The sequence below is a fragment of the Uloborus diversus genome, chromosome 8 (genome assembly GCF_026930045.1).
Source record: "Uloborus diversus isolate 005 chromosome 8, Udiv.v.3.1, whole genome shotgun sequence".
NCBI classification, from domain to species: Eukaryota; Metazoa; Arthropoda; class Arachnida; order Araneae; family Uloboridae; genus Uloborus; species Uloborus diversus.
The window spans coordinates 49,928,479-50,000,567 of NC_072738.1; the positions used below are offsets into that span (position 1 = coordinate 49,928,479).

Here is a 72,089-nt window from a genome sequence, read left to right on the forward strand (position 1 = left end):
CTAATATCCATATGAGAATTTGATTTTAAAAAAGGTGTTGAATCTTAAATTTATGCAAAAGGTTATCATTGCATTTAAAGTTACTGTGTTCTGATGAAGGAAAAAAAAGTTTTTTAAAAGAAAGAGAAAACCGTAAAAGTTTGAATTATTTAGAACTTCTGTTATTCGCAACTCAAGCGATCGAATAGGCTACCTTGCACTGTAAAAAAATTCCGAAACGTTACTGGTTATTTCCGTGGAACGTCTCGGGATTTCACACGTTTTCACCTATTTCCCCGTAAAAACAAGTATTTTCACAAAAAAGTTTCCTGAATCGCTACAAGTTCCACGCGTGCAGACTTTTCACTCTTGTGGAAAATAGTTTAAACCAGTTTAAAGATTGAATGAGCGTGTTTATTAAGTGTATCGGCCTGACGTTGCTTACGGCCTGTCCCGTTTAACTAAGCTCCCAACGAGAGCAAAAAAAGTCAGTGGATAGCTACAGCTTAGCAAGGAATTGTAGGCAAGAGATATGCTTGGTTCCTTGTTGAATAGCTTTGGCCGTGGTCGCTCTGATTTTTATGGAGCCTTCTTGGTAAATCAGGAAGGTTCTAATCAATTGCACTAAACCTACGATAATTTTTCTTGAAGATTTTAGAGACATGACTGGCTATAACAGGGAATATTTCGCATTTCTTCAGAAAGTTTTAAGGTTAATTTCAGAAAGGTTACTGACTTTTAGCAGAAAACGTTCCTGGTTTTTCCAAGATATGTTACTGGAAGAGATTGGGCATATCAGCTGCCTATTATTTTCCAGGAACGTTTCTGAATCGTTTTTACAGTGTGCGGTGATTTACAAAATTAAAGAAAAAGGTAAAACATTGCGTTCCACGTGTGTCTGTTGGTAAACATAGACAGTTTGGTATGAGTAGTTATTAACGCATTCGATGTATCTTACAAGGAGACGACACGACCGTGGGGTCGGAGATGTGCGTCAATTTTTTTTGTGGTGAAAGAGGACCCCTAGTACCTTACGTGGTTAAAGTAATACGACGCAATACTCAGAAAACTATGAGAAAAATCGATTTAAAGTCGCCATGCAGTCTCTTAAGCGCCCTATGAGTTTTAAATGTCAGCCTTTTGACGAGCCGCCGCTAGCCTAGATGGTTACTGCGCGATATTGTGCTCGAGAGGTAGCACGAACGAATCCCACTCTGGACCCCTTTTCTCTCTCTTTTTTTTTTTTTTTGCTATCACAACAATTAGTGGTAATGCTTTTCACCCCTATATTACTTTCTGACATTTATTTTTGCCAAAGATCGCAAACTTTTACATTCACTGAAAAACATTGCTCGTTATTCTGTACAGTTGGTTTTGCCTGGCAAAGGTTTTTAACCTGTGGTCCCCTTACGGTTATAAGGAACATCTGCTCATAGGATATTCGGATCTTTTTTTTTTTTGTTATCACAGCAATTATTGAAATATAATTTCTCTTCCCTTCATAATTTTTAAGAATTTTTTTACATCATTTTTTTAAATCTATTTATTTTTCTTCCGGCAAAACAATTTAAAACAATTCATATTTTTCATTCTAAAGTATGTGAGGAGGAGCATTGAGTTTTTAATAAGAATAACCAAGTCTATAAGGAAACATTCAATTTTGTTTTTATGATTATGTACAAAAACTGCAGTGTTAGTTATCATAGAAACAAACAAAACAGTAATTTTTAAAATTGCAGGGAATTTGCAATATATCAGTAGAAAAACATACCTCATTAACATATTCATGAAAATATTTCGAATAGCGAATAATTTAGACGCAAACCAGGCGTATTGAATCATGTCTTGGAATATTGGTGACGATAATTCATGGTGAATAATTAAATTAATTTTTATACAATCTTCCCGGGAATTAATTTCTCTATTTGCTCTAACAACTCGCTGCAATTTCGCAAGTACTTTATGAAATTTTTGACTTGTCTGTAGATGTAAACATCAGAAGGTAGCGCCAAGGGAGTGAATTGTACATGGATTCTTTGGGAATTTCCTCTCCTGTTCGAAGAGCCAGCAACTTCTTCAGCCAACATTTTTAATTTTGATTGTACGAGAACTATGCGTTTTATGGAATGGATACGTAGGTTCACGTTCACCACGAAATAGAAAAATTAACTGCTGTGCAGTTCTCACAAAGTCTCGCAGTCTTATGAGCAGATGTCCCTCAAGGGACATTCTTTATACAGGATCCCTCTCGCGCAAAACCAGCGCCGCCTGCGGCTACAATGGGCCAATGTGCATTGGAGCTGGCGTGCTGATTGGCAGCAGGTCGTCTTTTCTGACGAATCTAGCCTCATTTTGTGGCACCATGATGGCCGAATTCGTGTCAGGCGCTATGCCGGTGAACGGCACACTCCGGAGTGCATTATCGAACGCCACAGTGGACGAACACCCGGAGTTATGGTCTGGGATGCCATAGCATATCATGGACGATCACAATTGCTACGAATTGTGGGTTTTTTGAACAGTACCCCATACATAAACGAAGTTTTACAGCCCCAAGCTATTCCTTTCCTGCAAGGATTGCTAGGGGCTGTATTCCAGCAGGATAATGTCCGTCCACATGTCGCCAGGACTGTCAAATCCTACCTTGATTCGCAGCAGGTACAGCTTCTTCCTTGGCCTGCATATTCCTCAGATATGTCACCGATTGAACATGTGTGGGATTTCGTTGGGCGGCGTCTCGCTCGTGATCCTCGTCCTGTTGCTTCGACAGAGGAACTTTGGTTGCGCATACAAGCAATATGGAATACTCTTTCGCAGGCAGATATTCTAATTTCTATCTTTTTCATTGTTTGTTTGGTTTGAAAATGTAGTTATTTATTTGTACCATTACCACTCAACTGTGTATTGAATTTCATTCTACTATGATGCTTACTTAATGGTGTTGCAATTTTCACAAACAGGAGTGCATTACGTTTTTCGCTATCATGAACTGCGAAAGCCTATTCGTTGGGTTTCTTGATAGAAATCGAATGGAATAGAATTGCGCTTCATCAACACTATTATGCAGCTATGGGACTTGTGAGAGTTCTCCATATTGAACAACTACAGGCCGTAACCTAGTGGCGTAGCTACAGTTTCTGCTGCCCGGGGCGGTGCCTTTATTTGCCGCCCTTTATACCAACAACATATCAAATACATTAAAATATCGAAAATTATTCAAAAAATTTAAAACTTTATTAAGCTAAAGAGGAAACTAATTTAATCCATATTCTTCCAGCAAAAAAATATGGGGGGGGGGGGGGGGTCAGGTACCTACCCCGGTGAAGTATTTTAAATTCGCATCAAAAACCATCAAAGATACAAAACCGCCGCCCCCAAAAATATTCCGTCCGAATCGGATCGCCCCCTCCTCCCCATCCTATCTTTGCCACAGCCGCAACCCCAGTTCCCAGCGTACGCGTTTCCAAGGTAAGACCCTCCAAGTAACAAAGTTTTTTGCTGCTTTTGTTGAAAATTTTCAACTTTTAAAAATTTTGATTACTCTAAAATATTTTCATAATATGTCCATGTTGATTCTGAGTATTTGTTTTGCGAAATTTACTAACATTATTTGTGAAGCGCTTTTGCTTTTTCGGTTTCTGGTATTAAGGTCCGTAACTCTATCTGTTGTTCAATCCCTGCGAAATTAAACGTTTCATCAGGATGATGCATGACCGCATATTGCTGGTGTTGCACGCTGATCTTTAATACAGAAATTGTTCCACTACTTCCCTGAACAGAGTGTTCTCCAGATGGTTCACCAATAGAAAACGCCTGGTTAATGGTTGTCGAGCGATCAACGGCAAGCCTCATATTTTTAATCCGAACTTATTCGAATTTAATAGCTAAAAATGAGACAATGAGAAAGTCCAGTCAAATTTGCTCAACAGTCTTTTTTTTATTTTGTCACCAAGCGTTTACAAGATTAGGAAAGATTATACAACACTAAGGACAATAATATAATAAGAAAAAGATGAGTTGAGGCTTTTTAAATTTTTTATTGTGTAAAGGTTTAATTTGAGATGAAAAAACACATTTTTTATGACATGAATTAGTTTTTCTATCATCTGTGCACTTAAAAAGAAAGTAATATTAAAACTCTTTTCAGTATGCAAGGTGATTATGCAGTAAAACCGCTCCTAACCGACATTCCTCCTATGCGGACAATATTTAATTCCCCGATTCTAAGGCAAACAAAGTTACTAAACCCCTGTCCTGTGGTCACCCCTGTATTGCGGACAAAAAAAAAGTCCTGTTAATGTCCGCATTAGAGATGTTTTACAGTAATTAAAGTTTTGCTTTCAAAACGCTCTATTTTTAAAACTACTATTCAGGATAACTTGATCTTTCACCAGAAAGTTTGTGAATTCATGGAAATTTGTTTGGCTAAGGAAAAACAGTAGTTTTAAAATATATTGATAGATGACACTGCCAGGGCAATGTAAAGGGAAAAGTCTGAAGGTAACCTTGCACAAGGAAATGTTGTTACTCGAAAGGTTCAGATTCCATAGGTTAATAAAAAATTCATAATTGAAAAGAAAATATTACGTATTACCAGAGAAAACAATAATAGTAAGAGGAGAAAAATATGCTCTTCGTGAAACAAAAATCTTATGGATGATTACTGTCTGTCCTTCACGAGAAAAGCTCCCGCCGTAAAGTCTGATCCTGTCAACTGCCCTAGAAACGGACTTCGTTCATTTACTGCAAGCAGGAGGATTTGACACTCGTCTTCTTGTCTTTGTGCAGTCGAATGGGCTTTTCCAACATTGAGCTTCCCTTGGCAAAATGAGACACCCCTCGTTGCTATAGCAGTGGACAGGCGCAGACATTTCGGCGGGGGCTTTTCTCGTGATGAACAGACAGTATTGTATCAGCTGCTTGATAAGCTTTCACTTTTTTCCGTTACTAGTTAGAAGAGTAAAACGACACGTTCCATAGTAGATCGGAGGCAATCTGTGCTGTGCTGAATGCTATGCCTTCGGTGGTCATATCACGCGTTAGTAATTAGCATACCCATGCAATAGCAGTGCTAGCTTTGACAGCGCCATCTATTGGCATACATTGGAATTATTTTTTTCCTTCGCCGCCAACTCCGATATGGCCTCATGATTGTTCTGATGAAATATCAGGACATTTCTGATCAATTAAAAAGTGGGGCAGGCGGGAAAGTAATTTAAAGTTTGAGTTTTATTTATATCATAGCTTTAATTAAAATCCCTCGATGTAGCAAACCAGTTTGGCTACATTCGCCGACTTCGACCGGTAACTACCGGCCTGCTGATCACATGACGGTTAATGACGCCAGGCGAATAACACGCAGTGAAAAAATACTTATTATATCACGTGCTTCAATCAACCAAACAACAGCTTAAATTGCGGTCGACCGGTAGATTATAGAGCGCTGCGGTTAGTCCCCGATCGACCAGTCGAGGTCGGCGAACGCAACCTTTGCTTACAGAAAACAAATTTATTCACCACATAGTATACTCTCCTCTGTATCTCAAGTCGCTATTTTTGAGAAAAGTCTTTGGTTTTCTACGTCGGCTGGCAAAGTTCTTCCTTTGTGCAGTTTTCTTGCTGGTACGTCTGCAATAAGTGCTGGCTTTTTTCACTAAGGTGCCAACATAGTCGTAAATAGTTAAGAATGAAATTCCTAGCCACATTCCCATATAACCTCCTATTACACTAAACATCTCCAAGCTCTGGAAAAAAAAAACATGAAAGCAAAATTAGTAAACACTATTATTTTACTTCAGTGAACACAAATCGGCAACAAGGTTTATAGACTTTCAGGACAGCATGGGTAACCGCTTACTGACTACACTGTTTACAATTTATGCGGTGAAAACCGCGAGGGGAAAAATATCTACATCTGAGGACGCTATTTTAAACTTTGTTATAATAGAAAACTTATTAATTTTCAATAAAATATATTAAGTACAGAATAACTAACCTTTAAAACTCCATAATCATTTTCACTTAAGAGGGAATGAGTTTGGTGACATTCAAATAAACATTGAGTCTTCTGATGCTTAAAGTCAAATTTGGCGACTTATGTGAGCAACGCGAAAAAAGCTCCAAAGACTCAGAGTCAATTCAATGCAATAACGCTGGCAACCAAGTCAAAATTGGCTGCCAACTTGAAAATGAATACTTAATTTTTCTACTAGCTATCATTATCTTTACTAATATTATAAAAAGAGGGCGGATTTTTGTGTGTGTTTATATGTTCGAGGTAATCTCCGGAACCACTGCACCTATTTGAAAAATTCTTTCACTATATGAAAAGTGCTTTCTTACTGAGTAACATAGGCTATAATTCGAAAAAATCCGATAAATAGTTCTTTTTTTATTCAAATTTAGGCCCAAATTTCGCGTAAATTGCCTATTATTGGCTATTAAAGGGGTGAAAAATTACTTGCACATATTAATATTATATGTCGTAAAAAGGGTAGAATTTTCTGCGTTCTAAACAATTTATTTCAATGCTCTAACTTAATTACGGCGGGAGTAATTTGCGTTTTTAGCTCGAACTATTTTAGGCTTAGCTGAAATTTAGGCACTACTTTCTTCATTAAATTTATCAATAAAAAGTGAAGGAATTGTCCCACAGTTTTCCTTTTGACAGCATTGGAAAAAACGAGATTTTTTACTCAAGATCTCTCTCGACCTATGGTCGAAAAAATTAGCTTCTATCTTCAAAGAAAAAAAGTTATAAGCGTTTTTAAATCAATTTCGTAATATGTCATTTTGATTCAGGTTGTCAACCAATTTTTTTTTTGCGTTTCCATGATTACGCTTTTTGAATCCATTGTTTATTTCCTTATTTTGCATCTGATTTCTTAAACTTATTTTATTTCATGTTACGCTTTTAAAATCAATCTTTCGCATTTTAATTTCTTAAAAGTATTTTAATATCTGTCGTCATTGTTTGGAAGGGTAATTTTGCATGGTGTTTTTTTTTTCTTTTATTTAAGTTATTCATTAAGTTATTAAGTTATTCTTTTAATTAATTGTTGAATATATGTCACTTGACACAATTTTGTTCTCAAGGTAGACCGGGCAAAGCCGAGCAACGCAGCTCTTAATATATAAAGATTTGAAAGCTACTTTTAATGTGATTTATACCTTTTTGTTTATTTGGTGAAACATTTATTATTGCCAAAGAAAAAACATCCGCTTCACTCACAAAAGGGATGAGTTTCGGTAGCGTGGTCGCTTGGTACGTTAGGCGCTGATCAGGTTCAGTCTAGGATTATTGTTTTAAGGCAACCGTTAATGTAATTCATTGTTTTGGCGATTTGTTTTGGAAGAAAAGAAGCTTTTGATTTGTTTTTATTCGAGTGAAATGTACGACATTTTCTTCTTTTTTTCTGACGATGATTTTTGAATGTTCCATGGGATTTTTTTTTTTTTTTTGCGTTAGACGGATGGATTATGATAGCGTGGTTGCTGGGCAAGTTTGGCGATAAACAATAGAGCTGCGGAATTTTTTTTACATCTGAAAGATAATATTTGATGTCTTTTTTTGTTAATTGGCGAAATGTTTTAAATTGCAGTAAAAACCGCTTCACTCGCAAAATAGAATTTTAAAGCAACTGTAAATCTAATTTAATGATTTCACGTAAAATTTTAAATTCCAAAGAAACTTAAATATTTTTTTTTTTTTTTTTTTGAAAAGGCGTGTACGCATTTTATACAAAAAAAAACGATCATTTCACATCAGAGGGGGAGGGGGCGTCAATTTTTTAAATTCAACGGACTTCCATTAAATTTTTAGCACGGGCATCGCTGTGCGGGTACTGCTAGTATTCATATAAGTTTCCACCAGTTGTAGCAATCTACAAGTAGATAATAGTGTGGAGTGAAAACGGGGCAATATTTCTTTTAATTCAAAAAAAAGGTCTAGGGTTTTTATAAAAAAAATGCCTTTTGTGTCTCTCAGAATGTTTAGGATTTAGGCAAATTCAAAACATGTCTTATATTCTATACTTAGCAATCTTGTATAATACATTGGAGGACAAAAATTAAGAGATAGGAAACATTTTCTGACAATATTTCTAAAACACAATACCGAACTGGTGCAGTTGGGGTTCATACACAGTATCAGTGTGGTGCTATTGTCGTTTCGGGTAAGTTGACGTATCCGTATTGATTAGCTTACTTCAATAGGATTTACAAAAGTTTGAGTCCACCTACTCAGTTACTTACCTTTCTATATTAATCTTGTTATTTTTACCGAGTTTCAGGTTGAATGACTGTGCATCATCACTCCGAGGAGATACCTAAGGTAACTACTAATCGTCGGGAGGCTTAAGGCAGGGCAGTCCCAAGATGAGAGTGAAGAGATCTATGTAACTCCAAGTGTGATCTCGAATTTGAGGAAGCAGTTAAAAACACTGGGGCAGTTCAAAGAAGACCGGGACAAAGTCACTCGACACTACAATGACCAATGACGATCGGTAATTGGTATTTTCGGCAAAGCACAAGAGGGCGTCAAGATGCACACAAAACTCACTCGTGATCTCGCGGTTGCCAGAGGAAAATCAGTTTCAAGGAAGACAGTTGCCAAAAGGTTACATGACACAAGACTGTATGCCGTCATACTGGTAATTTGCAACCCACTCACATTTTTTCACAAAAGCGTGTTTACAATTGGTGCAAACAACACCAACATTGGATACAGTTACAATGGGCCAGTGTGTCCAAATTCAATCTACAGCCTGATTCTCGACGGGGCTTAATATGGAAAGAACGAGAAAACCCAATTCCCTCTTAGCAATATCATGGGAAGGACACATATAATAGTTGAGAGTAGTGATGGTCTGGACAGGAATCATACAAAATGCTTGCATGCCGCTCCATGTGTTTGATTCGGGTTCCGTGAATGTTCAGAAATATAAGCAGGGCATTCCAGTCCCCTCTGTGTGATTTTTCAGGGGTGCTGTTTACTCACCGTTCCTTTTTATGGATGATAATGCAGTACCACATAGGTCTGGGCAGGTTAATGGTTGTATTTAATGCGAAGATATTCAACGAATGGAATGACCTGCCGAATTTCCTGACCTTAATATTATTGAACCCGCTTGGGATGCTCTTGGGCTCTCAACACGCTAACTCCTACCCAGAATCATTCAGAAGTTGAGAGCTGCTGTTCTTTGGAAGAGGAGTGGGACACGACATGACATGACACCCCGAAGTTCCCCGCACCTATTATTTTTATGGTTTATCTGTTTTAGATGTCGGGGAGTTCCCCCGACAAATGGGACTTCAGGAACAGTTAAGCACCGACCCTTAGCATTTAGTTGGGCATCCTTGCCAGTGCACCGTAACCACCACACTTGAAATGAAGAGGAGTGGAAGTGGCTCCCACAAGCACTTCCGAACTCACTTGTTAACAGCTTGACAATTCTTTTAGCATGCTGTGAGTCTGCCAGAGGCATCCACAGACCATACTCTCCCCCCCTTTTTACTAATAGTTCAAACCGATTATTATTAATTATTATCCTAATAAACGACAATATAATTGCTGTTTTGTACACATTATTGTCATACAGTAAACTACATTCATACCTAATCGTAGATCGGCTTCAGTCCACTATTTTGGAAGACATTTTTTAAAAAATTTTCCAACTCTTAATTTATTCCACCATTGCATGTGTAATATATATTGGGGTGAGGTGAAAAAAAAAGTTTTCGAACTTCCATGCCTGCGTTCTCAAAAGTTGCCTTTTAGCATCTATATATCCCCTGTAAAGTTTTAACAATCTAGGCTAAATCCTTGAGCTCTGAAAAGACGTGAAAATAGACCAAAAATATATAAATAAATAAATAAAGAAGCAACAAATCGACAATTTTTTGAATTGTTTTTAAGCTATTAAAAATGCATAATTTTGTAACAATAATTTTAACAGTAACCCAATCCTGGAAAATAAACAAATACATAATGCACATAATTACTTCAAATTTCGGTTGATAAGTTAGCATTGTGACTTGAAATCTGTCGAAAATCACTTCGATATCAACTTCGGAGCACCTAAAAAGTTAAGGTAGGGATGAATTGCTTCAAAAAGTATAATTTACTAAGAAAACCTTAATGAGGATTTTACTTACGGTGGTTTCCAAACTTCTGTTCCTTCACAGTCATACTATAAAACGATGAAATAAAAAATGTCAGATATTACCTACAAATGGAAAGAAAAAAAAAGAGAGAAACCGAGTAAAAAGCTCTATCATTTCTACAATTAATTCCGTTTAACGTAACAATATCCAAAGGAGGAGAACAAACTGGCGTTTGTGAAAGTTGGAGAACAAACTGGTATTTGTAAAAGAGTAGCTAAAAATGGCGTTATTGGTTTGTGATACGAGTGGAGGGACGTAATAAGAGAGAACGTTTCCTACATTTAAAGTCCAAAATTACGAAATTTGTGGGTGGTATACAACAGGTGGAAGCTATGAGCTACAGAGTCTGGAAAAAGTCAGTGGGTTTATAACCTTTCCAGCACACGTGAAATAGATACCTGTTTAAAAGTCACGTCCGGTTTTTAAAATGCAGCGAAATGTCGAAGAGCGATTGTTTGGTTGAAACTAAATGAAATGCCAATTTCTATATTAGTTTTTAAATGCAACTATTGCTTTTGAATGACTACAGTGTTCGTTGAAAAATTCATTTGAATGTGTTCTTTTCCCTTCTTAACGATGCGTCTTGCTAAATTTGGCAGTGGCTTCTAATTTTTGTTTCAGCGATGGAAAGTAGCGGCTTTTGGGGTTTTTTAATAAATATTTTATTGTAAAACTTTGATTGAATTAACTATATTTTTTGTGAAGGAGATAGTGCTTTGTTTATTCATTTATTAATTTTGATGAAACAAAACGCTACACTAATTAGTAAACATAAAGTGTTATATAAACCTAAGTAAATCGGTTACTGAGATCCTTGTTTTGTTACGAGAAACTTACGTGAAGGAAATTTTCTCCCAAGATTGAAATTTCTTCGACGGCGCAAAGCCTGTAAAGTTGTAAGAAAACTCTACATCGCAATAAATTATTTTCAGGTAACGCATTTCGGGATTTCATCGGTTTCCACCAGTTTTCTTTTTTTTTTTTAAAAAAACCAAACATATTTTTTAAAAGTTTCCTAGATCATTAGACATTAAAGTAAAGTATTCATTAGAGAAAAAAATATGTTTAGTTTCCAGTATTATAACACACGCAGTGAGTTTATTAAATCTTGTGCTTGTGGTCTCCAGAGAACTGATAGGACAAAAAGCATGTTGTACCTCTGCTGGAATTGCAGACGCACAAGCTAGTCCGATATGCCTGTAATTTTGAGAGTGTAACTTTTGGCTGGATTTTTTTTTTTTTTTTTTTTGAAAAATATATTGTTGATAAGCACGTTTAACTTCTCTATATTTCAGCTCAAGTAAAGCAAAAACTAGAATAAAGTACCCTAATAGCAAAATTTCTTGCATCAACCTTGACAGATCTTGATATTATACTGATGGCGTCAATATTGACGTGTTTCATACTGCATAAAGCTTGCATAAAGATTAAAAAGCAATATTACAATAACAACGCGTATGCAACATTGCATTCATCTTAAAATATCAATATTGATATTACCTTACAATAACAACATTGCATACATGTTGACGCCGTCAAGATGATATTGATTTCATGCTGTCGCCGTCAAGGTAATTAGTACACAATAGAACAGGTGGACCTTCGTTGATACTTGCGCATGCGCACAGTTCTTTCTACCCAGCGTCCCTCGCTTTGCTGGCACATCTTTCTCCTTCGACCTCCGATTCAGTCGGTTCAGAGGAGCTGCACGTGGCGTTGGCGTTGCGTTCTTTAGGCTTCGTTAAGTTGGTTGCTTAGTTATTAGTGTGGAATCATATTGTTTTAGGAATAACTTATGAATGACTGATAACTGCATTTGTTTATTAATATAGTACTAAACAAGTCATATCGCAGACGATGTGCGATCAATGTTAAAAATGGCCGAAAATAACTTTTTTCGTCCCTAGACTTTGAAACAAAGGACATGAAGCCCAGAATTTCGTATTATCACTTCAATCTCATGAGTAAGACTAATTTTATTCAATGGTTATTTATGTTATTCTTTAAGATAAATTCATGTGTTTTGTCAATAGGATATTTTCAATGCTGACATCCATTTGGAAATGTACTTTATTGTATTTATTTACTTATTTATTATTTTGCTTTCTTTACTCCTAAATGTGTTATAAAAATACAAATAGAGAAGTAATGGATACTTACCGCAGCTATTCGCTCATTGACTGACTGCAAGAAGAAAAAAAATTATCATATTTTTTGCCGTTATAAAAACTTATACAAAGATATGAAGAAGATGATAAAAGTGGTAATTTGTTCATTAAGCTCTATTCAAACCTAGCTTAAACTTTTCTAAATTTTTTAAAGCTACTCTTGTACTGCTATATTATGCAAAACCATACATTATATGTAAAAATAATTGGTTTTAATTAATGTATGATAATGATGCATTTTTACAGAGTGACGCACTTTCTAAATGAAATTCAACTTTTATCTTAGTCCGAATTGTAACGAAGATCATCACTTTCAACCATTGTCAATCCACTGCTGGATGAACGTCTTTTCCAACTGCTTCCAATTTTTCTGTCTGTTGCTTGGGATTTCCATCTCATGCCTGCCATTCGAACTTCATCATTCCATCTAGTTTGCGGATGTTTTCTAGGTCGTTTTACATCATGTGGGTACCAGTCTAACACATTACTGGCCCATCGGTAATCTTGTCTTCGAGCAATATGTCCAGCCCATCGCCATTTCAAGCGCTTACTTCTTTCTACTATATCAAAAACTTTCGTCTGACCTCTGACTCAAGAATTTCGTTCCCTATATATATATATATATATATATATATATATATATATATATATATATATATATATATATATATATATATATATATATATATATATATATATATATATATATATATATATATATATATATATATATATATATATATATATATATATATATATATATATATATATATATATATATATATATATATATATATATATATATATATATATAAAGTTCTAAAATAGAAAATTATGAAACGTAAAATATAGCTAACACTGACACATTTTTTATGTGCGTTGAAAGGATACTTATGGTTATAAGCCTGAAAAGGCACATCTTTAGGCTTCTATACTGACAACATAAGAAGGACACGATGAAAGAGATGAGGAACGAGGTAAATTTACCCGGAATTTTTTTGAAATTGGCTGATCTATACAGGCCTAAGAAAAAAATCGGGACACAGGATTCTAGTTCCCTTCCAAGCGATATTTTCAAAGTTGATGTCAAAAAACACAATTTTACAATTTTCGGTAGCGTTCAAGGAGAGGGAAAACAAGGGGTTCCCCCACAATTTTGTTTTCTTAACTTTTTTTTTTTTCCAAAATTGAAATCCATTTTAGTCTATCTTTGTTTACAATAGAATGTCCGGGGCTCTTCCCAGAAATTCTCCGAAGTGGGAAGTTTTAGAAATGCAATTTTAGGCTACCCTTAATAAAAATTAATGTAATTTTATGGAACAGCATAGGGAGCTCGCTACAAAAACGTTTAGAGTTTGAACTTTTAAAAAACGCAAAACTAACTTTGGTCAGGTTTGAGAGAATAGGAGGGTCAGTGATCTCATTTGGAAGCATTTAAAAACTGAAGTGTACTTGACCCAATTTGAAACTACATCTCGTTACTATAGGGAATCTGGCGACTCTTCTTCGAAATTTTCAGACATTGAAATTTAAAAAATATTATCTTATAATATGTTTGGAAACATTGAAAGGAAAAGAGAAAGGTTTTCCCCCAAGATTTGTTAGAAGGGCGCCATGCCCTTCCACATTAAAGCTAACCTTCGATCCCTGTCATTGAAACGTCATTCTTTTGTTTCAATCATTTATAGACAAGAATCTGATTAGAATATATCTGAATGTTTTTTTCATTACCTTTAAAACAAAACATCAAAAAGCTTTTTAATATTTAAAAAATAATTACTATCGAAAACACTTGAACTTTGTAAGTACCTAGTATACCAAAAAGTAAAATAAGCACCTTTTTTATTCAACAAAACTTCTCTACCCTTTTATCTGAAAACGCACAGCACCTTTTTTGGTCTGGAGAAAACACTAGTTCTCTCAGGGCATTTTTCTGAAACTGAAATCAATTTTTGGCTATAGTGCAAATAAAAGCGTTACGAAGCTCTCATATGAAAATTTCTAAAAGTGAAATTCTAAGCTGTCTTTAGTGACTTTAAGGGAATGTCTAAGGTTCGAAGACTTTGTCTGGCAATTTTTCGATATTTAAGGGGGTCCGGGAAACAAAATGTGTCAAATTTTGCATTTTCTTTTTTAATCATTTAAAAAAACTTCTTCGTCTTTTTCTGCTTAAAAGGACGTTTGAATCTTGTTTCTATCTTAATTAGTACGAAAAATATAATTATTTTTGTTGCATTCTTTTAACTAATATATTTAACTTTAAAACTTCAAACGCGTTTCTCTCCATGATAAAAATTTTCCCGCTTTTTGGCATTCAAACTCTTATAAGTCAAGAACGGATAAAGATAAAGCAATGAAATTTGGAGCATATCTTTTTCAAACAGTTTACTTTGACTTTTATACGGTGAATTTGAAAAAAAAAAAAAAAAAAACATTACTTCAAAAAATATGAAGTATCTTTGAATTTTTCGAAATTTTTCTTGAAATATTTTCTATTTTTATTGAATTAATATTTTTTAAATCGTCGAATAAAAATTTAAACTTAGATATTTGTGCATAGTTTTTTGAAAAAATTTTGAAAATTGACCAAGAATATTTTGAGTTTTAGCAATTTAAAGCTACCCCCATTTTTTTTAGAAAACAATAACTAAATTCAAATACTTTTTTTTAATATTTATGTATGATTTTGCGAATCAAACTGATGGTGAATCAGTGCAAAAAATTTCAAAACTCTCAATTGTTTAATACCATTTTTTTTTTCAAAATATGTCTCGAACCACTTTAAATCTGTAATACACAATTTCCTTCTTGGGCCTTGAGGCAAAAACCAAGAACCAGGTAAGTCCAGATTCACTCATTTTTGGTAAGACCAATAAATAACATTAGTGTCCGATCGAAAGGCTAATATCTTTCCCACATTATTTACTAGAAAGCAGAGGCCTAATCTTACATTTGTGACCCGTTGTTACACCTATCGAAACAACCAATTCTCCACACGCAAACATGAATTTTTAAAAAAGGAAAAGTTTGGACTTAACTCGTTCCTGCATCACAGTCCCCAACCCTGTGGCTGCTCATGTATCAACACCCCAAAGCATCGCCCACACATTTATAGCAGGGCCGGGGCCGCTTTGTCTAGTGGTGCAGGCCAATTTTTGTTATTAGACGTACTAATATAAGATTTTGAAAACTCTTTTTTCGTCCCGGGCCCTTTTTTCAGGCCGCGTCGAACCCTAATTTCTCTGGCCCCCTCTCGTTTCCTCAATGTGGAAGCCATGGACCCCAGAGCTCTAAAAACTAGAGAGGAAGTTGACAAAGAGAGGAAAGCATTCGCACCTGTGGACTTCGGCTATTTATTTTGGCTCCCTTGCTAAGGATGGGAGAAACAAAAAAACCTGCTTCCCAAACACTTTTTTCCCATAGAGTGAATAAATTTCATTTTTTATTCTATTATTACGCATTAAAAAATGTTAGATATGAATTAAATGTATTAAGTTCAATAAAAAATTGTTTAAAGTTTATTTGATTTTTTCCGACTAAAAATGATATTTGTAGCATAAATTTTATTTGAAAAATGAATTTTATTTCAATACTAGAAAATCGCCCGTCAAGGTATGACGGATGAAAATTGCTCGTACATTTGAACGAAGCCATTGCCTGTTTGGTGATATTTTGATAGTTGAAATTGCAACCCTAACTCCAGTGGATTAACCCTAAACTCCAGCAGGAAGCGTTAATTGTTTTCGTTTCTTCGTTTTCCTAAAATGAAAGTCTTACCAACAAAACAGTTAAGTTACCGAAGTTCCGTTGAGTTCCGCCTTGCCACAATAATGCCTTTCCCTGTATGCTAAACATTACCAAAACACATTATCAAATTATCATGCCGTGGCAAGAGTTTCATTGTAGAAACCCGCGCGTTGCTCCATCATTGGATATTATATATATGAGGATAAAACAATCAATTTTAGATCAACTAATTTCTTAATCTATAAACTTATTACTTTTTTAATAGAAGAAGTTTTAAGTTACTCCAAAAAACGTATCGCGAACCCCCCAAAAACGATAGAAATACGAAACGATAAGAGAATACCGTCTTATAACTCATTCTTTAAAAATTTTCAAACGTTGAAAAATTAATACTTACTTCCGTAGGCTGGAAAATTGATTTCTGAAAAGAAAAAATAACAATGTAAATTTCTTTTGAAGCACCGAAAATAAATCAGTGATTGTTATTAAAGAAATGGGGAGAACTAAAGCAATTACACTAAATGAAAAGCTTTTCTTTAGATTTAAGCTCTTTTGCAGCTAGAAATTTTTTTGCTGTTGGAAAAATTGTAATATGAAAAAAAAGGAGCAAAGTTTTTTTTTTTTTTTTTTTGAAGTGCTGAAAATAAATCAGTGAGCGTTATGAAAAATACGAAAAAAAAAAACTTAAAAAAAAAGGAATATTTTCTTTCAATTTAAAGTTTTTTAATTTTAATAAATTTTGTTTTGCAACTTAAGTGTGTATTTCTGAAGTTGTTAGTAAAATATCCTTTTTTTTCCTTCTGAAGAAGTTGAAATTATTTCCAAATGTCATTGCAGACATAATTGCTTCTCCGCTTATTAAAATTGAAAATATTTAACAATTAAAAAAATTTGGACTGAAAAAGGCCGAGTATGCGTGTGTTTAACAAACTAGTCATATTTCTAGAGTGAAGTGCCTCATTTTTCTCAAAATTTGGACTCTGCTTTGGGAACTACTTTCTTAGCTTGGGCACAGCTTATTTTTCCATTGTCAAGTAACGCTGCAGTCTCGTATAGGTCATAGAGGACAGTATAAAGTACTTTCTTTTAAAGATTAACTCATGTCTGTGACGCCATCTAGGATCTAATTAACTAACTACACAGATGGATTGTGAGCTGCATTAGAACTGCTAATTTGATAATCCTTATCGTTTTCTGCTTTTAACTCTTACCACTTCATGTTGTACGATGATCACTCGGTCCTCCCTGATGGTAGAGTACGAAATAGAACTAAAATGAAAAAAAAAAAGAAGAAGAGAATCACTGTTTAAATGAGAGATGAACTGTTAGCTGAACTCTATAGTAATCACATTTATGCCACAGATAAACAAATTGCATTATAATGTCCGATTCAAGCTGAACAAATTGTAAATAACAGTTAAGTATAGCATCTACTTGAAAAATGAAATGAATTTCATGAATGAGGAACGTTATTTGGATGCCTCACTTGTCAAATCGGTTAACTTCATTAAAAAAAAAAGTTGAGAAAAGTTATGAAGAAGAATCATCTTCATAACTTCTCTCTTGTCATACATCTTCCCTTTTTGGCATTTTATGCAATACACTTTCCTGTGGGAAGCACTTTTGTGTGTATTTTACATGAAATTAGCATTTATTTTTTTGTAAAATATTCCTCAATCGTTAGGGTTGCATTTGGAGGTTGCCTATTGCCGCAGAATGTAACTTGTTGCTCGTCGATCTTACGCTTATCTAGACTGAGCGTGTGTGTCATGGTATTCTATCAGAATCAACCCCGAGAGGAACGAAATCCCTTTTTTTAGCTTACTCCTGTGGGGTAAATATAACTATGCCGAGGTAATTATAAACAGGATTTCTTACGCTAACAAATAACTGTTGGATACGACGAACGAAATGTTACGGGTCAATTACTCAAGAGGTAGTGAAGTTAAAATGTGCACATTTTGTTTTTGAATAACTCCAACTGACCTCATTTATTTTGATCATTGCTTCTATTTCCGGAGGGAATATACACTGTAAAAACGATTCAGAAATGTTCCTGGAAAATAATAGGCAGCTGGTGAGCCCAATTTCAGACAGTAACATATCTTGCCAAAAGTAGGAAAGTTTTCCGCTAAAAGTCAGTAACATTTCTGAACTTATCCTTAAAACGTTCTGAAAAATTGGAAATTCTCCCCCGTTAAAGGCAGTCATGTCTCGGTAACCTTCTGGAAAAATTATGTATGTTTAATCTATTTGACTAGAGCCTTCCTGATTTACCATGAAGGCTTTCTAGAAAATTTAAGTAGGTTCAATGTACAGGGTGTTCTGAAAAAGACTAATTGTTTTTAAATATTTATAAAAAGAAAACGGTAAATGATATAAAAATAATTCTTGGAGAAAATTCATGTGGTGGGACGTAAATTTTTCTCCCTTAGATAAAAATTTTCCCGACAGATGGCGCTGCAGACAGTAAGCCATTAAATCGAATAAATATATATAGAAAATTACATCATAATTTTTCGAAAATAATGAACAAAAGAACAAAACAATATTTTCAAACAATTGTCGACTTTAATCCTATATCGCAATCGGAAGAAAAATCGGTGAATTTCAATTCTTTTTCGACTTACCGGCTTACGATGGGTAGCGCCATCTATTGAAACATTTTTGAACTAAAATTTGGAACTTTGAGAGAAAAAATTTAGCGCCCATCATATGAATTTTCTGCAAAAATTTGTTTTTTATCATTTACTGTTCTCCTGTTAAAAATTTCTGAAAACAGTCAGTCTTCTTCAGGACACCCTGTATGTGATTAGAACCTCCTGATTTACCACGAAGGTTCCAGAAGATTTAGAGCAAGCGCGGCCAAAGCTACACCCGACTTGCCTGCAATTCCTGACTCGCATAGCTACAGCTAACCAGTGATTTATTTGTTTCAATACGGAGTGTTGAGCATATTTAGACTTTGTCGATACGGTCAGGCCATAATATTAATAATCCGTTACACTTAATAAACACTCGCAGTTAATTATTAAACAGGTAGCAAAAAATATTTTTCACACCAGTGAAAAGTCAGCATTCGTACATCTTATACATATAAAATCTGAGTATCTATCTATCTATGTCCAAGCTTCTTCTCCCGAACGACAGTGAACTGACCATCGAACCAGGTATCGATGGATTCGTCATCTTCCCGTCTTCATGTTTGGCTATTTAACATAATCCTCCGATAATAATTAGCGGAGATATCAATTAAAAATTATTAATTATGACTCTTAGATTTCAAAATAAAATCCATATTTTTCGAAGGCTTTCCTCCATTCAAATTATTATTCAGTGCTTCAACTCAACTTTCCGGATGAACGCTTTTATTAAAATTTACAGCGTGAAGAAAATCATTGAAAAGAAACATCTGTTGCAATTTTTTTTCTCGAATATAAAGAAATAAAATTAGGTTTTCCACGTGTATAGTGATGACCACGTGACCACGTGATAGGTGTTTATTAATGCAGTATGTTGCATTAATAAACACCCGGGAAACGCCGGGTAGTAGACTATTTTATGGAAAAAGCGGATTGTTAGTGTGCATAAATATTTCCGATATAGTCTATCAGATGTAATTCAGTTTAACGTGAGTAAAGATTATAGTTGATAATGCATATATTTTCCCCTTTTGTGCTGACTGAAAATGTACTCATAACTTGTATCATTGATAACGATTATTAACGTTGATGAGGTGTTTTGGCAAAAATATGTTTTACTGGTGTTTTGCAAACCTTGCTTTACGCGCATTTATTTATTCCTTAACGCGTTAGAAACTAGTGTCAGTGTACTACAAAAGCATCAACGCTGCTCTTACATTTTTTAGGTAGCCCGTGCAACGCCGGGCACGCAGCTAGTCTTATATTAATTCATGAAACTTTTTTGCAAAGATATTTGATTTACGGGGAAGTAGGTAAAAACTTCCGAAATCCCGAAACGTTCCACGGAAGTCACCAGTAAAATTTCGGAAATTTTTTTACGGTGCAAGGTCATGTCAAATTTTGTCTTTAACAAATAAATGACTGTTTGGGTTTTGCTGAAAGAAATTTAGAAAGAAAAGAGACAGTCGAAGGAATATGAAATGCAATGCATTTTACTTTAATCAATCAATATGTTAAATACTCCATTAGTTTGTGCAGTCTCTGGATGTGATAACTGGGCTTCCGGATTTTTTTGAGCAATCACGATTGCTTATGGGTCATTCCATGTCAAGTGATCCAAAGTTTTTTCCCTCACCTTTTTGTATTTCTTTGAAATTTGGCTCATCGATTGTACCCTTTGAGGTAATCAAAAGTTCAAATTTTTAGATTTTTATATCTATTATTTTTTTATTTATGACACTTTGATTTTTCGAAAAAATCCGTTCTTTTTCATGGATGCTTGAACATAAAATGGACGATAACTCAGCACCAAATATAGATAGAAAGATTTGGTAAAAAGCATTTTAAAGTACATTAGTTGCTGCTTAATGGGATATGCAGCATGACTAATTCCAAAAAAATTTTAATTAAAAAAAACAAAATTTAAATTTTTAATTTATATTTCTCAGAAAAGGTATAATGAATTTTTTTAAAAAAATTCTCAAAAATTTGTGTGTATTTTATCTTCATTTGTGCAAAGTTTCAAGTTGGGATCTCAATGAGATCATATTTTTATGAATTTTTAAATAAAATTTGACTTATGATAATAATGACATTTTTCAGATTCTAACCAGTTAAATATGGGGTTCTTTTACTGGGGATGGTCTAGTAAGTAGTAATTGATCATGACTATGCTTGAAATGAACTGACATGACTTTGTAGATTAGTACCCCCCCCCCCCCTCCGTCACACAACCACTTTTTATCGTTTTTTTTTTCAAAACTGTATTTAGAAAAAAAAGCCGGCACGTAAGAGTTATAACCTTAATAAACTGGGACACACGCTGCTAAACATCAGTAGTGACTAAAGCTTATAAATGGGGGGGGGGGGGGTCATAAAAACTAAAAGTCAGAAAAACTGAAGAGAACCACTCATTTTGCAGATTTTTTTTTCTTTCGGAAAGAGGGACGGTAGGGGGAGGAGGGGCAATCTGGAATGAAACATAACAACATGGAAGGTTATGCTCAAATTAGCAAAATTTGTTTGATCTATAACTGCTTTTAATGTATGTATAAATAGATCTCGCTGCATTGCTCTCGTTCACAAGTGAAATTAAGAGGAAAACTAGCATTAAAGAAAAAGAAAAAAACAGCTGCACTTCAAATGTTATAGAAAGACAGTTAGTTTTATGCTGACAGACATATGACCTGATACTTAGATTTATTTTTAGTTTAGTTGTAAAAAGAATGAAACAACACGGGGGGAAACACCCCTATTTTGCTGTGATCTTGGGGCAAACCTATTTCTTTCCTCCATCCAAAATTGAAAGTTGGTGCAGGGGTAAGGAACGAAATGAATCATAACTTTCCTTATCAGATAGTGAAATAATCAAGTACACTTTGTGAAGTTCGGATTGAAAAAGAAACACTTGGTCTGAAAAAAAAAAGCATCAGATGAAGCGTGATACTAGTATAGTGTTAATCGTATGTGTGAGTGAATGTGGGGGGGGGGGGGTAATGTACTTTGTCTTGCTTTAAAGAAGAACATTTACCAGCTTTTAATATGTTTTCTATTAATTTTGTTTTATTTTATTCATTTATTTATTTTTTACATTTTGAAAATAGTTTTGGAAAAAAATAATAAAAGTGGTGGCCCGGGGGGGGGGGGGTCTTTTTCTTACTTTAAAGAAGAACGTTTACCAATTTTTAATAAGTTTACTATTCAATTTGGTTTTTATTCATTTATTTATTTTTTACATTTTAAAAATAGTTTTGAAAAAAAAAAAAATAATAAAAGTGGTGGCGCGGGAGGGGGGGGGGGGTGCTTGCCAACTTATAAATTCACGTCAGCTCATTTCAAGCATATTTATGATCAATTACTACTTACTAGACCATCCCCAGTGAGAGAACCCCATTTTTAACTGTTAGAATCTGAAAAATGTCATTATTTCATAAGTCAAATTTTATTTAAAAATTCATAAAAATATGATCCCATTGAGATCCCGACTTGAAACTTTGCACAAATAAAGATAAAATACACAAACATTTTTGAGAACTTTTTAAAAAAAATTCATTATACCTTTTTTGAGAAATTCAAATTTAAAATTTAAATTTCATTTTTTAAAAATTATAATTTTTTTGAAGTTAGTCATGTTGCATATCCCATTAAACAGCAACTAATGTACTTTAAAATGCTTTTTACCAAATCTTTCTATCTATATTTGGTGCTGAGTTATCATCCATTTTATGTTCAAGCATCCATGAAAAAAAGCGGGTTTTTCGAAAAATCAAAGTGTCATAAATAAAAAAATAATAGAGATAAAAATCTAAAAATTTGGACTTTTGATTACCTCAAAGGGTACAATCGATGAGCCAAATTTCAAAGAAATACAAAAGGGTGAGGGTAAAAAATTCCCAAATTTTGGATCACTTGACATGGAATGACCCTTATTGCTTTCACTTGACCGTCCTTGATGTCCGGTCCCTTTTTCAGAATGGACCAGGGGCCTCTGCAGCACCGCCGTTCACCGGAGGACGGAGCTGCTCCTCTGGTCCTAGCTTCCACTAGCAGCACTGTCCACCGGAATCCCCTCCTCCTAGGCGGTGGCGTCCATGTCCTGCATACACACAATCCTACATACACACACGTAACCGCTCAGGAGGAGGGACAGGCTTGGGAGGACATGTGAACCGTTTCTAGAAACAATAGCCTCCAATGAGTAGGGTTCTGTCGCAATTCGTGATTACGAAAAACATAATTCCAATTCAAAGTGTCAGAATTCAATTATTATATATATATATATATATATATATATATATATATATAGATATATAGATATATAGATAGATAGATAGATAGATAGATAGATATTTTAATTTTTTTAAAGAAAAGATTTTTAGGGCTCTAAAAATGTTCATTTTTGTTTTTACAATAATCAAAAATGAAGTTACAGACAGTTAAGTACATCGGAACTGATATCGTAAGAACCGGAAGTTAAGTTTAAAGATCCCAAACACGCCAAAGATCAGGAAAAGGAAAAATTTTTAAAAGAGCCAAAGAAACATTAAAAATTGTGGCCGAAAAAGGGTCCAAAACATTGCAAAAGAAATCTCTAAATTCATTTTCTGGAAAACTACATTTTTCGATATTTCCATTTACGACAGATCCCATAACTTTAAAAGTTTTATACCTAGTAACCTGATTTTTTTCAAATAATGTTTTTCACATTGCTAAGTTTTGAACTATAATCTAAGCTCTATCTTTCTTTATAAAAAAAAATTACATGTTTTTAACTGTGAAATATTGACGATTTTTCTGAAGACAGTTCGCGAATTTCTATAGACTTGCCATATTTTTCTTAGTTTTGAACTGGTGTAAAACTTTTAGTTTAGAACACAGTTAAGTAATCAAGTTGCTTCTTTTAAAAATAATTTTTTTACATATTGAATTGAAATGAACATAGAATTTAGCGTAAGTTGTAAAATTAGCTTTTTTTTCGCTCAACTTTCCCACTTTTAAAACATTTTATGAGAAAATGATTATTTTTTGTTTTGTTTTTTTAATCATGTATAGAATTTGGCGATATTTGATTTTTTTGAGCAATCACGATTGCTTATGGTTCTCATTTGACTGTTTTGATGTCCTTTGATTTTATTTTCCCACCGCCACCCTCTGCAGCATCACCGTCGACCGGGTCCTCACGATGCTGCTCCTATAGCGAAAGTCGTCTCGAGGTTGCATCCATGTCCTACACACACGCGCATACATACACAACTACACACACACGCACGCACACACAAACACACACACAAACACATACACACACATACACCTACACACATACACAAACACATACACACAACTACCCACACATTCATGCTTGCACACAGACACAAACACATATGCCTACACACACCATACACATACCTTCCCCACATACCCATTTATATACACAACTACCCACACACTTATGCCAGCACACAGACACAAACACACATGCCTACACATACACATACCCCCTACACACAAACACACATACCCCCACACACAAACACACACGCCTACATACACACATTCGTGATTGCGAAAAACATAATTTGAATTCAAGATATCAACATTCAAATTAATTTTATTTATTTTTATTTATTTATTTATTTATTTTGAAAAAAGGTACTCCGAACGTAGCGGTAGCTCTTAAGAGTGTTAACTTATTACTAAATGCTTATTATTCGTTTAACTACCAGTGATATTTATGTCATGTTGCTTATATATATGCATATATATTATTCCAAGTTGAGACAACTGAGAGGTGTTATAACGAGATTGGCACTGTAAGAGCTACTCGCGATTGTATTGTTCAACCACGGATTGCAAAGAATCTTCAACAGTCCAGATAAGACGAATCTATGTGCATAAGGGGGAAAAGTAAAATTTGATGCGCGTATTCTGCTCATTTGAATTAGACTCTGCTTCTGCAAAAGCTGACATCGATAAAAAATAATAGATTCGTCTATTTCCGGCTGTAAAACGGATATTTGTCTTTCCATACAATCCGTGGTCAGACAGTAGTGGGGTAGTGGTGTGGGATATAACCGGCCCACTAAGCGGGTGGCTCGTTGTTTTGCTCTATGTTACAAATCAAAAAGCACGATTGGTGATCATGTCGCCAATTTGGAGCCAAACACTCAAAAATTGGTTTCTGAAAAAACAGAGGCATTTAATAAAATAAGCGTTAAAGTAATGATAATAACAGCAACAATTGGTTAATAATTGTCTTTCTTTTTCCATATTTCCACATGTTAATTAGAAATAGAGTGAAATATGCTGAAATTTTATTTTCGTTCTGGCTCGCAGAAATGGTTTTAATATGAGGTGCGGCCCTCGGGCAGAAAAAGGTTAGGCACCACTGTAAGGTGGTTCAAAAATACATATAAAAAAAAGTTTCTCCTAGATAACAGGACACCTCTCAATATTTTTAGACTTGTGGATAGTAATATACTGGAATAATTTTAGCTTCCCATTTCAACTGAAAGAAGGTGCTCAAGCCCCTCGCCCAACTTCATAAATATGGGGAGGTGGGTTAAAAAAATACATTGAACTGGAAAAACAAGGCTGCATATTATAATACACACTAGTAATATGCATATACTTTGCAATAAAATAATCATTTACAAAAAAAAAAAAAAAGCTAGGGAAATTAAATGTTTTTAAATTTGTGGCATTTTCTATGCTACGGCTAATGTTAAACTAAGGAAGGGGTCATTGAGCACCGTCTTAAAATTTGAGTAAGAAGCTAAAATTTTTACATCGTAATACTGTTAGTAAGTCAAAAAAAAAAAAAAAAAAAGGGGGGGGGGTGTTCTGGACTCTAGCTGAAAGAAAAGGTTTTTTTTTTTTTTTTTGAACCACCCTACACCACTGGTGTGGGAAGTGAAGTATTTCCCTTTTGGATAGCTTGAAGTAGAAGCTGAATTAAAACAGATTCCTACGTGAATTATAATTGTAAGTTTAATTTCTTCACGTTAAAAATATTGCTCATTCATAGCAATAAAAAAACAATAAATAAGTAATGAAGGAAACTTAAGTGGGAGCAAGCAATTCGCTCGCATAGGTCGCGACAAGTTTTATAGTTACCATCATGATTATGAATTTATATTTAGGTATTGCCACTGAAGTACTGAGATCGACACTTGAGAATAAGGGTGGGAAAAATAGTTCATTTCGTTAAAGTTTTAAAAAGATTTACAGGTGTTCGTATTGTTGCCCAATGAAGGAGCATAAGGGTCATTCTTGTGAAAATAGCAGAAATCATGTCCAACACTTGAGAGTTTTTAAAATCAATTTCGATAAATACCCCCAGGTAATCATACACTGCTCGACATTGAAAATGCAACACCAAGAAGAAGTATTCAGAAATTTATGCAAATTTTAGAGTAGACGTACATGAGTTATGTAAATGATGTGAAATGCGCAGCTCTCCGACGCACGTGAAGTAAGATATAAGGGAAGGAACTTGCAGAATGGGCAATATTCATGTCGTTATTTCTGACTGGAGAATTATCGAAGAAATTTTGCTTTTGTCTTGGAAGATAACGTGTAACACGAGAGAATGCCAGGCCGACGTCAACGACGGCACTTCCAGCAGATAGACGATTTTAGGCTGTGCCAAAGATGGTTGGAACAACGAAATATGGCAAAAATTGAGGGGTGCAACTAAAGAGGTTTATTCCGCTTTTTTCAAAAATATGTTTCTGTTTTTTATCCAACAGCTCAAAAATTTCAGAATTGACATTTTTGTTATGCTATATTGCTTTGTTGTCTATCTTAAATCAAGTGACTTCCATTGGAAGTTAAGAAGAAAAAATGTCTTTTAATTGAATTGAAGACATTTTTTCACAAAACTAAATTGTTATACTATCGAGTAAAACTAAATGAGGAATGATCTGCGCCCAAAACTGATGTTTAGTCAAATCTCTCTTAGTCGCCATTATAGAAAAAATAATAATAAAAAAAACAAGACATTAATTTAAAAAGCGAAAATAAAAAATAATTTTGCAGTCTTTAAGCATATGAAGTTGGGTACTCAAATAATTCAGTTTACTTATGGGTATGTTAATGAGAAGCAGCACAAGAAAAAATAACTTCTTACGATTAAAAAAAGAAGAAAATTTTGATTTTACTTAACACCATGCTGTCACTTCGTGCTTCTCAGTTAAATAAATGTTTAAATGGGAAAAAGAAGGTGTGGGTCAAAGCTCTCCTATGGTCAAACTTCCCTATAGTTCTTACGTATTAGACAAATCTTCGGGTTTACCAAACATAGGACCACACACAAGTTTTCTTGCATTTCAATTTTGTTGAAGAGGCTGATATTTGAGTTGCGACAGGTCTTGTACGCCATTTGCTATTTCATCTTTTTAGGTGGAAACACGGCGAAACACTAGGCGGCTAGGTTTTTTCTTTTCTCTTTTTTTTAAAAAAAACTTTATGTGGCCGTAATGGGAAACTTCTTGATGCACGTGTGTTCTGAATTTTAGTAATTTTGCCGACATTATATGCAGGTGCGCTTAGTACTGTGACCAAAATTACTTATCTTAACTATCTGAAGCGATATGCTTTGAAAATTGTCTAAAAATGTTTACCCCTTTTTTTATCAGGAAAAAACTCTTTCATAACAGGTGGCTTACATCAGCAAATGAAGAGCTTTGTCAACATATATATAGTACAGAAAAGCTATGATTGGTACAGAAGAACCAGTCTGTGGCATTATTATCGAAAAAAAAATATTTGAAAGGACTTAATTTTGAAAAAAATAGGTTGCATAAAAGTTCTACTTCAAAGGGTTAAAATGCCTGGCCCAGCGGTGGGCTTAAATATTATACGATATCGGATTTTTTTTTCCAATTAACAAAAAGTCTTACTGTGCAACTATTTTAACTACAGGTGCTTACAAAAAAGAAAAAAACACAAACATAAAAATTTTAAATATGAAAATTAAAATGCAATTTTTAACATACTTTGCATAAATTGAAGCTTCCAAATACACTACTTGACAATTGCTAAGGAACAATTACGTTTTTCGAAATAGTCAAGAATAGATAATGATTACAGAAACAGAACGAAATATATAGTTAGTAGGGAGGATGTGCCTTTATTATAAGTACAAAATAATACAGATATTACTGCATCAAAGAAGTAAAAACTTAAAAATAAAAAAATAATCCCACTTAGATGATTTTCATACAAACACAAAAAAATGATCTAGGTCAGAATAATGGATACATGAGACCTTAATATGATGTATGATTACCAGGAATACTGATGCACAATTTACATCTGTTTTCCATACTCCCCATTAATTATTGAGGAGTGCTTGGGGGATGTTTTCCCACTCCTCTCTCAATGCGGATTTGAGTTCTTGTACTGTTCTGGGAGGGACAGTTCTTCGCGCAACACATCTGCCAAGAGCCTCCCTCGCAAGTTCAATTGGATTTAAGTCGGAAAAGTAAGCAGGACACTGCACACAGAGAATGTTTTCACTTTGCAGTTTTTCTGACACTACAATGCTCCAGTGTGGCAGTGTATCGTCGTCCGTAAAGAGAAAGTCTGGACCTACAAGCCCCCTAAAAAGACGAACATGATCCAGCATAATATCTCTGCAATACATTTGCGGCGTATTGCTTTCTTATTAAAAAATGTGAAGTGGTGTTCTGCCATTCTGCATGATGCCTTCCCACACCATGACACCTGGGCCGTACCGATCACGTTCGCAAACAAATTTTCGTGCATAACTTTTTTCACTCTCTCTCCACAATAGTTGGTGACCAGAATCACTTGTCACACTTAAACGAGATTCGTCAGAGAACATCACTCTAGGTCAATTTGGATGATCCCATCAACATTTTCCTTACACCAGCGTAATCTCTCTCGACGATAACGTGGCTGAACTTGGATGCAACGTACGGGCTTCCTTGCATACAAACAGACATTATTTACTCGCCGTGAGATGGTTCTTGCAGAAACATGCGTACCGGTAGCGGTTGTTAGATTTGATGCTATCTGTCCAAGAGTGAAATTTCTGTTCCTTTTTGCCACGAGGGCTACATAGCGATCAAGGTGTGGTGCTCCTACCACGACCCCCGGCATACTTTTGCAAACCATTTCCACCTTCAGCGGCCGTCATTAATCGGGAGATGGCACTTTTTTATACACCCATTGCAACAGCCACAGTGGTGACACTTTGACCTGCTTCCAGTCGTCTAACCGCTCGTCCACGATCGTAGATACTTAAATGATGTCTTGCTGACATTTTACTCTTAAGTATTTCAAGAACCAAACAGAGTTTCAGAAAAAAACCTTTTTTTAACATCCAGCACTATTTTTGTTAAAAACCAAACAGCGTGAATTTTCGTACAAATCTTGAGCGTGTATGCGCTGTCTTTTATATAAAAAACGAGTCTTGGTCTACTACGCCATCTGAACTTGAATTTATTTCCATTGGCCAGCTGGTTGAGGTACAAATTTGCATAAATCACTTGTTTCTTAGCAATTGTCAAGCAGTGTATATTGTGATTTTCTATTTCTATTTCTATTTCTATTCAAGAGTCACAACGGACTTCAACTGTATTTTATGTCGAGGTCTGCATACTAGTGCCTTGCCTCCATTATTTTATATACCGATAGATGGCAGCACCATCACCGGATCGAACAGTTAATGAGAATTTAGAACTAGTCCAAGAGCTAATAGCTACCTGGTACTAGCACCCCCAGAGGTATCGTTTCACTTGGAGGACATTGAGACCATATTGTGATTTCAAAACAATTTGTTAACAAACACTTATTGCCAGTACAAAACTTTTACCGAAACATTCGTTTTTTATTTTAAAAAACAGAAATAATACTGATTAATAGAAACTCGTTCTATTATTCAGTAAACATATGGGTGATTTTTCGCCTTGATTCTTTTTCTTTCTTACATTTTAATTATTAACAAAAAACCCGACTGCGTAAAAACCAAAAAAAGGAAAAAGAACAAGAAAAATGCATAAGCCCAGTAATTTAGAATGTTATTAAGTACTACTGAATAAGTACACCGTTGGAATAGTTTTATAACCGTACACAGATAAGACAAATCATAAATTCAAAAGCAGAATAGATAAGAAGGATCAACAGTCGAGAACCATTCCTTTCTAAATCAAGGAACCCGTAAAATTTGAACGAATAAGTCACTGGATAGCTGCAGTTTTGCAAGACGAGAATTGCAGGCAAGGGAGAAGCTTGGTTCTTACTTGTAATTTGTCTCAGTTCTCTTGGAAAATCAGGAAGGGTTAAATCAATTACATTCAACTTATCTAGTGATTGGCTTTCATCGAGGAGATATCCAAATTCATCAATAAGTTTCAAGGATAATTTCAGAACAGTTACTGACATCGACATCTAGCGGAAAACGTTCCCTTTTTTTTTGTTGCAAGATATGTAATTGACAGACATTGGGCACATCAGATGTCCATCATTTACCATAAAGGATTCGGAAGGGTTTTTACAGTGTATTTGTTAGTGAACAAAATCCTGTTTCTAATTACCACGGCGTTTTTTTTTTTTTTTTTTTTTTTCTTTCTTTCTTTCTTTTGAGGTTAATTCAAATAGGGCATCATGAGACACCCTCAAACTGGAGCGGAGTCTCCCAACCTTTTTTGACCGGTCATCTCGCATATGAGAAATCACATTCGAATATGAGAAAGCAATATGAACCATAATGTGAGGTATTAACTTTCTAGAAAAAAAAATCGACATTTGAAATTATTTGCACGTGTTGCGGGCGTGACCGCACAGTCACGCTCGCGACGAAAGCTAATTATTAATTTTTAATGCAAGAAATCTTTTAGAAATTTAATACTTCATATTATGGTTCATAACGGTTTCTTGTATTCGAGTACAGAGAAATTAAAAGCCAAAGTTTATATTCCTGAAATAAAGTGCAAATATACAAGGTATGATTCAGAAGTTTCAGGACTGATCTCACAACTAGAAATGTATTGGACATTAAGGCGCAGCGCACTAAAATTCTTCACAATATGATCCTTCAGCACCGACACGGTGCTGCCAGCTCGTCTTCCGTTGTTCGTAGCCCTTGGAAGTCCTCGACGAGAGCCCTTGACAGTCAAGGGCTCTCGTCAAAGCCTGCTGAACTGGTCTTCTTCCGTCGTCCGTTTCCTTTTCAGATCTGTCTTGATTAAGGGAAGATGAAAAAGTCACTTGGAACCAAGTCGGGGCTGTAGGGGGCATGCGCCAGTGTTGTCACGTTAAACTTGACCAAAACTTCGTTTTCGGCAAACGACGTGTGAGCGGGCGCGTTGTCGTGGAGGAGAATCCAATCGCCCTTGATCGCCAGGTGAACGCGGCAGGCTCGATCACTCAAGGGGGGAGCACTCCGGCGTTTAAAACCTTTTTTCGTATCTCCCTCTTTTCGACCGAGGTCAAACACACACACTCACGCAGCAAGTGTTCTTCAGTGTTCCGAAGCCAACTGCCGCAGCTTCCGTTTGTTCACTGACACCGCCCACTACTTTCTTAGTCCATCCGCCCCAGTCTGCGCGCGCTCCCCTTCTGGGAAAAAAAATTAGTCTTGAAACTTTTGAATCACACCTTATATGAGTAAAAATGTCTCATTTGTTAAATTCAACTGAGAAATCGCAATTTTGTCTGCAGATTCAGCATTGGACAGTTAAAGTTTCTTTAGAAGTCAAATAAACGAAAAATGTGAAGTTGTGTAAAGTGAGACCGCATGGTTCAAGGTTACCCCTAACGGCTGCAAAAAAAAAAAAAAAAAAAAAAACTGCAAATGGCCATTGCACCATCACGTGTGGGACAATCAGACTCTATAAATTCGCCAACATTTTGTTATAGATCGTAATATTTTCATTAAACAGGAGTTAGCATATTTTTTAATCTTTACATTTTATACACAGATACTCCTGACACAGTTATATTTTTATAAAATAATTTTGTTGATAAAAATTTAATTTATTTGCATGCGTCACGTGCGGGATTTCCAAAGTCAACCTCTTGTAATTTGATATATGAATTAGTTAATAGTTCTGCTCTATTAATATAGCAATGACGAAACAAATTAGAGGTTTTGAACGCAAAGGTTCCGAAATAAAGGAAACATATCTCATTTGTTGAAAAATAATAATTTTAACTATTGAAAAAATATGAAAGGGGCCATTTTATAAAAAAGGAGCCATATTGTCCCGCACATGACGATTTATATATTTCATTAAAAAGTAAGAATCTTAAAAAAATAATGACGAAATATTTTGCTTCAGAAATCACATATGCGTTTGAAATTTGTTAAGCAACAAAATTTTGTTCATTACTACTTTAAAGTAATGAAATATATGAGGCGTCACGCGCGAGACAAATTACTATTTTCCGTAAAATGGACCTAAAGAATATTTTTAATTTATTCTTATTTATTTTTAAACTGCAAAATGAAGGATACTCAAAGTATCGCAACTGTGTTTGACAGCAGGGGCAAAATGGGTCAGACAATTTTTGGAGTTGGACTTGAATGATATTTCTAAGTGTGTTAGTTATTTACATTGGTTATCAATGCATTTGTTTTATAATTAATGCATGAAAATAATTGGTTCAAGGAAGCAAATAAATAAAGTTAGTTGTTCAGAAATCATTGGACTGATGTACTAATACCAAAGAAAATAGATTACGTACTCGCAAGGCTGGTTGAACTTATCAGTCAACAAAATGCATTCGTCCGTTACAGCACCATCTAAATCAAATAGGAAAAAAAAGACATTATTTTCCTTAATTAAATACATAATTTTTGAAATGCATAAAATACACCGCCAGTTCAGTCATTTCATCCGAGAACTGCAGTTTCGTGCTTTTTAGCACTCATCAGCCCGGAATAGGAAAGTTATGAGTGCTAAAAAGCACGAAACTGCAGTCCTCGGAAGGAATGACTGAGCTGGCGGTGTATTTTATGTATTTTTCTGCCTTAGCAATGGTTTAGGTCAGTAACTTACTGCAGAAAAATTGAATTGATTTGGTCAAGTATGTTTTATTCATAGAAAAACTGCATTCCCTTGAAATTTTTAATATTTTTTTTCTTGAAATGTTGAATGGTCATTTCGTATACACATTAGTTTGTCCGAACATTTCTAAAAAATGATTTCTATGAATTTTACTCAACAAAAACAGTTGCTTTCCAATGATTTAAATGCTTAAGAGATGTTTGGGAAAGTTCTAGCAAAGACTCCCGATTCTTCTAAAATGGGGAGGAGACTGAAAGTAAACAGGAGGGTCATATTAGCCATTCGTTTTTATTCATGCCAATAATCGATAATATCAGGATCAAGCATGGAGATAAGATTTTAGTCATGAGTATCTATTATTGTGAAATACAAATCAGCTTGGTAATAATGTCAAGGAAAAATAAATAATATTAAGAAATTAAGAATAAAAATTAAAAAATAATGTTAAGTACCTAATGTTGTGAACTATTAGGTAGGTAAAAATTTTAAGAAACATACTACTTTAAAACGAAATAACATACAATTATAGCTGCTATATCTTTATCATCCTGTTTTTAATGCGCACTTTCTGTTTTTAATCAGTGCCAAACGATAGATTAATAATGCAGTGTTTAAAAGAAATGAAAGGGATGGATACGCAGCTAACATAAAAAAATCAGCTTCACTATTAGAAAAATAGACTTGTTTAGTTCCTTTTGAACTATTTTTTGATGGTTACGAAATTCCTTACATTAATAATACTTTTAAATATAAATTTACGCAATGTTTGCCTTTTTCAGAGCCTTCATTTATGTGTGCGAGAGAAATTTTTAAAAACTATGTTGCATATACATAAGATGGTTTCTATTGACAACATGATTGAAAATGAAATGTAATTCAGAAAAACAAAATGCTTGATAATGATTAGGCGTGTAATTATTCATTATGCTCGTTGTTCACCTTTTTTTTACATAGCAAGCATTGCTTCCATTGTTTGTATGGAGCAAAAAATTTATATATATTTTTTGTATTTACCATTTTGTCGTCATGACAACTGAGATATAGAGAGTTTGCTTAATTTGATATTAGACATGCGACACCAGAGTGAACACAAAAGGAATGTCTAATACTCAGTGGGGCAGGCAACTTGCTAATTTGAGTTGGCAGTGCTGTAGTATATAGGGGGACTGACTTATCTGACATTTTGGTTTTTAAAATTATACGCCTATATGTACAAAAACCACGTTGAAAAAAATAAAATAAAAACTCGTGACTACGCTGAAGATCTGTTGATTGATATCAAGGACGGATACATGAGAGGGGCGATGGGGGCGATTGCCTCTCCCTTGAGGGACCTTTCACCGTCATTTTTTTCCGAATTGAGGTCCTAAAACGATAGTGTAGGTCGTCTTTGATATAATGTTGAAGAAAGGAATCGGGTACGAATCTCCCTCTCGGAAACTTTTCGGAATTGAAGTTTCGAAACGGCAATTTTAGAGGATTTTTAGTGATTTTAAGCGTAAGAGTTTGAAGGCCTTTTCCCGAGTATTTCTCAAAATGTACCGTAAAATGGTCCAACTACGGGCCACTTTTCGATGATTTCAATGAAAATTCTGTGTACATTTTTGATTTAGAAATTTGATGACTTTAGCAATGGTAGCTATAGCTATACGTCTCGTCTTTCGAATGAAATGTTGAAAAAAATCTAAGTTGGAAAGAAGAGGAGGAGGAATTTTTTTCCCCGTGGTCCATAGTTGTACCCCTACGGAGTAAAACTATTTTAACCTTATTTTAACCTAGAAAAGACATTGAAAACTTGATCTGGCTTATTGCTGTCTGAGACTACACGTTTTCCACTGCTTGAAACGGTAGAAAAAAAATTTTTTAGTCCATCATTTACCCTTTTTTTTTTTTTAATTTTTTAAGACTTAATCATCACTTGTCTCGAGTGATTAATAAAGTTCAACATGGTAAACGTATGTAACGTTTTGTATTATTTGCATAGGTTTTCACGTAGATTCATTTGAAAACTAGAAAAATCTCACCAACTAAAGGCTAGGTACAGTCATAGAAAAAAAAACGAAACACTCGATCGTATTCAAAGACTTAACACTAGAGACACGTGTAAGGTGTTGTTGTTTCAGAAATAAAGAGTTCTACATAAGTTAAGGGGTCGTCTTCATATTAAAACGAACATCAACTTCAAATTTTTCAATGAGAACCCCCTTTTTTTCTCACATGTTTGTGATCAGCATCCTTTTTTAACTTTGTATACAAAATTTTGTTGAATTCTATAATGCTGTTACTTCAGAATCGAGTTTTGAAAAATTCCTCTCATAATGTTAAAACGTAATTTGATATTTTTGCTCATAACACAAAAACTAGATTGGGCACGGCAAAGATTGTTCTTTTATATCAAAATATGAATCGACCTAATAATGAAAACATCCTTTTCAACAACAAAAATGAAAATTTAATTTTTTTATGAATTATTATAATATTTTTTGAAAAAAATATGATCTGAAACCATATTAAATTTTAACAGAGAAACAATCTAGAAGAGCTCTTATGAGGGAATCCAAAATTTGAACTCAAAATATTGAGTAGTTTTCGCTCTATGCTTAAAAACTCATTTTTTCCCACTTTAGGGGACCGTATACATTTTTAAAACAGAAATTATGAAAGTTAGTTTCTTCGTAAAAAAAGAAAAAAAAATGTTCAACAAAATAAGCAAACCAATTATAACGTGGTTTTTCTGCATTAGAGATACGTCTATGATTTTTTTAAATGCATAAATGTATTTGCTGCCTCTGCAGAAGAACAACACAATGTTGCAAACTTCATTTTTTTGTGGCTATCGTTCAAACGTCAATGTGTAAATAATGCGAAACACTACTTCATTGTCCAATAAAAGATATTTTATAGGACTTTTAAAATTAAAAGCTACACTTAAATTTTGTCTATTTTTTTTCTTTCTGCATTTAGCCATTGCCTTCTGTAAAACAATAACTCAGAAAACAAAAATTAACATGCACCAACTTTTTCTTAGAAACATACAATAAAACCTCATTTTCTTGCTAGTCATGTTGCAATAGGCAGTGTAGAATTAATTGCTCTTACCGGTGATAATTTGCTAAAAGGAAAAACTATTACCTCGTCTAAATCGGGAAAAAGCACTCGAAAAATAGCCGACCGTGTGAAATTTCCTCTTTAACAGTATCCAGATGGGTCAATAGGTAATATTTTCTTTTAGATAAGTTTGCTGGTTTTTAGGAATTTTTTTTTTTTTGTAAAGTGTTTGAATAATTTTCAATGTGTTAAGATCTAGGAGAGGATATGTCAGTCGCAGTAGTGGATGCGTGCATTGAGCCCGTATTCTGCCCGAAAGTAGTAGTTATGGCTAATTGTGAACTTTTTTTTTTTAATTCGTCAAATATTTAACAAAACATTAATATGGGTGTCAGATTCAGTTGAGTTTTTCTCTTTTCTTAATTATAATTTAAATATTTTTTTTTTCTACTTACTTTCTCTGTCATTGTCTGTGCATTTCACAGTAAAATCATTCTCGCAAGACAAAGATAAAATTTCAAATTATTTTCTTCTTTTTTGAATAACATGGAAAAATATGGACAAAGTAAGAAAATTATAATAAATTATTGTTATTAACTATTAAATGCCTATCTTATTAAATGCATGTTTTTCAAAATTCAACATCTGAAGATTCGCCTCCAACTTGATGACACTGGAACTAATTCTACCTTCTGATCTTATTCTTGGAGCGAACAACGAGCCACATACACCAGCTTCGCAGTCTGGAATGTGACCCGCGTCTTCACTGCGATATAATTACGATTTGGTTATCCCATTCGATGACTGCTGTGGATCCTAATAACGAGCACAACAGCCCTGAACCAAGCTGAACCGAACAATGAAGCAGATTTCAGGTCATTAAAGCTGAGAGTGCCTAAAAACTGGTGGATGAAAAAAATTTATCTCACCAGTGAGATGCCGTAAACATACAGAAGATAAATTTACTTTACCTACCAGTTTATTCGCACTCTCAGCTTCAATGAGGTGACTTTTGCATCCATCCTGATTGATTCGATTCCGATTTTCAAAATTCACAGCAAGATGGAAATTGTAGTCTCTGGATCGCTTAAATCGACTGTCGGGTACGCTGCGTGTAGTTTTGCTACAGGTGCGACAGTCTGAGGCCCGATACTATGGAAAATGTTTCTTTACAAGTATATGGTGCGCGATACAAAATTAAATAATGATAAGCTTTGTTTGCAAGCGCAAAGTTACGAAATTAGAGAAATGACAAGAAGTCTAATTTTGGTTCACCTTGGTTTAAGATAAAGTAACCTTTGTCTTTTTAAATTACGGGTTGGACCATCTCGAATCTCGTTGCTAGAAACAGCATTGGGAAATTACTTTCCTAAATTGCTTTTAAGAGCAATTACATGTTTAATTAAAACTGCCAATTGTGTTATGCTTTTTAATTAATACCACGCATTATGATCTTGCGAATCAAATTTAGATTTTAAACAAATTCTCGTTCTTTGATTACAAAAAAGCCGCTAGAACAATTACTGTGTTTGTCCACTGTGTTAATTCAAATAACCAAATTTTTCCCACATAAAGTTCGAGTATGAACGGTTTGCTCATTAACGGGTATTTATATTCTCCTGTTTATGTTTTATTTTTTAGATTGTTACTTCGTTCATTTTATGTATTTCGAGAAAATTTTCATGGAATAAATGGATCTTGCTTCGCTCGTGTCTCCAATCTATTTAATGCTACGTCTTCCCACGTTGTGCGGTATATTTTTTTATATTTTTGTGTGCGATGGCCCAAATTTCTGCCGATGTTCTGCGAAAGTAAAAACGCGCAACTCCATTTTACATCAAAGATTTTCTATTTATTCCAAAATAAACCAGTAACATAGGTGAAATACATTTATCAAACATATTCACATCATGACTCTAGGTATAAGGTTGGATATTTACATTTCTATGAGTTTTGAATGATTATATAAGTATATGATGTATTCGCTGCCTCTGCAGAAGAACAACACAATGTTGCAAACTTCATTTTTTTGTGGCTATCGTTCAAACGTCAATGTGTAAATAATGCGAAACACTACTTCATTGTCCAATAAAAGAATATTTTATAGGACTTTTAAAATTAAAAGCTACACTTAAAGTTCATATTAGCGAAAGTCAAAAAGTTCCATTACTTTTAATTTGTCATTACTCGATTTATTAAACAGCAATCTATACGATGGACCAGCCAATCCCCATCTGTCTTTCTTAGGTTAATCTAGATAGACAAAAATCTATAAATATTTTAACTTTTTTTTTTCTTTTTTTTCAAAAAAAAAAAAAAGTTTTCGACCGTAAATTGCTTTTTGGAACTACATTATCGGCCAAAAAGTATCAAATTACGGAAAAAAAGAGAACTCGAAAAAAATCATGCATTGAGCTGGATAATCTCGAACTTTTTTTTGTTTACACTCCGTCACTTGATAAGCCGTGACCTTGAAAGAAGCGTTTTCAATGTGGTGACGGTCCCTAAAACGTTTTTCGTTAACAACTCCTGTTCTACTGCACAGAATTCAATGAAATTTCGTATATTGGCTGCATTTTGCTGTCTAAACATAATTATGTAGCAAAAAATAGGGGTTCCTATTTGAAAATCAAAAGTTGGTGCTAATTTTGTTTTGTATATGGTCCCTTATCAAAATTTTACCTAAGTAGTTTTAAAGAAGACTTTAAAACAAGACGGATGACACCTTTCTTTCCTTTCTAGCATGTATAATGGCCGAATAATTAAAAGTGTTTCGTTTTTTTTTTCTATGACTGTACCAATACTTAGGTCTCAGAAAATACGTAGGTCTGATAAATATTAAACGAGATCAAAAAAAAAAAAAAGAAAAGAAAACTGAAATGCGAAATCACATTTCTTATTCCAAATCTCATTAAAATAAATAATTTTTAAAAATTATCTCAGTTTGTATTTGCTCCGGATTTCAGTCAGCACCTTCTTCAAAAACTCCTATGAGTAAGGGCGATAGGACGACCCCCAAACTTTCTTCTGTTTTTTCTTGGCATTATTTACAATAAATAACACAAAGTATGATGAAAACATCCCTACAGAGAATAAAATGAAGCTTCAAGCCACTAATAACCGTCAAGAACAGGTGGCCCATTGTTGTACCCCAATATTCCTATTTTCGATAAATGTTGAGAGCTTGTGAAAACTATGAAACATTTTAAGTCAACAAGCGGCTTAATCCATAACTGACAAATTAGTAAAGCAAATACTAAGTTATCTAAGGTATACCAAGACATTGGCAATCTCTGATAAAGCGTCTTTAACTACCTAAATGGCTACACTACCTGATGATTTTTTTTGATCTTGTAAGTTCAAAAAAAAGGCCACTAGAGAGCAAAATCTTCGCCATGTCAACAGTGGCCCATTATTGCCCCCTTGGCACAAAGTTGTACCGTTTTACGGTAAGCTCAAAAGACGTGATTGTAGCCATCATACGAGTATGTAGGTAAAAATGGGTTCAGTGATTTTCCTCCCATCATTTTTCGGAACTGAATTCTAAAAAACGCAATTTCAGGTGACCTTCATTGACGTTAGACGGAGTGAGTTTCAAAACATTCCACAGGAATTATTATAAAAATAATTTTTTAAAACGCAAATTTTAAAATACTCTATTAATTGAAAAGGAAAGGAATAGGTTACTCAACCACCTTGGTTAAATCTCTATATTTTAGTCGTTTTAAATAAAAATTATGCGGTAGCCCCCCCCCCCCGCCCCCTTTAAAGCAGGTGTAAATCAGATACGTAATAAGAGAGAAGGGAAAAAATCTCGCCCCCTTCTTGAAATTTCTCTTTATCCGTCCTTGATTGATATTTGAGAGGTAGTGACAATCTGCTTGGTTCAGTCGCCATCATAGAATAAACGAAGACGAAGCGTGCGAAGGTGTAGTTTTCTGATGATCATTCCATCATAAGCACTCAGAGTTCATTCCGTGCCCGTTTCAGTATTTCAATGTGTGGTCGTGTTCCTGGCCGAAAGTCAATTGTTTCATGGATAAACAATTTCAGAGAAACTGGTGATGTGAAGAAAAAAAAAAAAAAACTGAGGTCACCTGCAAACGTTAACATGGTATGGCTTTCTGTTTTGTGGTTTCCTAAACTTTCTGCCCGCAAGCAGATAGGATAACGGCACCAGTAACAGACATGCTTAAGACATCGCTCTCAGGTTAACTCAATTTTCTGAGCCTTTTAATGTATTTAGAATTTTTAAATTATTTTTCTCTCATGCAACTACACCTCATAAGTCCGAACCCCAGTAACAGACACCGAAAAACCTAATGATACTCAGTTACAGATAGGATGTGGAAAGGATGAGTAATGGACAAAATTCCCTTTTTTTCTTCAAAATGTGCAAAAGTTCTTTATTTTTAGAACTAGAACCTTACTAAATTCAAATGAACATAAAACACCTACTGACTTCGTGGTGGCTGTTCATAACTTTCCACCACTGCCTTGTAAATACCAAAATGGCTCCTAAAATTCACTCTGATAACACTAAATGATTGCACAGTATGCATGGGCCACATCAACATCAGTTTCACTCGCCTAAAATTCTTATTGTTTAAATCCAAACTTTGACTGTCTGTTACTGGACCCTTGTCTGTTACTAGTGCCGTTACCGTAGCAGCTGTTGGAATGTCTACTCGTTCAATCAAGCGAAGAACTGAAGTCCCATCTCTACAAATCGGCTGTGGTATAGGTACAGGATCTCAATCTTTGTGCTTTTGTTGCTAACATACCTGTGAAGATGCTGGATAGAGTTCAAAATAATTTTCAAAACCGACTGACGCAGAGCATTCAAAATAAGATGGGGTATACGGACGGATTGATATGGAGTCTCTGCACCAAATTCTTACCGTGACTCCATTTCTTTGGTTAATACAGTCATACATTCAATCTCGCTTATAATGAGTGTAAAAAGGATCACGATATTTGCTCGTTATAACAGATTGCTCATAACAAACGGGCTCCTGAAAAAAAAATCATGAAAATTCATAACCACTCTCTTTGTTTTTCTTACTGTTTTCTGAGCAGTAATTTTTAAATGTTCCTCTATTCACAATTTAAAAGAAAAGAAAAAAAGAGAAAATGCCGTCATTACTTAATCGCAGGATTTATCACTAACTTTCAATCGACTTCAGAATATTAAACGCATTTTAAAAGGAAGAATAAGATGAGATGGGTCATTCTCCAGAATGTGTAACTTTTGAACGAAAATATTTTTCAATTTCAAAACCTTTTTTTTTTTTTTCATTCTTGCATGATAGTGTTACCTACTAGAAGCAACCATAAACAATAGGCCCTGCTAAGTTCCAATTATTTTACTCATAATTTTTTTTTTTAAACTTGTTCACGGAAATTAAAAAAAATAATAAATAAACTTTTAGCGTTTGTAAATAGAGGCCCAATTTAATATAAAAGAAATAATTTTGTTGATTGTGCAAAACAATGAGCTACTTTAATGATTAGTGTGAATCTAATATTAAGCTCTCTTAATTATAGTAGGACTTAAATTTCAGTTGTCCTTTTAATGCTACTAATTTGCATTAAAAGATAGTACAGTGTTAATACATTTCGAAATTAGTAAATTCGAGAATATACTGGTAATTTATAATTTTGGTAGACTGTCTAAAATTGATGTATTTACCCTTCATCATTTATTCTCACCTCAGAAATGATGACATTGATAAGCTCTGTTACGGAGGTGTGATTCACGCAGGTGAAGAATTTTCCATTAATATAGGCCTAAAGGATACATTATCCAGGGAAAGAAATTTTTTCTTCGTTGCTATAATCTGCACATGTTAAGCATTTGAAAATATGTGCACTTCTTTTTTTACACTAATTTACGTCCTTGAAATTCAAGTTCACGCAGGTGAGAATTCCCAACAACCACACTTGGGGTTTTTAAAACAAAATCTACACTAAAAAAATTCCGAAACGTTACTGGTTATTTCCGTGGAACGTTTCGGGATTTCACAGGTTTTCACCTATTTCCCCAAAAAATCAAATATCTTCGCAAAAAAGTTTCCTGAATTCCTAAAAGATGCACGAATGCAGACCTTGCACTGGTGTAAAAAATATTTTTTGCTACCAGTTTAAATATTGACGGAGCGTGTTTATTAAGTGCATCGGCTTTTGATTGTTAATGGCCCGTCCGGATTGACTAAGCTTCCAATGGTAGCAAATAAGTCACTGGATAGCATTGCGAGGCAGGAATATGCTTGGTTCTTGCTTGCGATTTTTCGCGTAGCTTGGCCGTGGTTGCTCTAATATTTCTGGAGCTTTCTTGGTAAATCAGGAAGGTTCTAATCAAATAAATTAAACCTATTTAATTTTTCTAGAAGGTTTACGACTGGCTTTAATAGGGGAGATTTCAGAAAGGTTACTGGCTTTTATCGGAAAACGTTCCTGGTTTTTGTAAGATATGTTACTGGCTGAAATCGGGCACATCAGCTGCCTATTATTTTCCAGGAACGTTTCTGAATCGTTTTTACAGTGTATCTTCTTCTTTTTCAACAAAAATCTTGCAACTTCTTTATGGCTGAAAATTAACAAGGGGGGCTCCCTTGTGTCATGGGGGGCTGTGAACCAATAATATATAAAAATAAATATTATTATTAAAAAATTGTTGGCAGATTTGAATAGATACATTTTTAATGAAATTAAAAAACATTGTTTAATGAATTGTTTCTTAAATGTTTTACTGTAAAAGGCGTGAGACAGAAAATTTACACTTTTTGAAGAATGACCCAGATAGAAGTCGATGGAAATTGTATGAGTCAAAACATTTTGCTCAAATTGAGCGGGGTTTGCTTAAAGCGAGCTATACTCCCTTGGACTTAACCTCGTACGAATGTGAATACTTATGATTCCCTTGTTCAATCCGATTTCTTACTAAATCGAGCTTCGTTATAAACAAGTTCGACTGAATGTTTCATATCTTCACTGACCGATGAAGTCAAAGGTATAGAATTTACCATCCATTCGTTTCTGAGCAAGGGCGCACCTCTCCACCCCCCCCCCCCCCACTAAATAACGTGATGACCCCTCCCAAAAGCAACAGCCTCCCCCTTCAAATGAGAAAAATGCCCCTCAAACCCCCCCCCCCCTAAATATTTCAATGGCGCAGTCTGCGCGATGACCCCCCCCCCCCCCTAGGTGGGCACCCCTGATTAAAGTGTTATATTTCCGCAAAAAAAAAAAAAAAAATCCTGCAACATATTTTACCTTTTGGAAGTTGTGTTATCCCTCCTACGAATTGGTAGAAAAGTTCAAAGATCCTGCACATACTACTTCTAAATTATTTGAACCAAACCGTACAGTGAAACCTGTGTAAGTTGAACACATTCCGTGCCGTAGTTTTGTAATCAACTTATAGAGGTTGATCTATATGATGTGCACTGCAAAAAAAAAAAAAAAAAAACGAAACGTTACTAAGTATTTCCGTGTAACGTTTCGGGATTTCACTGATTATTATTCACTTCCTGTGAAAACCAAGTATCATTGTCAAAAGGTTTCCTGAATCGCTACAAGTGTCACGAATGCTGACTTCTCACTGTTGTGAAAAATAGTTTTAGCTCCTAGTTTAAAGATTAACTGAGTATATTTATTAAGTGCATGGGTTTCAGCTCTATCAGGGTTCGTCCAGATTGCCTAGAATGCCAGTTAGAGCGATAAGTCTTTGGACTACGTAGCTTTACAAGCAGTGATTGCAATACTGGTAGTTGGAACTATTTTCCGATTTTGTAATACCGGTATTTTCGGTATTAGTTAAAAATAATAAATAGTTTTTAATTGAAGAGTTTTCAATATAACTAATTAAATATCTACTGATATTTTAAGTATACTTTTTTTTTCAATGAGACACAGTACCAAAAACAATCTATTGAAGTAAGAATTTGGCTTCAAGAGCACGAATTTAAAGAACATCAATGAATAAAAGTAGCGGAAAGATTACAAAATGATATTTTTATCACTAGATGGTGTGATGAATCGTACTTTCATGAGGTAATGTAAACCACGTTTTTATTTTCTCCATTTCCTTGATTAGCATTCTTGTGAAAATTAATTTTAAGTGAAATGAATTCAAGTGTAATGGAATTTTAGTGTTGTGCTATGAACAATTTATTCCAACCATCCATTGCAGCAATTCTTTATGACATTAAAAAAAAAAAAAAAAAAAAACATTTGTCTCAACTGCACTGAATTTTGAGAAAACCTTTTTGTTGCTAGTATAACAAACACTAATTTGTTGTCACCAGTATTAGCGTGCTGTTCTGTTTCGCTATTCATTTTTACACTAAGTGAGATGATATTGATAATGCCTTAATCATTTTAAAAGAAATAAGGTAGAATCAGTTGGAACATATTTACAGATATTTACATAATTGCAAAAAATTTCGAAAAGAAAATAACAAGATCAAATTCATTGCTAATTTCAAACCAAAGTAATAATAAAAAGCAAACACAAACCTATTCTGACCAAGAAGAAATCGCTGAAGATGATGTTAATGTTAGAAAAAAAAATGTCGCTCGGAGAACATTTACCATTAGCTATGAAAAATAATGATTAAAAAAATACCCACAATACAAAAGAAAACCCACACTCACAACCGGAATGGGACTATTCGGCGCGGCCGGTTCGGCACGGCTCATTTCAATACGACCTGTTCAAAAATCGAAATTGTCAGCATGTAAATCTGCCAAACATTGCTTCAAAATTCAAGATATCTTTTGTTTTTTTAAGTTTTGTAAAAAGTTTTATGAAGTAATATTTTTAAAGGTGTATTTTGTTTTCTTTTTTATTATTAGTTGATAACATGTAAGTTTAAAAACATCTTCATAATTTTTCGAAGTAGATAAGTTAGGAAACAGCATTGACATTTTTCTATGAAATGTAAATATCAAACTCATTCAGTTTAAATTGATTTTTTTTTCGTTGCTGATCATTAATTTGTGCACTTACTTAAATATCTTTTTCTATAAAAAATTAAAAAATGTCAACTAATAATAAGATGATTTTTTTATATTTTTTATTGGAAAAAGTTAATGTGTTGAGAAACTCACACGTAACCCTGCTCTCTACAAAGTTAAGTTGTGTAGCGTGCTTTGAACACAGGATAGACATGAAAACACTTTATTATGTAAAGATTATTATTATTTATTGCTTTTAAGTTTCATAAAGACTAATATAATGAATATTTTAAACTTTTTTAAAAAAAAGTTTAAAATATTCGTTATATTAGTCTTATTTTTTAAAATAAAAATAAAATATTTTGTGTCTTTTTAGTTCCTGTAACTGTTCTACAGCACTAAACTGTCGACTGACTACTTCGTAACAAAAAAAGGCAATAATAAAAAATAATAATAATAATAAAACTTTAAAAAAAAAGTAATTTACAAAAAATTTATAAATTGATTATAGAAAAATAATAGAGTTTAGAACTAACTTTAAAAAATAAATGATTTTTTAGTCAATAAAAAAAACCAAACATTGCCCTAAATTTACCTTGATGTCCGTACATGGGTTTGTAATTGTTAAGTCGAGCTTTTTGGTTAGTCTGAAACGTGTTTTCACGTGAAGAAGACTTATGTAATTATTTCTAATAGCTGCTACAACAAAGAAGTAATCACCACAGAAACACAAAACGGCTCAGCATTGATTCAAAAAAAAAAAAAAAATCGACAAAGAGGTAGGACTGGTACTGGCATTATTTGCTAATTTTTCAAGATATTTTCTTTTATGTTATCGCAGTAAAACATACATGGATCACATATGTCCCCTCTTTTCCCCCACTGTAAATTTTTAAATAAATTTTAGCTAACTTCTAGAGCGCTAAATTCATTCTTCTTCCAGAAATCTTTTCCTTTCTTTGAACTAAAATTTTGAAATTCATAAAGTTCAAAATGCAAAAATCTGGCGCCGAAACGGGCAGCGCCGAAACGGTCGCGCTGAATCGTAACAAACCCACTCACAACTACAGGAGGAGTATCGCCAATTATTAACAGTACCACCGGCCTGTGTGAATTTGAAAAGAATATTTTCAACTTAAAGAAATTTGTTCACTAAAATAAGTTCCAGGTTTAGTGAAAGTTAAATAGATGAGTTGTGTTTATTTGTTATTATTGATTTTTTTTACTATGATATTTGTTCCTTTATTTTCTATTGGTTCACAATAAGTAAACAATGCACTTTTTTAACAAAATATTAAAATATGGCAACGAAACATTATGTTTCAGACTGTTTCTTGGGAAATTTTTAATTCCGGTATTAATACCGGTGTTCCGGTATCACGTTAAAAAATACCGAATACCGGTGTTGCAATCCCTATTTACAAGAGTTGCAGGCGAGTTACGACCAGACTGACCAAGCTCCCAATAAGAGCGAATAAGTCTTTGGATTCCGTAGCTTTGCCAGCTGATCAGATTGACCAAGCTCCCAGTAAGTGCGAATAAGTTTCTGGATTCCATAGCTCTGCAAGAGTTTCAGGCAAGTTACATTCTTAATACTTATTTACTTGTAATTCTATCTTAATTCTGGTCATGGTTGCAATACTGTTTTTAGAGCTTTCTCGGGAAAACAGGAAGGTGCCAAGATTTTACATTAAATCCACCTAAGTGAACTCTAAAGATTCCATAGACACGACTAGGAATAACGGGAATATTTCTGAATTCTTCCGAAAGATTGCAGGATAATTTCAGGAAGGTTACTGAATTTTAGCAGAAAACATTCCTGTTTTTTTTGCAAGACTGGTTACTTTCAGAAATTGAGCACATTAGCTGCCTATTATTTTCCAGGAACGTTTCTGAATAAATTTCACGACAGTGTAGGACTAGTTCTGTACCTTGCAACAAGAGTCAACTTACAAGGGTGGTCAACTTAACAGGTTTTACTGCATCGACTTTAGTAGCATCAGAACCCAACCAAATCATTTAAAATATCATTTTACTCGAGAAAGGGAAAATAGAGAAAGAGAGAGAGATTTAAAAAGAAATGGATGGATTAATGAAAAGAAAGCAGCGACTTACTTTGGCAAGTTCCTGTGCACGAAGAACATATATCAAACTCATGTGGATAGTCAATAAATACAGGAACGCAACCGAACTGCTTGAAACTTTGATTGACTCTGCATTCCTGAACTTCACCCTGAATTCAAAAAAAAAAAAGAATAAAGGAAAAAGAAAAAAAGGCAAGAAATGAGTATCAAAGAAGTAAAAAATTAAATTCAGTTGATCCAGGTAGGTATCGTAGAAACCATTAACAGGCGAAAGTTTTTTTTTTTTTTTTTTGACTTGGGTTTATTTAAAATGTGATTATCACTCACGATAAACACCTTTACACAAGGAGACTACGCCAGTGTTACGATTTTTGAATCGTTTCAGTGAAAATAAATCCACACAAAGGTCATAAAATATATTTAAATATTTACCACATGCTAAACAATGCAGTAAATTCACACTTCAGAGTCAAAACTTTTATTTACTTTTTACAAATTTTTCTGCAATTGCCATTTTAAATAAAACTTGCTAATGAAAATAAATTATCACTATAGTTCTCAACCAGAGACGCATATGGTCCAACGAAAGCTTTCGAAAAATGTGTTTTCAAAGTTAAAAAAAAAAAAAAAAAAAAAAAAAAAAAGAAAAAACTGTATCTTTTTCATGGGCTGCTGAAAAATAACTATAAATGATGTACAATATTGACAATATGTGTGCTTTTGCGTATAAAAGCACACATCAAAATCTAGGAAAATTTGAGCAAAAAAAAAAATTAAATTGATCAAGTTGATATAAAGTTACGGCACCACACAGACATGCTTAAGACATCGCTCTCAAGTTAACTCAATTTTCTCAGATTTTTAATGTATTTAAACTCTTCAAACTATTTTTTTCCCATGCAACTGCACCTCTTCTAACGTTTGACTGCTCCTGGATCCTCTGAATGAGTTAATTCTATTTTAATTGCTCAATTTCGAAAAAAGGTCCGTTCCCCAGTAACAAACACCGAAAAACCTGATGATACCCTGTAGCAGATAGGATGATGAAATTAGGACAAAATTCCCTGTTTCTCTTCAAAAGTTCTTTATTTTTGGAACTAAAGCCTTATTAAGTTAAAATGAACATGAAACACCAGCTGAACTCGTGGTAGCTGTTCATAACCTTCCACCACTGACTTGTAAATACCAACTGGTTCATAAAATTCTAGATAGTTCTACCGTATCCGGATACAGCAACATCAGTTTTACCCGCCAAAGTTCTTATTATTTAAAATCCAAACTTATGACTATTTGCTTCTGGACCCTTGTCTGTTGCTGCTGCCATTTTCCTATGACTCCTGGAAATATATAAAGAGGAGGAAAGTGGTGTAAGTCACAAAATTTTTCGTTCACGTTTCAAATCTCGGTGAATATTGATCATATAAGCTTTAATTTTTATTCAGCGATTTAAAAAATATTAATTCAATAAAAAAATTAAAATATTTGAAGAAAAATTACGAAAAATTCAAAGATACTTTTGTTTTTAAAAAAATCATATTTTCGGCAGTAAACGCTTTTTTAAAAATTCGCCGAATAAAAATTAAAGTAAACGGTTTGAAAAAGATACGCTCCAAATTTCATTACTTTATCTTTATCGGTTCCTGACTTATAAGAGTTTGAATACAAGAAATTGGGAAAAATTGCATCATGGAGAAAAACGCGTTCAAAGTTTTAAAGTTAAATGCAATATTAGTTAAATGCATGCCACACAAATAATTATATCTTTCGTTCTAATTAAGATAGAAACAAGATTCTAACGTCCTTTTAAGCAGAAGAAAACGGGGTAGTTTTTAAAATGATAAAAAAAAAAATTCAAAATTTGACGATTTTTGTGTCCCGGACCCCCTTAACACTCACGCATACCTTGAAATTCTTCTATACCCCCAGTGGGACCGCTCCCTACATTAAGAAGCCCTGCTGCATACTATCCTGTTATAGTAGTAGCATAGCTGACACGTCAAAGAAGCTGTGTGATGCTGACAAGAAAGGGCAATAACTATTCATATTTTAGTTATCTTCGTATACTTAACTTTCTGTATGTGTTCTACCTCATACAATTCAGCATTACTTACCAGTGGGTTAATAGGCGCTTTACCGTTTCGCTCTCTCCATACTTCTAAATAATTAGTGCAGTTTGTTTGGTATGGACTTGGTAGTAGGTGGTTTTCCTCCTGTAAAATAAATGCTGATAAATACATTATTCACAAAACATAGTAGATTCTTTTTTCTGGACGCTCATGAGACCGACCGAAAAAAGGTTCAGATCATGCACTGTAAAAACAATTCAGAGAAGTTCCTGGAAAATAATAGGCAGCTGATGTGCCCAATTTCTGTCAGTAACATATCTTGCAAAATCCAAGAACGTTTTCTGCTAAAAGTCAGCAACCTTCCTGAAATTATCCAGGAAACCTCCTGAAATATTCAGAAGTGTTTAAAACCTGTCATGTCTCTAGAACTTTACAGTAAACTTAAAGGAAAGTATAATAGGGTAGGTGGGTAGCTTGGCACTTTCTTGCGTTTCCAGGAAAGCTCCAAAAGCAGTACTGTAAACAGGACCAAAGCTAAGACAGAATTGCAAGCAAGTATCAAGAATTTGACTCGGCTGAAATTCTTGCAAAGCCACGTAGTCTATAGACTGATTTGTGCCCTATGGACGCCTTATCAGTCTGGACGGGTTGCAATCGAACTGAAGCCGATAAACTATATAAATACGATTAGTTTATCTTTAATCTGGGAGCTAAAAATATTTTTTACAGCAATGAGACGTTGAATTCATGCGTCAACTAGCAATTCAAGAAACTTTTTGACAAGTATACTTGATTTTTCCAGAAATAGGACTACAAGAGCTCCAGAAGCATCATGACCAAAGCAGACTTGCAATACTGCAGCTACCCAGAGACCTATTCACTCCCATTGGGAGCTTAGTCAACCTGGACGAACAGCAGTTTATCTAACCAGGAAACATCACGATCAAGGAAATTCAAAAAAATTCCAAATTGGTGGCATTCGAAAGAGCATTGGAAAACATGTTTATGGCACTGAAACTACGTGCCCTCGTGACCACGTTATCGAAATATGATGTCTTAAAAATTGCCGAAATTTTTAGTAAAGTCGCCAAATTTAGCGAGTTTTGTTCAGAAATGGAAGGTACGGCGCGAATTCAACATCTGCATCTGACAAGACATTTCACTTCCATATTTGGTCACCACCAAAGCGCGTGAGAAATATCGCATTAATTCTTTACTCGGGGTGACTACCATGGCGCGGGGTGTCGTGGCACAGACTGCGGCATTGAAATTTTTAGGGGCTTGTGTTCCGGGATATTAACGTGCAACTGTATAGGGGAAAACGCCACAGCCCGAAATACTTGTTTTATTTTATTGTAAAAACAATGGAATTTTTTGTTATTCTTAAGACTGTTAAAAAACTGATGTTTAAAACTTTTATGCTTCTGCGGGTGAAATATTTCCACTGAAAGAATTTATTCGATGATGAAACTGTTTTGAAAAAAATATGATAACCGTAGAGAAACGGTAAACACACTTTAAAGTCTTTTTTTTTTTTTTGAAAAGTCGTAAATCTGAAGTCTTCAACAGTATCTAAATACGAAGAAAACAACATTTTTAAAGATTTCAAACCATGTTCTCAAATTTAAAAAAAAAAAAAAAAACGATTTTTGTCAGTTATTTTCAGTGTGTTTTTCGTTATGTGTATCGTTTTCAAGTTATGTGTAAACCCTCTAACAAGTCAAAAAAAAAAAAAAAAAAACTGTATTAATTTTTATTTTGCTCGAATTTGAATTCCCTTTTAACGTGAAACATAATTGGTAAAAGTGACTTCAGTATTTTTAAAAATGACTAAATAACATGCAATATGATGTGCATTTACGTTATAGCGACTTTCAGTTGCAGTGACAGACTTTTTCGAACTACAGGGGTTGTTGTAATGAACGTCGACTATAAAATTTTTGATAAGAATCTGTTATGAAGTAATTTCCGACATCGTTAGTTTTGCTGTGCAAATTTTTGACATTTACTATCCGTTGTTTTCTTTTTTTTAATTATTATTTTTTTCGATTTTAAATTAAACATTTTCGCTAGCAGTGGTCAGACAATAAAACTTCATGAATGATAACAACTTTTGAAAAAATAAATAAGAGCTGGGATACTACAATCCATGATCATGTTCTTTCAACATCAAAAACTATCCATTTTATTTTCAATATATAAGCTTTAATAAGCATGTTTTTTTTATTTATTCATATTAATTCTCGTACATAATCATTAATTACTTACAACACATTTCATTACAAGAGTACAAACTTAAATTAGTTCAGTAAAACACACTTGAAATGCACTTAAATTCTGAAATGCATTATTATCACGATTACAAAGTTAAATCCTACGCTCAATTTCGTTATAAAGTTGTAGCTCCTCTGGATAAAGCTCTCTAGTTTCCATTTCACAAGCTTCATAGTTACTTTTTAATTTTACCCACACAAGTAAAGGGTTAATTCGAAACATCGTTTACGCGCTTTGCAGATGACCAGAAATGGAAATGAGTCTTGCTAGACGCAGGCGATGAAATCACGTGGTATTTTCCATTTCTTGCCAAGTCTTTAAATTTGGCGAATTTTCGTAAGATTTCGACAGACTTTGACCCCCCATATCTCAAAAACAAAAGGACGAGGGCACACAATATTTGGGTCAAATTTTTTTCTAAAGATGCTCTTTCGAATGCGACCATTTTTAACTTTTTTCATGATTACTGAACTCGTGATGTTTCCTGGTAAGTAAGATACACTTAATAAATACACGTGGTTAATTCCTAAACTGATGGTAGCTAAGAATATTTTTCACACCAGTGAGGTTTGCATTCGTGCAACTTGAACCAATTCAGGAAACTTTTTTGCAAGGATACTTGATGTTACGAGGAAATAGGTGAAAACTCGTGAAATATCTCAATGTTCTACGGACATAATCAGTAATGTTTCGGAATTTTTTTAGTGATTCTACCTGCAATGGTTTGCTTATTTTCCCGTTTTGGGAGGAATCTCCTTATCACCTAGCTTTTATAATAAACCAGCTTTTAGGCTAATGTAAATTGCATCATAGAATAACAATAGAACTAGAGTGCGCTTTAGGAGTATTATGTTAGTGGTAGAAATTAGACAGATTGACTGCCCCTTATTTTTTTAGGAACGTTTCGGATTTTTCGTTACAGGGAGAGCATTATGATGTTTCGGAAGAACCCTTGTCATGAAAAGGGGTTTAAATGTCTGGAAGAAATGACTCCTAACTCTGATTTTAAAGTAAAAACTTACAGCATGCATGTCATCGTAGCTGTAAAGAAAAAGTTAATCTTGTAATTTATTAATTATCTCCTTATTTCCTTTTAAATCTATGGTTTAATTGAAAGCGGCGCATGTGATGACAAAGGAAATAAATTTCATTATATTTTTTATAATTTACAACGTACCATGTCACGCAGCATACCATTTCAGTCAAGGAAATTCCGACAACCCCTTTACAAAGTCCGACTATAGTTTTGCCCTTGTTTTAGGTTCATTACTTCATCAGTTTGGAATAGCCATAACCAAGCTGGAGGCAAATTGAATTGGAGGCTTCAATTTACGAGATGAATCGCATCATGCTTGTCGATACGCGCTGGTGTGCTTAATTGATTTTAGCTGCCAGTATGAAGGCAATCTCAGCATCAGTAGCTGTTCCAGACTAATGAGTCTAAACCAACGGCAAAAGGACTATTTGTAACTAGAAAGTCGCCCGTCAAGGTATGACGGGTGAAAATTGTTTCTACATTTGAACAAAGACATTACCTGTTTGATAATATTTGATAATATTTGATGACTCCAGTGGATTAACCCTAAACTCCAGTAGGTAGCGTTAATTTTCGACCATTTTTTCGTTTCTTCTTTCTCTAAAATGACTGTCTTACCAATAAAACAGTTAAAATGTCGGATCGAGTTCAGCCTTGTCACAATAAAGCCTTTCCTTGCATGTTAAACATTCCCACAACATATTATCAAATAATCATGCCATGGAGGGAGTTTCATTGTTGAAACACGCGGGTAACTCGATCATCGGCTATTATTTATATGAGAATCACTTTTACAGTTTGGCTTTGATAAAAGTTGATCTCGGATTGGTTGAGACTTAAACGATTCTATCTGTAAAAAAAGAGGAAAAATATTTGCCGATGATGGTTGTTGACGTCATGCCAATCGAAGAACTTCTTCAAACAAAAATGAGGTCATCCAAGGCCGAAGATCTTTTTACCAGAGTCTAACTGTAGTTCTGCTTCAGCCCCGGCTTGGGGCGGTAAGCGATTAATACCATTTAAATATTTTACAACTTACCATAGTTATCCTAAGAGTGTAAGCTCTTCCAGTTGGGTAATTCACCCCGTCAGAATATGGACTTGGAAGGAAGTAGGGAGAATGCACAGCAATCTGAACGGATGGTATAAGTGGAAGATTAAAGCGTGGTTTGAAGTCATATGTATTTTCCGGACGTCGAGTAGCGTTCAAATTAAACAGAAATTTAAGCTCTGAAATGATAAAAATAAAAAGTTTGAGTAAAGGACCATTCATTAATTACGTCAGGATAATTTCGGCAATTTTTGACCCTTCCTTCCCCCATGTAAGGGTACGTAAGATTTTTCAAACCCCTTCTCCCTATTCTTACGTAAAATTACATTTCGTTTTTTTTAAATAATGAAACAACAAATCTTATATTACTGGAATCGAAATTAAACTCACTATTATTAAACTAAACATTTTTGTGCAAAGAAATATTTACTAAAAAGTTGGAATCTGGACTGAATGTTTTTTTTTTTAATTTTTTTTTTGTATGTGATGCAACACTAAGTAAAAATAACACTTGCCCTACGTAGTGCGATTCTTTTATTATATTTCACGCTATTCATTCTTTGCAAAGCAAATAAAAAAAACAGCTCATCCTAATACGATTTTTATCTTCCAGACGCAAATTAAATATAATCCCTGTCACACCACTAAACCGCGCGATTTTTTATGTAAATTATCGACTTGGAAAATATTACGTAAGAATGGGTTTGGGGACTCTTACCCCCTCCCCCTAGGGACTCTTAAGTAAATTATGAATGGCCCTAAATAAATTGAAAACGATACAGAGTTAATTGAACAAAGGACTAGTTCTGGTAATTAAGTTTTTAATAGAAGAAAGACGGCCAGAGGGCGCCTTGAACTTAAAAATTTTGGGAGGGCAGAAATTCTCAAATTGCCAAACGGAACCCCCAAATTTCGCAGAATAATAAAATATGAGTGTGCACTGCCGTGTGCAGGTAAAGGGCAGTACATTTTTCATTTTCTTATTTTCATCTATTGTACGTTATTTTTATTCTTCAAACTCGTTTACTTGGTTTCCGCTGAAAAAAAGGCGTGAAAAAGACGTCTAATTCCAACATTTCCCTATTGTTAGTATTGAATCAAGAACGCGTTTCTTCAAATATCTCGAAAACTATGCTCTGCAGATACTGTCGTTTATTTGCATACGGCAATGCACACGTAAGTACATGCAATGAAAAGGGACATTTGGGCCTTTAAAAATTGTATTGCTTCAATTATGTTTCAAAATTTGCCGAGTAAGAAAATTTTTGGGGTGTAAAAGTGACCTTTTGCGACTAACAAGAAATAGAACAATTATTTAATACATGTGAAATACCTCTGGTTCTGAGTTTTTATTGATATTTAAAATTCTTTGTTCAATAAATTACTCCACCGAAATAAACTGAGAATAATCGCTGCAGAAAAAGTGCTATTGAGGGGACGTTATGAATTCATTTTTTCCAGAAAAAGAAATTGAATACTAACTGTTCAAGTCAAAACAAAAACCTTAGTCTTACCCCACATTTCATTCCAAAATTACAGACTTGATTTGATTATGATCACTTTACCCCTGTTGATTCTTTACTTTAAAACTTTCATGAAAATAGAAAATCAAATTGAAGGGGAAATTTTCAGCCGTAATTTAGTATGAGTTTAATCAGATAGAAAAAGAAACATTATTGCACGAAAAGGAATTTTAAAAGAAATATTTCTCTAACTTTATATACAATCATTTTTCATGGCTATGCATCACGCGAAAGTAAAATAATGTCTAAAAAATATTTTTAATAAAAACTTGGAAATGATAGTTTGGATTTATTATTAGATCAAGTCAGCACTAACTTGCTCCTTTGGGGATCTTATCCCTTTTTCCTTCCGGTTTTCCCCACAGGGAAAAAATGGTGTAGCAATACTGAGGAAGATCCTCTTCGCTGTAGAAAGAACCAATCACGTTTTCCAAGCTGTAAAAAAAGAAATAGAAATAAAAAGAGTATAGGTTGGAGCCAATGGATACAGAGTTTCAATTCTTCAACTTTTGATTCTTCTCTATGTTTTGGATGTGCTGAGAAAAAAAATTTTGTGCATTCTGTCTACAACTCAAGTGTGCAACTCTACACTCTCTGGGAGAACCTGGGTATGAAAATTTATGTTTTATTATACTTTGTTAGTGAACGAAAACATGAATGATGGTATGGTTATCTCTTTCTCCCATTAGAACCAAAGAATAGAACTAATATGAGAAAAAGAGAACCAATAAAAATTGGTAGAAAGCTTCTAACAGATAAGAAAGAAATTTCAAATGCTTCAAACTTTTTATTCCGAGACACAAAATGGCTCAAGCACTCATCAGAACACAAATTACAGAAAACTGTTCTTCCCGGTCCAGTGGTCATGGGCATAAAATCATCCATGGAGATTGTGATATTTCAGAATTTTTAGAAGCTATTAGGAAACGAAAAAAGGTAAGAGACATGGTTTTCCCAGATTTTAAAAACATCTCGACAGCAATTCATTTTCAGTGCTTTTGAAATTAATAAACTATCACTAGAACTCCGCGGAGTACCTACTATTTGGTAAAAGGATAGATTTTCTTGATTTGAGTTCCATCAAAAGTCATAGAGAGATTATAGTTTCTCGTCTTTCTCGCATATCGAGACAAATAAACTTCAGACAAGTTTTAAAAGATAAAATCGACTCTCTCTCTCTAGTTAACAGTCTTCAGTCAATCCATATAAGATAAACTGGATTTCACTGTCACACTGTCCTTATATTCGTAAAACCCCTTAAAAGGGACAGGTCGACTTATCCGACAGTTTGGTTTCACGACGGCATTGGAATCAACTCTGTTTCTAGCATTTATAATTACGTTATAATATTCGCTGGTTGCTATATCGTAAAAAAAATTGATAAGTTGAGTTAAACGTCCCTTAAGGGGGTCCGGGACACAAAAATCCTCAAATTTTGCAATTTTTTTTTATAATTTGAAAAATTGCTCCGTTTTTTTCTGCTTAAGAGGACGTTTGAATCTTGTTTCTACCTTAAATAGAACGAAAGTTATAGTTATTTTTGTTGCATGCATCTAACGAATGTCTACATAACTTTAAAACTTTAAACGCGTTTTTCTCCATGATGCAATTTTTCCCGATTTCTTGCATTCAAACTCTTATAAGTCAGGAACCGATAGAGATAAAGTAATGAAACTTGGAGCATATCTTTTTCAAGCAATTTACTTTAATTTTTATTCGGCGAATTTGAAAAAAACGTTTACTGCAAAAATTATGATTTTTTTAAAAAAAAGTATCTTCGAATTTTTCGAAATTTTTCTTCAAATATTTTTTATTTTTTATTGAATCAATATTTTTAAAATCGCCGAATAAAAATTAAAGCTTAGATATTTGTGCATACTTTTTTGAAAAGAAATTGAAAATTGACCAACAATATTTTGAGTTATAGCAATTTAAAGCAACCCCATTTTTTTGAAAAAAACTAACTAAATTTAAATAAAAAAATATTTTTTTTTTCATATTTATGTTATGATTTTGCTTATTAAATAAATGATGAATCAGTTCAAAAAATTTCAAAACTCTAAAGTACATAATAAAAAAAATTTCAAAATGTGTCCCAGACCCCCTTAAGGTAAATCTAAAATGATAACTTAATTCACAAATTCAACAAAAATGTATTGGAAAATGTTTACTGTAATAAACTTCCTTTGAAACCTTATTTGTCTCTAATTTATATTATTTAAATCTTCTTCATTTACAGTATCAAAAATTCAAACATCCATCAGGCAACACATCTTAGCTTGTTCACCAGTTTTCTGCAACAAGACTTTTGTTCAAACACTAATTTTGCCACACGACAGTTATGGACCAAAATGTCAAATAAATCAGTTCCCCTTATACAGTGGCCTTACATATTCGCAGTCCCTTGAGACTGCTTTTCTCAGGGTCTGAAGGACAACTAACTATTCAAAAACTGCAAACGATAGGTATTAGTGACACGATGCTCTTGCAGATATGGGTTTTCTTTCCCAACGTTATAGTGCTACATGCTTTGGTGGCTGCGCATGAATATGTAAGCAAAATTAAACTACTCTTCCATAGGGTACCAGTTATTAGCCCCGTCCTCTTTAATGTTTTTATAAACGATCTTCCTTTGCCAACTGACCTCAGATGGATTGACAAACCTGGCCCTGTTGCCAAATGATCCGGTGCTCTTGTGTTAGCTTTGAGAAAAAAAGATCAGGCAGACCTTGAAACGGTATTAAACCTAACCCTGGGGTGACTTGAACATGCGTGGACAATAATACAGGGTGCCCGAAGAGTCTTTGACACATTTTAAAATTTCATTGAAAAACAGTAAATTGGTGTAGGAGTACGCGGTTTGCGCTATACACTGTAAAAAAAACTGATCATTTCCGTGTAACGTTTCAGGATTTCAATGGTTTCTATCTACTTCTTGGAAACATCAAGTATCTTAGTCAAAAAGTTTCCTGGATTGCTTCTAGTAGCACAAATGTTTGACTTCTCAGTGCTGTGAAAAATGTTTTTAACTCCCAGTTTAAAGATTAACTGAGCGTATTTGTTCAGCGGCTTCATTTCGAATACGGCTCTTTCAGACTGATTAAACTTCCAAAGGAAGCTTTGGGTATAAACGGGAAGTTTTATGACTTTTTCAGGAGGCAACCAGGAAAATTTCAGAAAGGTTATTGCATTTTAGCGGGGAAACGTTCCTGGTATTGAAAGACATGCTACTGGGAGACATTGAGCACATTAGCTACCCATTATTTTCCAGGAGTGTTTCTGAATCGTTTTTACAGTGTAATACTTCACAGGTTGAAGAATTTTATTACAATATCATAAAAAAAAGAACAGGCACACTTGATAAATAAAAACAAGAAAAAAATTTTATTTCAGGTTTTTGGAGTCGTAAATGAAAAGTGGTGCAGCAACCATATTAAAATAGCTAGACAAATATAGCATTTTTTACCCGCTATTTTTTAACATTGTATTGAAGAGCACTTTACATTCAATTCATTTAACAGGAAGTTTTCTGAAACTTTTTTTTCTTAACGTATAAACTACGAGATATTCATTCGCTGTAATATGTTCGTTCAGTGGCAGGACTATTATAACTAAGGAATTGTATCTTAGTTGTGCACGATAAGGAAGTTTAGAACAAAAATCGAGTAAAAAGCCCTAATTTGGTTTTCCTTCTCGTCTGGATTTCGGGAGTCAACTTAGTGATGTGCACTTCGAATTAAGTACCTTGCATCCACAGCACCGACACACTATAAAAGCAATCCGAAAAGTCATAACATTATCCGGGTAATGTTCGGGGATTTCACGAGTTTTCACCAAACTGAACTGATAAGTCTTTGACAAATTTGCACAAATACTATACCCGCCTATACCCGCGTTGCCCAAAAACATGAATTTATTTCATCTAACTATAACCTTAAATCTAAGTTCCGAAATGCAAAGACACTTTTTAAATATTATTCATAAATGTCACAAAATTAATACTTAAAACTAACAAAGACGTATTATGAGCCATTTATTAGCAATCAGAAGTTTGAAAGTTTGAAAAATTTTAATGAAAACAGCAAAAAACTTTATTAGCATCTCGCTTTAAAATGGGTCCGTTAGGAAACTGTGGTTACTACTCGTAATTAGTTTATACACGAATATTCTTAACTAGTCCCTTCGACTCTTACTAGTGTTTAAAGAATGCAAATACAAAGACCTACCCGCTTTGGGACTTATTTACCCTACCCACAACTCGATTTGAGTTAGGATGTCAGATAAGTCTGCCTGATCTGCTTAGCAATGGGTCTGCTTTTAGCAACACCAATTCCATGAAAATAAATTTGAACACTGTTTTGAAAAAGTGAAATGAAAAGAAAAAAATTATAAATTGGAAAATTCACAGGAACGAAACCCTCAAACTAGGGCCGTGGTAGCCTGATCGGTTAGGGCATTGGACTCGGGGCCGGATGGGCTCGGGTTCGATCCCCGCTGGTCGAAGACCCACCGTCGTCATTAAAGGGGGACTGGGTGACGTTAAATATGCTCGTGGTCTCATGTCCTCCAAGTGAAACGATACCTCTGGGGGTGCTAGTACCAGGTAGCTATTAGCTCTTGCACTAGTTCTAAATTCTCATTAACTGTTCGATCCGGTGATGGTGCTGCCAATCTATCGGTATATAAAATAATGGAGGCAAGGCACTTAGTATGCAGTCCTCGACATAAATACAGTTGTAGTCAGTTGTGACTCTTGAATAGAATAGAATAGAATAGAAACCCTCAAACTGTTAAATAATTATGTAAAAAAACAAAGAGGGGGTAATGGGAAAAGCACAGAGTGAATCTTACTTGCATTTGTCTTTTTTCCCTGCATACTCGATTTCACGACGTCAAAATAATGTTTCATTTTTGAAGGCTTGTATTTTATTAACTACTAGAGGACCCGACAGACGTTGTTCTGTTCAAACTTTGTAAATTGAAAAAAGTTAAAATATTTCAATAAACTATCAAGTGTTTGAACCGTTTTGTTGAAAAAAGTAAGTAAAAAGAAAATGTTTTAACCTGCTTGGTGTCAGAATGCTTATATTTATTACAACTTGATTTATCTAATGTCCACTGAGCAGTTGTTTTATTAACTATTTTTTCTCCGATCTTGATGGTTTGTTCCTTAAGCCATACTCAAAGGATAAAAGGCACCCTCGGACCTTAAGTGTTAAAATTTAACTACCCATCTAGAACAAACAGGCTGCAACATCCCCCATATGAAAAAGGAATAAAACAATCGAAAGGGTATAGTTTTTAAAAAGGATAAAGGTAAAAACACTTCTCTGAATAAGCGAAAATCACTCATCCCTCCCCCCTTCTCGATGAAAAATAAACACATTCTTCAACTAAAATGACTAAAAACACTTCAAAAACGAAATACAATTCCTCGCAATTTGAAATATTACGCCAAATAAACAAAAAATACACAAAATTACACTAACAGTAGCTTAAAAATGTAAACAAATGATCACGCAATTTTATTGTTTATAGGCACAGTCGTCAAGTCACCACGTTACTGTAATCCAGCCGATCAGTGAGAGAAGCCAACTCCGACCGATTAGCGGGTCCGATCTTTTGATCGAAAACTTATGAAACTTCTATATTGACTAATCTGCTCTTCCCACCAAAGATAAAGATCTTCCACTGCACTGATCTTTTGTGTAACAGAACTACCCTGTTGTAATATATCTGGACGAAAGTAAAATTTGTTTCGTCTTTAAATTCCCTCACATTTTCCTTTAATATTGTAATGATTAGTTAGATAATCCTTATAAAGTATTGTTGACATTGGTGCCAAAACTCAGATGGATTTCAGCGAGAGAAACAAATGTTGCTAGGTTCGGTACTTTCTGATCATTTAGTTAGGGAAAACCTAAAGCACCGATAGGGTCACATTGTTCAACTACGACGACAGAACATACGTTTCGGTGAAACCTTCCAGTACTTTACTTTAAAATATATCACGGGACCTAAAAAGCGTTGCTTTTAAGAGAAATGAAGACTTCACTCTCTCTCTCTCTACGTTTTATCTATTCTCAAATTGACATATCAAAAAAGGAAATTTCATTACAAAAAAGCAGAGCTGGCTTTCTTATTGTCCTTCGGCAACGGGACGGGTTAAATATTTATTTCAGTCCTCGCTCATCAATAGGTTAAAATAAATATTAATCATGTGGGAGATATAACCATCCAACGTTTAAATTAATTAATTAATTAATTACCAAAAACGTTTCCGATTCTATCCAATGCGTTTCGGAAACCATGCTTTGCCACAACTTAATTACGAACAAACAAATTTGATCAAAATCGGTCTAGCCGTTTAAAAGCCTTTTGGTGACAAACGTCCGCACAGAAGATTTTTATATATTAAGATTTAATCAAAACATAATAGTTATATATAGTTGTTATCTATGGAGTTGGGCAATTCACCTGATGTCAATAAAAATTTCAAAATATATTATAGTTAACTTTTAACCGTGTTTTAAAAACTGAAAATACTTCAGTTTTCTCATAATTAAGCCGACATAATTAAAGTCCGACTCTCAATTATTGAGGGGGTCCGGACCCCTCGGATCCCCCCCCCCTCCCGGGCCACGACCGCCCATGTGATCAGTCTAAAATGGAAGAAAATAAGTCATTATCAAACGAAAAAAGCTATCTTAATTAAAATATTTAAAATTATACCTAAAACACCTACAAAAAAGTGGTTACAAGTAACTGACAAATTGTATAAAATAAGTCTAATCAAACGACTTGTACAACTACTTCTTAAATAAAATATAATGTAAACAATACAAATTAGCATGAACTTTGTGTATTCTATTTATGCCCATGTCAAATTAAATCTCAAAAATCACCATAGTGCCAACCCTGGGGAAAAGTTTAAACCCCGAATATCTCGATTGAATTGAAAACTGAATAGTTAATTTTACTGTTTTGAAATACGCATTGTGTTCTTGAAAAGAATTCGCCCATAGTTCTGTCACTTGTTTGTGAAAATACATACTCTAGTTTGAATTGCAGGTATCCAGTTTCTACATTGACTCTCAAAGCACTAAGATAAAGGCTTATTAAAACTGCCCTTTTTAGCATTTTTCAATACAAAAAACTGCCCTTTTTGAGAGCGCAGAGGATGAGCCATGCAACTAATGAGGGTATTGAATAATTAATATATATTATCACACAAATTACGTATAAAAACCATGGTTTGAGCCTCAATGCAGGGAACTAGACATGGCACTTTTTCATTTTTTTTCGAGAAGGTTTGGCGACTCCTGAAAGGCTGTACTGAAGGTCAGCCACAAAATTTACGATACATTTTCAAGTCATTTTGTCAACACAAGAATTTTTTTAGCTACTGCTCAATAGAGAAATAATCGAATTTTTAAAAAACATTGATTTGTAAAAACCTCTACGTTGGGCTCCAACTTTACGAATTTTTACAGGTCCCCAATAAACTTTTTTGAACGAAAAGAAAAAATACGTGTCTTCTAAAATCTTAAAAAGAATCCACCATAAAAATTTGAGCAAAATCAGAAGATGGTGTATAGCCGAAACACCTCATTTCTGCCCGGTTCTGATAAAAACTGGCTCATAACTATTTAGTTATTGTTGTGTAAATTCATAGTGTATACCTAAAGTTCAAAAAATTTTAAAATGTTGACTTATTTTATCAGGAATCACGCAGGAATAAACGCAGTATGGAGAGCTTTTAACTCATTTGAAAAGTAACAGATGGCGTTAATATACAAGCCCGTACCTATGATTTCGAAAAGGAGGGATTATGATAATTTTTCTGCATCTCATTTTCAGAAAACACACAGGTGTGTTTAATAATTTCTTGAGGGCCGTATCCAAGGGGAGGGGTTTATTTTTCATTTCTGCATCTCATTTTCAGAAAACACACAGGTGTGTTTAATAATTCCTTGAGGGCCGTGTCCAAGGGGATGTATTTAGGGGTTAAACCCCTCCCATTGGGGAAAAGAATAAAGGGCCAAATGAAGAAAATGTATATTTGACTGAAATTAACTTTAATATGAAAGTTTGTGTGCAGCGCTTTAAAAAAGAAGTCTTTCTGAAGTTTTTCTGTAATTTAAGACTCTTAACCGCTGAGTGATCTTTCAATGTAAAGCATTATTGCTTATCGCAATGAGGTTATGATGAATTTTGCATATGTTGCGGCTATGAAGAAGCATAAGTGATTGTGTAGAGTACTGTTATTTAAATCTGTAACAGGCTCTTGTTTAGTTTATTACGCATTATATCAGAGTATTAAAACTGATATAAAATGCTATATTTTAAAGAATTTTTAGACAGATTTTAGTACTTATTGCAATATACCGCATAGTATCCAGATTTGATTAAAAATTAACGAACAAGGTTTGATTAAAAAGAATATGTGGAATGAAAAAATTACTACGGTCACTTGAGCAGTCAGAATCATCCTTCGGGAGGGAGGGGGTGTACAACAGTTCTTCCGGGTAGAAAATGCCATAATGGGATTGACAATTTGACGTAAATTTAAAGTTTGTGAGGGGTTTCCCTTCCCGCTCCCCTCAGGTAAGGCAGTAGAAGCATTAAAAACCCCTCCCTTTGTGAAAACCTGAGAATGGATCTGAATAATAACCGTAATCAGTGACGCAGCGAGGGGGGTGGGCATTGAAGATAAAAACTTGCTCCAGAACCTATGGTTTTTAAAATGATATTAATAATCCTAGTACGGTATTTTATATGCATATAATAAAGGACTTATGACGAACCCTCTTTTTAAATTTTGACTGTGCTAGGTGAGAAGTATGTATATTCATTTTGCGGCTTCTTTCGATCAGTATGCGGTACGCTGCAAAAACCTAAAACCCCTCCCCTTGTTTACGACTTGGCTAGTACCCCTAAACGAAAGCGGAGTTACTTTTTGTCTAGATAGATACAGGCCCGTGAGCTCAAAGTTTCCAGGGAGGGGGGGGGGGGCAGATCCAAAGGTATATAATCAATGTATTTAAAAGGAAAAAAGCTCCAAATTACAAGCAAAATGCACTTTCATTATATTTTTGAAATCCAGGGTCAATTGACCCCCACTCTCGATCATCCAAATGACGGGTCTGTATAGATATTCAAAATGTAAAATTTATACTTTTCAGCAATACATCTAGGGACGCCTCGAGCTAAAATTCTTGGGGGGGAGGGGGATTTTTAATTTACCGAACGAAATTTCACTTTTTCTATATAAAAGTTGCAAAGTTGTCTCTAGTTCGCTGCACTGTCAGTCAAATTTGCCGAATAAGAAAAATTTTGGAAGGTCCAAATGACCACCCACATCCGAGATTCGGGGGGTGCCCTTGAATACATCTGCGTGAATAGGAAATTATCAGTTGTGTTCTACGTGTTTTGACATATCTGCACTGAATTACCAGTCTAATATAATTTTCGATGTCTCAAGATCTTAACATTAAACGATAATTCCAAGAGAAGATCATTATATTAGTGGACTATTCGTATTAACGAGGTTTTTACTCTAAAGGAAAAAATTGCTTATAATGCTAATAAAACAGAGACATCTTGTTCTTTTTAAAATTCTGATTATCAAGAAGCTTTTCCCGCTTGTGGTTATTTTTTTCTACCTTTTCAATATAGTAGAGTTAAGCTCCCGTCTGTGACCTTTCGGTCAATTTTCATAAAAATCGGAACAAAATTAGTTCGTAGCCCCTATGTGTACACGTCAAATCATTTATTCAAAAATTCGATTTTTTTATTTTTCCATTCCAATTTTAGGTTCATTTTTTACTTAAAATTGATAAAATGGAAGAGAAATATTTCATGCAGCTTTTTTTAAGTTTGGGGTCATTCGAAAGCTTGGAATTTTTTTGCATAAAAAAGAAGTTTGCTCGAAACTTCTTCGAGCATTAAGATAGCTCTATGAATTATTTTTAGGAAACTGGAAATCGAGGCTTACCTTAAGCAAGCAATGCGATTTTAAATGGTTGGGCCAGAGAATACAATCAAATATCAAAGATGAGTCTAATTTATTTTCGAAATATTCGAAATGTTTTTCTTATTTTATATAACTATCCAAGCCGTATTAAAAATGAATTAAATTGAAATATTTTAATTGTTAAATAAATGTCATCTGCTCTTATTTTCCCTGTTTTTACAGAACTTTGTTCAATAACGTATTAAACTATCATGTCCTACCTAAGAAGCAATATTGCAACATTATTCCTTAAAGATTAAATTTCGGGTAAATGTTTAATTTTGCGTTTTAAGCTAGAAAGGGAAAACTTTTAACATTTTTAAACTTTTAACATTTTTTTTCCTTTTGTGCATTACATGTTATACTTTTAGTGAACAATGGTTGCTTTATAACAAGAACTGAACATTCTTTAAATGGGAAATACTGGTTTATTATTACTTATTCAGATTTAAAATGTTAACATTTCTTTTGAAATAATAAACGCATTTTTAACTTAAGTTAATTCCAGGAAGAAATGTTTACTTTTCTTAAAAAAAATAGCGTTTCGCATTTGCGGACTTAATTTTTTCTCTCTATTTATTGAGAAAAATAGACCGGATGTTTTAAAAGAAAAACTAGTTCTTATTTGCAATTACTGTCGCCTACAAAAATTCGCAAAAATGTGCTTTTTTACGAAGACTGATTAAAAACTGTACATTTTTTTTTAAAAAAAAAAGCTTAACTGTTTTGATATTCTAGAGTTAATATAAACAGGGACACTTTTTACGACCAAACATGATCGATTATAATTTCATACAAAAATGTAGGTCCTATAAGCGAACAAACTTCGTTGGTTCCCGATTGGGAACATTGGCGTGATCCGCTATACAAACTGGGCAATTTACGCCGTTTCTTAAGTTCTGTTATGTGAGAAGTGAAAGACTCGAGAGAAGTGAAAATTGAAAACAACCTCTATTGATGCATCTAAATGCAGGTGGGTGACATTACGACCTTTCACTGCTCCCCTTTCCGCCCCCTCCCCTCCCCTTTCGTCTCCAGTTTTAGGGTGGGAGCAATATCGAAAAATCGTTTTGTATGTAGAAATGCAGATGTTTACAGCTCTTCTCTAGTACCCCCGCTTAGGCTTCAAACTGTTAGCAATAAATTCCCATCCCTGGCCACATGAGACTTTCCAGAGATTCGGCTCCCAATCAATTTATTTTACTTTTTGGCCTACTTTCCCAGTATAAGTCAGATAAAGAAGGAAAAAAACATGAAAGATGGCTAATGAATGCATCGTGAAAATACCGCTATAGACAAAAGCAAAATCAAAAATAAATTCAAAAATTAAATAAATTTTGAAAATTAAAATTGGAAACTAGAATATTAAGGTGGAGAAAATGTGACTGTTTGTCTATCTGTCTGTTTCCCTCAAATACCTTTTGAGTGGAGAGTGAATAGTCCAATTCAAACTATTTTTTTTTTTTTTTTTGAAAGATCTCAGCAAGGATACCTCATTCCCACATTTCAATTTTTCATTTGAAAAATTTTTCATTCAATTTTGAATAGTTCAAAAAAAAAAAAAAAAAAAAATCTTAGCATTAACGTTTATGGAGAAATTCAAGGCAAATACAAATGTCGTATTTACAGCTGAATTTGCTACCAACAAGTTTGTAGAAAACGTTTTTGTAGAAGAACATGTATAGAAAACATCTTTTTGATTTAAACAATCTTCCCAATTTTGAACAGTTCAAATTCCTTAATATAAGCACCTACGGGGAAAATAGAAGTCAATCTTGATTCCGAACTAAAAGGCAAATTTACATCAAACAAATTTTGTTGGAAATAGTTCTTGTTGACCAACTCCAGACTCCGACTCCTAGAATTTTAGAGCAGTCGACTCCGAGTCGTTGTACCCAAAAATTAGTGGAATTCCGACTCCCCAACTCCGACTCTGTAGCTTTGGAAAAAATTTAGACACAGAGAAAAAAAATGACTGACTCCGATTCTCTGATTTTATGTAACTGGTATCAAATTTTGACTAAATTTGCTTTATAAACACCTATTTTTTTTATATAATTTGAACTATTTAACATTTGAAATTAAAATATATGCGACAAATAGTATCATGTATATCAAGCGTTTTCTGCATGAATACAAAACTTAAGCTATAGCAAGCGTAAAGCGTAATCGATTAAAAGCCTTAGTAAAAACTTAACGTAACACGCCAATGTTCCCAAACGGGAACATGACCAAAATGCAAGAAAAAAATTTTTTTTTCGAAAATTTATTCTTGCATTGTATAAAGGGATGCCTAAGAGTTCAATATTTTTTATGAAGCAGTTCAATATTTTACACTTGGAACATAGAGCGGCGTTTAAAGGGTTTTAATTGAATTCATTTATATCAAATACTACATATCCTTATAAAGGAATTGCTCTCATCAGTTCAATATACGAGCAAAACATCGTTTTTGAACTTCAGAAACCTTAAATTACGTTACACACTACTTTTGGACTCACTGACGAAAAGATAAAATTTCAACTTACATTGGTCGTGAAATCACGGATGTAAGGAGATAGAAGTGCCGTCATAAATGGGTGAATATTTGACGGCAACTTTGATGTAGAAAGAAGGCTTTAAACCTCATTTTTAGTTTTTCCTTTGAACGCGGCTAATAATCATTAGAGGGAGCTTATCCTCCTTAAGCCCCCTTTAATTTCGCCCATGACCTGGATGTCTCTAATATCCCTATCGAAAATGTTATAGTATGGACATCTGTTGAACGTGAAAAAAAAAAAAAAACAATGAGTTAGTTTTGGATGTTGGTCATCTGCCCAAGAAATCTAAAAGATTTAACGTATTGGACCTATTTGAGTGTGTTATAGATATTTATGGTGTCCCGGGTTATTTCTGTTTTCGGCTCTTTTATTTGCCTACAGCCGATTTTGGTTCTGTGCAGATGCATTTAGGTTCTTTTTTTTTTTTTTTCATTTTTCTCGAAAAATAAAGTTGTTGACGTGATAGCGGCATCTGGTAGTCGTATATAGTACATGTTTAAATCTGACAAGAATATCTGAAGATCTTGGAAAGAATTCCTTACACGCATAACACTGTAAGTTAATCAAATTACATAAAACCTTTCTACCACGGAAAACAGCTATGAGCTTACTGACATAGAAAAAAAAAGAAACACTTGCGTGTATTTCGAGGACTATTGATACTAGAGACACGTGTAAGGTGCAATTTTTTCAGAAATAATGCACTCTACTTAATGAAATTATTCAGTTGTTGTGGTGTCGTCTTCATATTACAGCGTGACAAGAAGCAACTTGGATACATATAATATACACTATAATTTTAATACTAATGAAAATATTAAGACCAAACTTCAAGATTAATATAAATACAGTATTTCGTCTAATACATTTACAAATTTTCAACGTGGCTACCTTTAGCCTTAAAACGAAGCTTTAAACGGGCCACAAAAATTTCAACTATACTGCCGTGCTAAGCGCAAAAGTCGTATCTGCATCTGAGTTCAAAATGAAAAATTGCCTTAGAAAGTCGTGTGCCTCCATGTATTTGATACAAATGTAGCTTTTTAAGAATTTTTTTTAAAAAAATATTTCCCATTCACAAATGGCCAAAACCTTGCATTTCGGTAAAATATATCACAAAGAATCATTTGGTGACCGTAATCCAATTTTGATAAAAAGTGTAAATACGACTTTTCTGACATTACTGATATTTTATCCTATTCCTTGCATATGGAATTCCTGGGTTTTAATTGTAATTTTCAAAGTTTTATGAGTGTTAGGACACATCCTCGTCTCCAAGATTTTTTCTTGCGTAGCTGAATGGCGTCATCTGCCCATAGAACTAAAGGCACTCAAGATTGGTGCAAGACACATTTTCCGAACTTCATTGGAGCTCAATTGCTTTAAAAACTTTTTTTTTCTTTTCTTAATAGATTATACACGAGCTATTTTTTTCTTCTAGTTGCATTCTTCCTTATCTTTTAACAGATATGCTAACTTACATTTGAACCACCATTAAGAGATTCTATGGTTCAACTATCAAAATTAATGTTTCGGGGTAATGCATACATGTCATAATTTCTGTCATTTACTTTTGAAAATGTGTAGTTTTATGATGCTCTCAATAAATTATCCATGTGTTCCTTTCTCTAACTCTTCAAATTTTTTCCTTTGACGTCTTCGCATCTGCTTTTGAGAGTTGTTCCCAATATATCTAACCGCAAACCGAAGCATAAAAGCGTAATATTTTCTTACTATTCCATTCTTTCTCAGACTGTCAACAGATAGTGCTACCTCCTTTTAGTAGATCCTTTAGCTTTGTTGGAATTAATGTTTCTGAACCATTACTTAAATATTTTAATTTCAACAACTGCGTCCAATTGAAATGGAGAATGCAGTTCTTCAGACAATAACTCTAATGAAAATCTTAGCTGCTGACTCTTTCACTTCATGTTGCTTTTCGTTTGAAATCGATACAACAACCATTTTACCACTTGCACCTCGATTTGACAAAAACGCAGAAGTTTTGACCACATAGATTTGTGAAATCGACCACTAAAAAAAGGGCAAAAAAGAAAAAAAAAGCGTAAATCCGTTGCTGGTAACTAACTTTTCAAATGTAAAGAAAAATTCTGCACAGAACCAAAATCGTCTGTAGGCAAGTATAAGAGCCGAAAACAGAAATAACCCGAGCAACTATAAATATCTATAACACACTCAAATAGGTCCAATACATGACATCTTTTAGATTTCTTGGGCAGATGACCAACATCCAAAACTAACTCATGGATATTGTTTTTTTTTTTTTTTTCATGTTCAACAGATGTCCATACTATAACATTTTCGACAGGGATATTAGAGACATCCAGGTCATAGGCGGAATTAAAGGGGGCTTAAGGAGGACAAGCTCCCTCTAATGATTATTAGCCGCGTTCAAAGGAAAAACTAAAAATGAGGTTTAAAGCCTTCTTTCTACATGTGTATCTCTAAAATAGTTTTTATCGTCGTTAAAAAAACTATATTCATTACAAAAAGCAAAAACAAACTGCTCATAATTAAACATTGTACGAGGTTTTTCCCCCAATGACAAAAGTATCATCTCGGGCGAAAGGCGGGGAAGCGTTTTTGTCGTCGAACATAAAAGAGCTTCATACCGAAACTGGTTTGGTGTTCTTAGTTTTTTTATCCACGTCCTCCCGCATTGAAAGGACGTTGTTTTTAATGGTATTAATTCTGATTCCCGCGAGTCATTGAGACTCGAACCGTTTTTGATAAATATAATATCTGGTCATTTCTAGCACTGGTAGTAAAAAAGGTACATAAGTAGTTCCATCTATCGTGCACGCAAGAAATCAAGCGCGTGGTTCAGAATATAGCTAAAAGTGGCGTGATATACGCGTTTTACTGCTTGGGAAAAGAAAAGTTCCAAAATAACTGGATACAAAGGCGGCTCGTACCTTCTTCATTTAGTGGGTGGGCCAGCAGTTATATGTTCCCAAAATAATATTTACTCAGATAAAGTGAAGAAAACAATAGTTTGTAAACTGATACGAAGCAACACAAACTATTTAGTTCAATAAATGGAAACTTCAGACAGCACTTCAAAATTATGTCAGTTGATTTAACACATAAATAACTACATCTTTTAAGTGTAACCGATTAAATTAATGACACTAATAATAATGATAATGTATTGTACAGATGACCGACTTCTCCATATTTTAGAAATCTAAAGTGAGACTGTTCTAATAATTTATGAATTGTTTGCTATTTTGAGAAAATAAAAATATTCATAACAACAAAAATGTCATCACCCAAGAGCAGTGGTGCACCTTCTCAAACGTAAAAGAAAAACACCCCTCACCCTCGAAAACACTTGTAAAACATTTCAATAGTGCAGTCTGAACCATGACCTTCTGAGAGCATATTGGGCAAATGACTACTTACAGGCACGCTAAAGTTTATATATATATATATATATATATATATATATATATATATATATATATATATATATATATATATATATGTGTGTGTGTGTGTGTGTGTGTGTGTGTGTAATTTGGATACAAATATTGCAGTTCCAGTTGATCGAAAATGAAATATAACGGGTTTTTATAATTAGAAATTGTACTTTTATAACTGTGATATTTTCATTAATTTAAAATTATGATGGATGTATATCTTTTTAAATAAATAGGAATAACTGGTTTGACCAGTTATGGTCCTACTGTCTTAGATGTGGCCCCACTAAAAACTAGTAATTGTCATGCTAGCTAAATTAGATTATTTTCAGGAATTACATAAAAAAGCATTCAACAATATTAAAACACTTACTTATCCTCTATATAAAAGTATCTGGACTCAAAGCCTATCTTAAATGATAATAAGCTACATAGATAAAACAACGAGAGTGATCAGATGGTTAATTGTAACTTATAAGAGAAAATGTTATAAATCGGTGCGAGAGTCAAAAAAAAAAAAAAGAAGAAGAAAAGAAAAAAGAGAAAAGAAAAAGCAATGCTTGCTTGAAATCAGAAAAATAACGATAATTTCATTGTAAACACAAGCAACAAGGCCGAGAAATGGAAAAAACAAGAGGGAGAAGCATAAACGCACCCCTTGCGAAGTAAGGTCAAGGGTAGTGGTGGAGACCTGTGGGCAAATGAGAAGAGAAAAATACAGCACGGGCTCCGTTCGCCGGAAAATGTGAATGAATGTATCCGAATGCAAGATACGAATATGTGCATGAAAGAGTTACTCAAAAGTTACAGAAAATGTTCGTACCCGAGCCATTTTTTTGCTTTAATTTTAGAATTCAGTAATTATCTGATAAGACTCGGACAATTGGTTTTTCTTTATATGTGTCGTATAAAGATATGTGTACAATAGTTAATGATTGACAGAGTGGTAGAAAAATGAGAGATCTTGTGACTTATTCCAACAGACTCATTTTTCCATCTACTCTAAAGATTACTTCAGTGACACTACTGTGAAAGAATAGCATTGTTGTGCAATAAGAAGCATATTTCTGAGTAACTTCACAATAGAAAGTTGAGTATTCAAAAGGTATTCTTTTTTTTTTTACTATGGGGTTTTGTCATCTTATTTGTCGATTTGCCTATAAACATTTCCATGATTTATTGTTTTCAACTACAATGTTTGACGACTGATAGAATGGTGGAAAAATGAGAGTGCTTGTGATTTTTTCTCAACATGCTCATTTTTCTTGTTCTTCTGTAACTTTCAGCAGTTATGCTACTGGAAAAAGCCTTG

The 72,089-nt window shown here is 34.1% G+C and overlaps 1 protein-coding gene across 1 annotated transcript; it reads right to left on the reverse strand.

Annotated features, from left to right (window-relative positions):
- Positions 1-32,385: 32,385 nt before the first annotated feature.
- LOC129228356 (uncharacterized) lies at positions 32,386-55,664 on the reverse strand. The gene is made up of 6 exons (XM_054863034.1): positions 55,564-55,664; positions 55,096-55,214; positions 53,245-53,435; positions 48,941-49,039; positions 46,861-46,978; positions 32,386-32,471 (listed from the first exon to the last, which is right to left on the reverse strand). The coding sequence occupies exons 1-6, from the start codon at positions 55,662-55,664 to the stop codon at positions 32,386-32,388; spliced, it is 714 nt and encodes a 237-aa protein (XP_054719009.1).
- Positions 55,665-72,089: the final 16,425 nt, after the last annotated feature.

Bases quoted from the DNA above. Each gene is read 5' to 3' on its own strand.
- LOC129228356 (XM_054863034.1), bottom strand. From the start codon at position 55,664: ATGGATGATTTTATGCCCATGACCACTGGACCGGGAAGAACAGTTTTC. The intron at 49,040-53,244 runs GTAAGTTGTAAA...TTTATTTTACAG, and splicing joins ACACTCTTAGGATAACTATG to GAGGAAAACCACCTACTACC. The intron at 46,979-48,940 runs GTAAGTAATGCT...TTTTGAATTCAG, and splicing joins AAGCGCCTATTAACCCACTG to GGTGAAGTTCAGGAATGCAG.